This window comes from Lissotriton helveticus, chromosome 4_2, assembly GCF_964261635.1.
Source record: "Lissotriton helveticus chromosome 4_2, aLisHel1.1, whole genome shotgun sequence".
NCBI classification, from domain to species: domain Eukaryota; kingdom Metazoa; phylum Chordata; class Amphibia; order Caudata; family Salamandridae; genus Lissotriton; species Lissotriton helveticus.
The window spans coordinates 117283207-117355295 of NC_136064.1; positions in this window are offsets into that span (position 1 = coordinate 117283207).

Below are 72089 nucleotides of genomic sequence, written 5' to 3' on the forward strand. Positions count from 1 at the left end.
ATTTGCAGAAGATACAAATGTATTCTTAGGCATGAGGAACACATTTCCAAAATAGGCGGGGAAAACATTGGGGGTTATTTTAGTAAGCTGTTCATCATCCTGGGAAAAGAGCGATAAAACACTGCATACCGCTAAAGTATATGAGGTGGGCTTGTAGGCTAGTTTACAAACTCGTAGTTTAGAATACGACAAAAAAGGAAGGATGCAAACACTGATATCAATGATTAAAGATACATTATCACAGTGGAAATGCAGAAAAAACACACTTGCTCTGCCTTGGCCATGCCCACAAAGTTAGTATGATTAGTATTTTACAGAAGTAGGACTTCAACTTGGGCACCTTCTTTATTTACATCTGTGAATGCTTCCTGTTGAGTTATTATTTCTATTAAATGAGCATTGTGCCACAAGGAATTTTCCCAAGGCTATTTAGTCAAATCGCCACCATTTTGTGCAACACCTCTACCCAACGGGAGTACTTTCTACTGGCTAATTAGTAAGTGTTACCTTGTTGGGTAAATGTATAATGACCCTCCAACACTACAGCTGTGAAAGGGACACAGAGGAAATGTCTCCAGTGACCTTGTGTGCCTGTAACTTTGCCAATTTGTTTGTTCCTCAAGCATCACCCAGATGCTTGAGGAACAAACAAATTGGCAAACAAAGGACAGCTGACAGGTGCGGCTAAGTCTCCATTATGCCTCCACTCCTGGTTTTGTAAGACCACACTTTTTTGGAAGTATAATAGTCAAAGAAAAATAGTTTCCAGGGCAGGCCAATGGTAAGAGAGAGTTTGGGTGGGGATTTACCCTTCCTAGCTGCACAGCTCTCCTCTCTAGGGAGCTGGGTCAACCTGACCGAAGGAGGGGGATCAGTCCCTACTGTGGAGTATTTGATTAGTCTGAGCCAAGGGGGCCTAAATGCAGATGCACAAAAATGTAATTATCACTAATGCTTGAAAAATCATCATAACATTCCTTCCTGTATACTTCTAAGTTATGTTTAAACAAAAAATCAATATATGCCTCTCACTGCAGTAGGAGAAATTAACATCTTCATTTCCAAAATAAACACAAAGAAATCATCAGTGTATGCTCAACCTGCCCCAATGGTATTCTACATACAGAGATGAAATGGAGTTAATGTGGACTACAGACACCTTTATCCTGAACACTAGGCACTAGTCCAGTCAGGCCAGCTAGATGCCTATATGAGGATCCACATCCTTGGGATTGATAATTAAAAAAAATACAAAGAGGCAGTAGTTCTTGAAAAAAAGGAATGTCCAGCACATAGGATGACATTATCATTTATTGATTGGATTTATACATCAGATACTCACTAATATCTCTGCTGACTAGTACTCCTCAGCATGTTACTATGATTTTAAAGAAAATACTTGTTATCATGAAAAAAGAAAGGAATTTGATGCATGGACAATCTGACTTCTCAGTGTGCCCATTAACAGTTTCCTCTTTATTTATTAGAATATTAAATTTCTCTTTCTTTGTGTGCTTTTAAAACAATAAATGCTTCATAATCTGATATAGAGTAAAAACTTTTATTTTTCCGAGGACAAATGTGATCTTCTTGGACGAAATAACCAGCCCCCTTGAGAGCATCCTTTAGAAAATCCTCATCCAAGCTGAGAATGGGAAACCTAACATCACCACACATGTAAAATGTTGCTTGGAGGCATGTAATCATTATCAGATGTCCTCCGGGCTTTAACAGTGAAGAGACATTTTTTAGAGCTTCGCAGTATGACTTCTTGTCTGTGACAAAGTTCTCCACACAGTGTGCCAGGAGCAGGCAGTCAGCCTGCGGGTGGATGATGGGAGACAGCGGGTTACAGCTCATGACATCATGCTTGAAAACTTTTTTTATTTTTCTTTGCAGCATGTCTTTGCTTTCAATACATGTTCCACTGAAATTAAACACAAACAATGTGATTAGCATACTTTTAATTTTTGACTAACATATGTTTTGCAGTCTGAAGATAGCCACCTTCACGGCTGCTATATACAAATGTATAAACATTTTCAAGATGATTGCAAGAAAGCACAGAGATGGTTCGATTCCTCATGTACTAAGGCTCATGGGGCTCTCCTTGAGGCTCTCAAGAGTAGCCCGAGGGATAGGGCTTTGGTTTCCTCTCTCCGCAAGGAGTATAAACTAGCAATCTCCATGTGGAAACAGAAAATCAAAGAGGAGGCCTGGGATAATTTGCAGTCCATTGATGTATTGAGGGACAGCAGAAAATGTTGGTCCATAATAAATCAGCCAGTTTTTTACGGAAAGCGAGAATCTAGATACTGAATGTGTAATTTCGGATAATGTTTGGCTCCAGCATTTTAAGAATATTTATGGGGATAATGAGCTCCAGGAGTCAACATCAGAACTACTCATTATGAGTTGTCCCATAAACCCTATTAAATTTGATACGGTGGAAGTAGAAAGGGCTATCCGAGATACATCTAAAAATAAGGCCCCAGGACCCGATGGGGTGCCTGCTGACCTTTACATCATGTACCCTAATTTTTGGGCAAAGATTTTAACTAATGTGTTCAATGCAGCAGCCCTAGTGGGTTTTCCACCTTCTTGGGCCTCCTCTATTATTGTGCCCATTTTCAAAAAGGGGAGTCGAGGGGACCCCGCCTGTTATAGGCCAATCTCCCTGTTAGACTCTACTGTTAAGATCATGGGCAGAGTCATCCTCCAAAAACTGGGAGACTGGATGAATGGAAGGGGGGTGCTCTCGAATCTCCAGTACGGTTTTAGGCAACACAGGAGCACCATGGACCAATGCCTAAATTTATACCTTTTGATCAATAAATATACAATAGCAAAAGATGGCTTTTTATATCTAGGGTTCATGGACTTATCATCAGCCTTTGATCTTGTGAACCGCTCCAAATTATGGCGTATCTTGTTGGAAATGGGCGTAGATGCACTGCAAGTTCACTTTCTCAGCGCCTTACATCAAGACCTAGCGGCTGCCGTTAGGATTACGCAGGATGGGAGGTGCACGGGCCAATTTTGCTCCAGATGGGGAGTCAAACAAGGTTGCATTCTGGCCCCCCTTCTTTTTACGATTTATACTAATGGCTTGGAGAAATCCCTGGTCGGGGCTAGCATGGACATTCCGCGTGCAGGAGGGACGGGTATCCCGGTCCTCTTGTACACGGATGACGCTGTACTCATTGCTCGCACTGGCCTGGGTTTATAGAGGCTGCTGGACAATTTTGCCACATTTATGGAGTCCCTCGATCTAAAAGTAAATAGAAATAAATCCCACGTAATGATTGTTGGGGCCCGCAGGAAGATCAGTAAGGTTAAAACATTTAAATGCCTGGGCACGGAAGTCTCTAGGGTCCCGGTTTTTACTTATCTGGGTGTACTATTCGATGAGAAGGGTAACTGGGGGCCCCAGCAGAAGTATAAAAGCAATGCTGTTGCAAGATCTACAGCAGCCCTCCTTAGTTTTGCCAAAAGGTTGGGAGCTAGGCCCCTGGAGGCCATGCTCAAAATATAAAAGTCCAAGTGCTGCGCGATTGCCTCCTATGGGGCATCGATGTGGGGATACGGGCCTGTGGGTAAAATACAATTAGCAGAAAACAGGTTCCTTAGATCCCTGCTGGCGGTACCTCAGTCAACATCGACTCTTGCTGTACACTGTGAATTAGGTGTGCGTTACATCACAGACTATCTAAAAGCTGCTCCACTGATCTGTTGGGCAAAGACGTGGCTCAATGAGGATATCACGCTTAATCACCTTATCTTAAAAGACTGCTTGGACCTCGATAAGTCAGATAGAATCCCATGGCTGGCATACGTTAGAGCGGCGTGTGCCAGACTGGGACGCCCTGAATTGTACACAGCCCCAGAGGGAATTAAGAAAGAGGATTTGGTATGGATTAAACACAATTTCTGGATCATGTTGGAGACAGATAGGGAGGAGGTGGAGCTCAAAAAATCAGGAGTAAGAAGCATTTATGCCTTACAGACTTCGCCATCCATCGAACCTTACTTGAAGATAGTTACTAAGCCATTCCATCGCTTTCTGCTGATAAGATTCAGATTCAATCTAATTCACTTTATTTTAGGAGATTTCCAGTATTGGGGCAAACCAGCTGAGTCCTCACCATGTACATGCGATAACTTCTCGATACAAGACACCCTCCACCTAATTATGTTTTGTGAAAATTATTCCGAGGCACGTAAAAAATTCCTACATCCAATAATACGAGAAGCAGGGTTTCTGCAGGTGAGGCCCGCCCTTTTATATTTGCAAATGCTGAGCAATGTGCGGGTTATCTTCGGCATTGCAAGTTTTTTGGTGGCCGCAGCTAGAGTGAAGAATAAAAGAAGTATATGCTTGAATTAAGTGCAGCAGGCTGAGAGGGTGGCATTTCTGTCCTTTAATTACAGTATTTCGAAAGATGTTATCAGAGATTTTTATATTGTATCTCACAAAGTGGTTATTATGCCAGGAGGAGATATTTGCTGATTAATTGTTTTGTACTAACCATGAATTATAAGTACTGTATATACATGAATGTCTGTAAATGAATGCATATTTATTTATTTGTATATATTTTATCTATTTTATGTACAATGTACGTATGTATTGTTGCTTCTTTTATGATTTTAATTAATCGAAATGAAGAGTTGACTGACTGACTGTATAAACATTTTCAAGATGATTGTCTGGATTGCCTGTAGCCTGCATATTGTATCTCATACTTTTCTGCAGATGTCATTGCATTTCTGCCTTAAACATTTTGGCACCAGATTTGCTTTCTGGAATTCATTGTTTTCTAGACAAGCAAGAACATTGTGAGCAAGAGCCTTTTGTATTTTTATCAGTAGGGTTTCAAAGGGATTCCAAAACCCAAGCAATGCAAATGGTATACATAGTTTGCGAATTGTGGTCATTGCCAGATAAATTTACAATCAGCGATTTTTTACTCCACATCACACAATATAAAAGAAATGGTGTGGGAGGATTCTTGTCTTGTCATCAATAAGCCCTCCACGCATCTCAAACCACTTACCAACAAAAAGAACAGCAAGTGTTATCAATACAGGAGAAACATCTCTAAATCATCCTCAGAGCCCACAGATACACTTCTACATTATTTTCAAGACCCAAAGCACAAAAGCACACACAGATGTTTTTCCAGACTCTGATAGTACCCAGCACTAGAAGACTAGTGCCTTAATACCTTTGCAGCAATGGTACACTCCTCATTACCCTTTATTCAGACACAGAGCTTATGCACTGACCTCCAAAACAATCGTTTCCTCCTCCAAGTGTCTGCCACATATGTGCTACTCTGCCTCAAAACACCACCTAGATATTGCTGACTTGGTCCTTAGTAATATTGTCAACATGTTATCATAACAGAAACCTGATTAAATGACTCCTCCCAGATGATAAAAAACCCATCATCCACTAGTTTGATTGGCACTTGTTTAGAGAAATTCATTTCAATTCAGGAGTTTGAAATATAAACACTTCTCTATCCTCCAATGTATGTCAGTGCAAGTAAGGGCTATTATTTTCAGGCACATATTCCGCTATCACCCCCTCAATATTATCACTCTCTTTGGAAAACAAATAATAAAATTAAACTGACCTCCAATAACATCTTCCCATATATTCCAATAGGCTCTGCACATTGGAATGATATATCCTATAGATTTGAAGTAGGACTTATGTCAACTAGGTCTCTATTGAATATTTTAGACTTAATTGTGAGTGCAAGCTAGCTCAGAGGTCACTAGAAATGTTCTCGAATACACAAGAAGGGATTAGTTTCTGACAACCGCATAAACATGACAACTTTGTTTCCCTAAGAATAAAACTGATCTTCAGAGTCGTGGAAACAATAGATAGATATTTTACTCAGTCAATCGTGCATGCTTTGTTTCATTAGAGATGCAGAAAAATAGAGAGACGGGCTTTTTCAATAAAAGGGTTTATTGAACAGTCTTCTTTCTCATGCACGTAAAGTGAACTGCTACAATCGTAATACTTGTTGCAAAGTATAATGCATACAGTAAGAAGAGTATCATAAAATAACACTGGAGCTGGATTCTCAGCGAGAGAAAGGACAGCTTCTCGATCAGTGCGTCAGCTGGAGAGTTGACTTCCTTTGGCACTTGCTGTAGCGAGTTGCGTCGAGCAAGTAGATAGTTGAGCTGCTCTGAACCACTGTATGTTTGCTAGGGCAAGTGTAGGCATATTTATACCTTGAAGGTGCCTAGTTTGACGTAAAGTTGGACATAATAACATCATCAAAGAACCCCAAGGGAATGGTAGTTCTTTGAAAACTCTATGATTTCTAGGACAAATCAATATTCAAGCAAGGGGATGTCCCTGACTGCTGAAGCCGAGTTTTCCAAGAAATCGTTGTGGCTTTTTGGAACTAGTGGAAGTAGCCATGCCTGTATTTGGACTGGATGGGTTATGTCTAAATATGGGTATGATTTCTATGTCTATATAAGGGCAATGTGAATTATACCTATATAAGGGCATGAATCTGTAAATTACGCGTGGATTATAAAATGCTACACAACACCCACTCCATTTTATTATGTTCGATATTACTAAATTCTAAGCATTTTTTAAACATATCTAAAGCATGATGTGAAAAAATCCCTCCCAAAAAAAATATAAAATGGTTGTACACGAAAGATGAGCATTTGTGCTGTACGTATTTAAAAAAGCAATATTTTCATTCAAAGCATGTAGTGTGACATTGGAAAATGCTTATCAGAATGAGTCATGAAATAACATTTATGAAATGGCTCTGAAATACAGAAGACAAGTTGAGACCATTCAATGACAGAATATATAAACTGTTTAAGTTGTGGACAATGTCAAATATTGACTCTTGGGGAATTGTTTCAAAGAATTCTTGCTCTACTTTAAAGCAGATTACTTTGTGCCAAAAAGGTTCAATTTTGGAAAAAGTCAAATTGCAGAGAAAATAGAGTTTGAAAGTTGGAAGTTTTGTTTTTGAAAAGTGAAGGTTGAATACAGAGTCCCATAGAAGCTGTGTGCTAACTTCAAAAATCATTCTTGTTGTTAGAAGAAAACATAAAATCTTCTAGGCTGGCAAATAAATCGTCTACCACAGTAGGTGAAAGTTGGACCACTTCATTAAGTAAACCGCTAGAACAAGAATGTGAAGCCTCGCCATCAGCATTAGCCGCATTAGCAAGGTTCGTCCGAGATGGAGATGGAGGTGGTACCTGTTTGCCTGTCGATCCACGTATCTCACCGTCAGCAGATTGCGTCTGTGAGATCTCAATGAATGCCATCATCAGGATTGGTAGCCGCTGGGGGCAACACGATGCATGGGACTTTACTGAACCAAGCAAAGCGTCAACATCCGTTGGCAGTGCTGATTGAAGTGTGAGACACATGTCCAACACACATTTGTCTCCACATAGCAAGCATCGTAGAACAGGTAAGATGCAATCTTGCCAGATTGGTCGGAATGATAGGAACCATGTGGTATTCAGGTCTCTTAAAAGTTCCAGGCCCAGAATCTGTATCATGCGCTCACAGCGCTTCATTGCCAGGAGAGTGTTCTCTATGGTAATCTGGGTGTCGCTGCTGACCAGACTATCAAATCAGAAGGAACAAAAATAGTATTCCTGCTACGAGTCCCATCATGAGAGGCAGGCCACCAAACACAGAGTGCACAAAGTTTAGAAAAATGCTGAGGACCACTTCAGAAGGTGCTAACAGTCCTGAAAAAACTGTCTTAAATACATGTATAATACCACTGGTATCAGACATGTTTAAGATATGACCTAAAATTTCTACGAAATGTACGGGGCAGTTTGTGGATAAAAGGGCATGTATCTCTGCAGAGGACCTTGCAACTTGTAGGTCATACGTCTTTTTGGACGAGGTCAGTGGCATAGTTTTTTGTAAAAGAATGGCTTTCATTCTGCTTAAAGTATGAATTTGAATAGAAGAGATGTTCAGTGAAGGCCATAATGGCAACTCCCCGTCTGTCTTAGCTTTAGGAAACAATACTTACATACAACAAGTGACCCTGGCTGACACAGTTACAAATAGGCTGTTCCTGGCAACATGCCACAACAGCTGTAATCATTCAACATTATATAGCTCCAGTTAGAGCGCTGCCTAAAAATTGGATCTATCACTGCTGTTGGAGAACCTTGAAGGTGGCAGAATAAGTTGTTCGAAGAACCATTACAGGCTCCATGTAAATTAATAGCCTGCCATAAAAGTGTACCGCTTAGTGCGCTTTTACATTGTGTACCACTAAGAAATACTTATTTTCCCCCAATCCAACATCTGTGTGTGTATGGTAATTCCCAGGTTGACTTTACATATTCCTTACCCAGCCTTTCATGCACGGCAATTGGTATATGTTTCAAACAGTATGGAAAATTGAAACAGTTAATGGTAATCTTTCCAGTTTTTCGATGCTCCACACCATATAGTCTGCTCCTCTTTGTGTAAGAGTGATTTGTTTGTCTGTAAGGTTATATAAAGAAAACAATGACATGATGTTGATTAGACGCCATGGCACACATCCAGAACAAACATTTTGTAACGTCCAGCCTAAAAGCATTATAGAACGTAATTGCGACTGTCCATGCTGTAGCATGAGAAAGTCCTGTTCCATTATGTCTATGGCAGAGGATACTATGCTGTTCAAAGAATAAATTCTGGATGAAAGGGTTGTTAACCCATTGTCAACCACAGAGAGAGCTTTCTCTAAATGAATACGATCAATTTCTCGTATTCTTTCTGCAGTCTCTGCCTGTGTTGCTTTCCAAGCTTCATTATAAATGGCGTATATGAAAAGTTTATGACGTCGTTTTGCAGGACCTTGTAAGAAGTCCCTTAAATCAACGCCATCTTTAAGTAAATATATGTGTTGTTTAACCTCTGTAAGTGTAGATTTTTCTAGGCACTCAAGGCACAGTTTCCCAAACTGTATGTTGTTACTATCCCTGGGTGTTGTCTCTGGACATATCTTGGATCTGGCCTAGTTATTGTAAGCCCTTGTGTCTTGTTCAGGAATCTATCTTGACAGTTTTTTGTGTCTGTGTCTGGTCTGTGGGCCAGATTAACCATTTCTTCCAAATAGGATCAGTTCTGTTTTTAAATTAATAGTTTTTAGTTGACCCCTCCTTCTGACATGTTTTTACTATCAGGTGTAGGTGTAGTTATAGACGGTTTGTTCAAGTCTTTTATCTTGGCCAGGCCAAGGCAGTATGTCTGTTGCACAGTGTCGTTCAAACACATTATTTGTTCAGGGATAATGCAGGCTCGAAATAAAGCTTCTATTCCCTGCACTTGCCAGTCTTTTGAGCCCCAGACTGTTTTCGATTCTATGTTGTCACTCCAAAAGTCAAAACCTAATGAGGACAGCTGGGCATAAAAGGCTGCAGTATAAACTTGCTTAGTATTAGTCAACATACTTTTCATTCCTGTCTTATTAACATTTTTAAAGTAAAAGGTTTCTGGATTTGAGACATTAAAACCTGAGAAGTATGGACATTTTTCGTAAAATGTTTTTGAGCTACCCTTCGGTGGCGTTGGACAATGTTCCCATTGATTGAAAGTATAAACATTCCTAGGGTTTGCAGATTTGTGCAAGTAATGATGGCCATAATGATTATAACAATAAATTTGTGCATAATCTTATGAACCTTCTAAGTATTCATGTTTTGTAAATTTAGCAGACATCTCTAAGTCTGACATCCTATTATTAACAGTCTCAAAGTCCCAATCATCAGAAAATGTGCTGGGTGAAACAAAGTCACTCAAGGAAACCTTGAATTGATGTGGAATCTTCAACAGCTCTGCAGGGCCAAATATGTCATAATCAGTTCTGTCCCATGCTATACCCCCGGATATAGGGAAGGCTGTGATGTTCACTGATGTCAAGTCTCTTTGTTCACTATGAGATGATTTGTGTGGCTACAGGAGCTAGTTGATGTTCTTACTTGCTGTGTATACTACTAGTATAAAGAGAGAACAGAAACCTTTTGGCAAGGGAAACTCAGGAACCACAGCGCCAATCCACACACCCAATACATTGTTGGAATCCTCAGGGTGTGTAGATGGACATAGGCGACATAAAATAAAAATAAAATGTAAATTAAAAAATTAAAATTTATAAACAAAGTAGTGCCCTAAAACTAGCGCCGGCCGCGACGTAGCGCTGACCGTGACATAGACGTGCGTGATGACGACAGGCGGGGAGGAGTGGTGATGAGCAGCAAGGAGTGGCGGAGAAGTCCGGAGCTCGGGGAGGAGCGGCGCATCAGGTAAGGCGAGGCGGGAGGTGGGAGGCGGTCTGGGCAAAGTCGGGGTGGGCGGGGGCCCGGGAGTGGCGGTGAAGTCCGGAGCGCGGCTCAGGTAAGGCAGAGGCGGGAGGCAGGCGGGCAGGAGGCAGGCGGGCGGGAGGCAGGAGGTGGGAGGTGGGAGGCGATCTAGGCAATGTCAGGGCGGGCGAGGGCCCAGCCGGGACTGCACAAAAGCCGAAAATGCTTTCCCCAGCCCCCTTCTGCCCCGTGCAATGCCAGGGCGGGCTGCTAGTTTTACTATATTTTCCATTTATCAGCATCCTCAAAGTTAATACCTTGATTAGCCAAAGTAGGAGAAAAAGTACGCCTAGCACAATCTAAAATTCAACACATGGTGAAACCAGATACGTTTTTTCAAGTTGCTGAAAGAGTTCTATTACTTGATCTTTAAAAGTCGTATTTGCTGGCGTAGTTTCAGGCTCACTGGGATCCTCAGAAAACCTATCAAAGTTAATGAAATAGCCAGAGGCAGTTCTGTCAATTGTTGGAATTGCATCAGGATTTTTTTAAATCACTGGCGCTATCGGATCTTTTGTCATATTTGTATAGTCAGATGCTACATCATTGTAGACAGGAGAGTCTTGATGAACTGTTATTTGGGTCTCAAAAGGCACAAGTTCCATTGCGTCTAAAAACCATGAGAGCTACTCCTTGATTGCCCCAAAACACTGGTCCTTCTTCATCCCCATCCAGGAAGCAGAGAAAGTTAAATTAATCTCCAATGCTAAACCCTCATCACATGCCATCGATCAGCTTCCCTCATACCTGGCCAAAGACCTGAAGCTTGTCTTTAGCCCCACTATGGTGCAAGATCATTAACAGCTCTCTGAGCTCTGGAAGCATTTCAGACTGCCTCAAAGTAGGCCAAGTTACTCCTCTGCTGAAAACGCCAGGGCTAGACACCGAGGACCTGAACAACTTCAGACCCGATTTGAACATACCCCTCCTTTCCAAAATCCTGGAAAGATGTGAACTCCCTCAGCTGACCCATCACCTCGACAATATCAATCTCCATGACCCCAATCAATCGGGCTTCAGAAAAGGTTGCAGTACCGAATCTGCAATCCTTAATGTCATAGATGACATCCTCAAATGTGTGAAGGAGGCATGTCGCCCATCAAAAACAATGCACACAATGTAAAGTGTAGCGGTGATGTGCTGGACAGACCTCACTATGCAGAGCACATACCTCTCCATGTGTACATATGTTGCTGGTGCTTGTAGTGTTGTGGACAGTGAATGTAACCATGTTACCTCAGGCAGTGGGGAAGATCTCGGTCATGTAGCTGTGTCATCCTCCCCTGTAAGCAGAACCAGAAGCGGAGTGGGCTGGTCCAAGGTACGTCACTCTAGTGCAGGAGTGTGAATAAAAAGGCAGGGGCTCTTGGTGTGGTTCAGTCTGGGAAGACCAATGTTTCTGCGAGAGTAGCGGCCCTCACCCTGCCATGAGTTCACTGCCATGACCGCCAGTCTGCTCAACACAGGCCCCCTGTGAAACCAGCGGCACAGCATTGCAGAGTTATGTCTGTAAAGACTACTGCCTTTGATGTACTTTGCGGACAGCAGGGCTCACAATTCAGGTTGAGTCGCAAATGCAGATGACGCCATCCAGTAGGCAACAGACATTGCTACCAGTGCGGATCCCATCTGACTTTAAAAGAGAGCATTTGATTGGTTCATAACGTTTCCCATTCTAAGAGATGAAGGACCGCACCTATTTTAGTCATTCTCTCTGCAGCTTCACAGGAGAGACGCCTGTTGTGTTTTTGCAGCTTCTTACATTCCTCAGCAAGGATATACTTCTGATGAACAAGAGATAGAAGAACCACCTCCCAAAAAAGAGACCAGAATCCGTTGTGTGGCAATCCCAGATGGTGAAAAGAGAGTCAATGCAATGAAGGTCAGTTGTGCTCTCTGTCCACAGATTTTGTCTACAGGTAGTGACAAAAAATACTCTTGTGGTACATCGAGCATGTACAAGCACCTCCAGACAATCCACCCCAGACATTTTGCACGGGAACAGATGCAACATGCACAACAAATATGCAGCAAGGTGACCAGGGAGCTGGTCCCAGCACTTCAAGAGCGTCAAGTACCTCATCTTGAGGGCCAGGCATAAGCTGTTTGCCCTTGCTGACCGCTGCCTCTGGTTGACAATTCAGATGGAGTCGCAATTGCAGATGACGCAGTCCAGTAGGCAACAGACATTGCTCCCAGAGCGGCCCGTCCAGACGACTGGCTGTGCACCTCCTGAATGCTTCATATACCGCTAACTCTGTGCAGCTCAACTCAATGTCACATGCTTGTGGGCCCTTGCTGACCACTGCCTGTGGCCTACACTGTGGTCAGCAGGGCTCACAATTCAAATTGATTCATGAATTTCAGAGTCAAATAGGCAACTAACTATAACGTCCCTGAAACCTACATATTTCGACAATTTATTCTATACATATTTCCTCTTTTATTTCATATGCCTAAGCACTGTGGTCAGCAGGGCTCACAATTCAAAGTCTGTCTTGATTTATTAATTGCAGAGTGAATTGTACTCTACGTCCTCGAATTTTGTCAAGCGGAAGTGACAAGAAGCAGTCCTCAATGTCTGTGCTGAATACTGCCTTCGATGTGCACTGCGGGCAGCAGGACTCACAATTCATATCGGTTCACGATTGCAGATGACCCAGTCCAGTAGGCAAAAAACATTACTCTCAGTGCAGGCTGCTCGGACCACGCATCATCGCTGGTTGCACACACACTGAGTGCTTCGGGTACCACTAACTCAGGGCATCACAAGTCACGACCATGTGGCCTATTAAGGCAGAGTTCATTAGGCAAAGTACACCGGTTTCAGGCTATTGTTCATATGGAGCCTAATACAGGTAAGCTGCCTCCATCAGATTTAGAAAGAGGCTTAAACGGAAGAGTTGTGTATTCACCTTTAGATTTAAAAAACAATCTTGAAACTATTGCTGCAGACAAAGAGGAAAGTGAACCTGTAGAGATTCTAGTTAATGGTGTTCCTACTAAGAGTCGAAAAATATGGCAAGAATTAGCAAAAGGCTATGTTATGTATTTATTTATTTATTAAAATATTTTTATTGGTATGTACACATTACAAGATACGTTGTGAAATATAACGAATAAGAGGTTTCACAAGCATACAAGTAGGGATGGACGATTTGGAGTTGTGTCTTCCCCGCAATTTATTCAAGGAACATATAACATTTAACATATATGTTTTTGCATCTGGGCGCGTGTCACCGTTGAGCATACAACGTAAAAACAAAACATAGAATTGTTTGGCAGTGGTTTGGTGTTAGATCCCCTCATCTATGTTGGGTTGCGTATAGCTGATCGGGCGTCTACAGTTGTTTATGGAGGTTTGGAAGGAACTAAGGAAGTTGTCTAGTGTTGACCACATTCCTCGGTTGGGATTTCTCCCTGAAATCTGTCTTAGTGCAGTGACTTCTGCCTCTCCGAGAAATGTGACCCAGTTTAGCCACCCCATGAATGTGGCTTTGGTGGTTTCCTTCCAATTGGCTAGCACTGTTTCGACTGCTGTCGTCAGGAGGAAGTCCAGGAGGTTTCTATCTTGTTTGGGTGGCTAAGTCTGTTGTGATGTGAGCGGTGGTTGTTGTGTCAAATGTCTGTACTAAAGTACAGCCTAGGGCCTTGTTGACGAAGCTGAGCATCTTCCCCCAGAATTTGCAGACCTTACTACAGTGGAAGATGAGGTGTGCGAGGTGTCCCATTACTATGCCGCAGTTCCAGCAGCTGTGGTTGTCTCTCAGGCCTAATGATGCTAGGCAAGCTGGTGTCCAGTATGCTTGGTGTAAAAGCCAGAATTTAGTCTGAGCTAACACTGGGGATATCATGTTTTTTGATGGGGCCGCCCAGAAGGTTTGAAGTTTTTTTTCTGTGAGGTTGGAGCCTAGCTGTGTTTCCCAGTAGCTGGTGTTCTTTGTGTTAAGTTTGGAGGATACTGGGCGGAGGAGCTTGTACAAGTGTGAGACCTGGAGCCTGCCCTGTTAATGTTTTCCATGTACTGAAAGATTGAGGGTTTGTGTTTGGTTAGTTTCAATTTTGTAAGGCTGTTTTGATTGCTAAGAAGTTGTATAGTTCCATGTCGGGGAGGTTGTATCGAGTTTTCAGGCTGTTGAAAGTGTGGGGCGACCCTTCCTCTTCCAGCTGAGCTGGATATGAGTATCCTAGTTTTCTCCATGTATGCATGTCAAGGGTCTTCCCTCTATATTTAATCTTGGGGTTATCCCAAAGTGTTTCCTAGTGCTAGTTTTTGATGCTGAATTTGAGCTTTCGGTCTACTTTGAGCAGGGCATGCCTTGTGATCTTGAAGATTGGATTGTTCGTTTGTGCTTGCTTGTTGGCGGTGAGGAGAGTTAGAGGGTCTGCATTCTTTAGGATGGCTTTCTCTATAGAGAGACAGGTTGGTGTGTAAGGCTGTTTTGTCAGTTTCCAATGCATTCCTTGTCTGGCTATGAAGGCTGTCTGGAAGGTTCTCAGGTCTACCACATTCAGACCACCTAGATTTTTCCCTAGTCTTAGTTTTTAGAGACTAATTCTAGGTTTCTTGTCACGCCAAATAAATTTGTTTAATATTTGGTCTATCTTTTTGTGGAATGCATCTGTGAGAGCCAGGCGGAGCATACCAGCAAGGTAGTTTACTATGGGAGTGAACATCATCTTTACAGAATCTATTCTGCCCCACCATGTGATGAACTTGGGCGACCAGGTTTCTAGCAGCCCTTTGATATTTTCTAGAGTGGTTTTCTCATTCTGTTCTAGAGTCGTTCTTAGGCTTCTTCCAAAATGGATACCTAGATATTTGACAAATCCAGGTTGCCAGGCCAGCCCTGAGGAACTCATTACCTCTCTAGTTGCTTGTGTGTATGTTGAGGGGCATACATTCCGATTTGTCTCTGTTGAATTTGTAGCCCGAGTGTTCAATTCAATGGTGTGCATGAGCGCTGGTATGGAGTGAGTGGGCCCTCGGTTATTATGAGTAAGTCATCTGTGTAGGCTGTGAGTTTGGCTGCGGTGCTGTAATGGTTATGCCCGCCATATTTCTGTTAGCTAGGATATCTCTAATCAGTGGTTACAGAGCTAGAAAGAACAGCAACGGGGATAGCGGACATCTTTGTCTCGTCCCCCTTTGGAGATTAAATTGCGCCAAAGTCGCCCCATTAATCGCTATCTGAGCTTTAGGAGTTTTGTATAGTGCCATGACTTTCTGCGTGAAGCCATCACCTAGGCTGTACGCATGCAAGCTTTTCTCTAAGAAATGCCAGGATACTCTGTCAAAGGCCTTTTCCGCATCTAGCGTGATAGCTACCGTTGGGTTAAATGTTTTAGAGGAGTGTTCTATGACCTGACAGAGGAGTCTAGTGTTGTCATGGGACATGCGGGTTTTCAGGAAGCACTGACCTTGTGATGGTGCTCTTTGGACGGGTGTAGTCTTTTGCCTAGTGCTCCCGATGGATCACCGTCTTGCTCGACCTCTTAATCCGCCGCCGCCATTTTGGTCTCCTCCTCTCCTGTTGATCGTTTCATATATCCGATTTTGCCAGCTTTGTCGTTCCTATTGTTCATTGTGGTCTATGCCCTTCTGTTCCTCAGGGTTTCTGATTTCTTCTGGTCTGGTTGCGGCTTCATTTAGCTTGCCGGATTTGCGCTATCGTCTCGCTGTTGTTCCTGGGTGTAGCGGAGCTCTGGACTTACGCAACTCTCTCCATTGCCGTCCAAGCCAAGCCCCTGCAAAAGGCTATGATATATCTCACAAAAAACAATGTTTACTATAAAAATATGTATGTGGAAGAAAAAGAAATCAATTAAGTTGATGATAGCGAAATTTCATGTGGCCAAATTGAAAAGTGGACATCTACAAAAGTGAAGAAATGTATGAACATTATAGTGTACATCATTTACATTCAAAGGAAGTGATTGGAAATACTATTGAATTATTCCAAATGAAGAAAACGAAGGGAGTTCCCATGAGTGTGTGGTAAAGAAGTTTGGAAGCTCGTTGTTTTCCACAACTCTTCCCACGGGAAAATGTGTACGATATGACAAACAACCAGTACAGATTCCAGCTTCAGAATATAGTACAACAAGATTGTATTCAGAAGATTGAATATTTTGACAATGTATTCCATATTTATTTTATCTTTTGTTCCATGCACCTACACTGTGGTCAGCAGAGCTCACAATTCAAATTCAGTCTTGATTCATTAATTGCAGAGTGGCTACCTGCGAATAAGCTGAGTGCTTCAGGTGCCACTAACTCGGTGCAGCTCAAGTGAATGCCACGTGACTGTTGGCCCTTGATGACCGCTGCCTCCAGCCTACACTGCAGTCAGCAGGGCTGACAATTCAGACAGAAAAATATTATTGAAGGAAAAATGTGTTTTGAGATTTGTTCTGAATCTGCTCTCCGAGGGTTCCAGACGAAGCTCAAGCGGGAGTTTGTTCCAATTCCTAGCTGCCAGGAACCGGAAGGATCTGCCAACCATCCAGGCCTTTTTGACTTTAGGGATCAATAACAGGCCAGTGCCAGTAGATCTGAGAGACCTGTCGGGTCTAGAGGCATTGATAAGGTTCTGCAAGGGGCTAGGCCCAATGCCTTGAATGATGCGGTGGCATGTACATAGGGCTTTAAACACGATTCTTTTCCTGACCGGAAGCCAATGGAGGGCCTCCAGGGCTTTTTTAAAGGCGGCCATTTTAGGGAGCCTAAGGACCAGCTGAGCAGCTGCATTTTGTAGCACCTGTAGTCGGTCTAGACTCCTAACCGTGGCACCTAGATACAGTAAATTGCCATAATCTAATCGCGAGGTGACAATGGCATGACCAGCGTCCGTCTAGCTTCTGTAGGGAGAAGGTCCATGATTTTACGTAGACCTTTGAGGACACCAAAACATGTCCTCACCACACGACTGATCTGCCGTTCAAATGTCAGGTCCGAGTCTACCCATCATCACCACCCCCTTTTCTGAACCGAGTCTACCCATACACTCAGGTTCTTAGCCGGCTGACACGGTATAGGGACTAGGCCTAGGCAGGATGGCCACCAAGCCGATGACCACACAGATGGGCCCCCCCCACCACGAGCACCTCTGTCTTGTTACCATTCAGCCTCAAAAAGTTGTTATCCATCCAGGAGGCAAGCTCCTGCATGCAAGCTCTGAAGTTGAATGCCGCCAGATCAGGTGCCCGTGATAGCGAGATGACCAGCTGGTTGTCATCGGCATAAGATACAATCCGCATTCCAAAACCTTCAACTATACTTGCCACAGGGGAAACATAGATTAACCCCTTGCATGCTGCCGCGATTCTGCGCCTGTGCGGCAAAATCGCGAGTGGGCGGGTTCATGATGGCCCCCAGCCGTCATCAGCACACGAGTGCCGTAGTGCATGACGGATGGGGGCCGTCATCAGCATGCAAGGGGTTAAATAAGGTGGGACACAGGGCCGAACCCTGGGGCACGACCTGTTCCAACTTCACCATTCTAGAATAATGGGCACCCTGTCTGACCTGGAACCTACGTTCCGACAGGAAAGATTGAATCCATTTTAGCGCCGCGCCAGAGACATCACCCTTATTCAGACACTGCAGCAAGGTGTAATGTGCAACAGTGTCAAAGGCGGCGCTTAAGTCCAGAAGGATGACAGCCATTGTCTGTCCCTCATCCACTCCCTGTCTAATGGTCTCAATGGCCATAAGAAGAGCTGACTCGGTGGAATGGAGAGATCTAAACCCGAATTGAGTGGGGTGGAGAAGATTGGCTTCCTCCCCGTAGGCCATGAGTTGTAAATTAGCGGCCTTCTCTGCCACTTTGGCCAAGTAGGGTAGCAGCGAGATGGGGCGAAGATTATCCAACTTCTCCATACTAACATTGGGCTTGTTTTGAAGTGGGAGTACCACCACCTGGTTCCAGCCATCATGTACCGTGTGCGTCCTAAATGACACATCTAAGAGGTGCCTGATATAAGGCTCAAGAATGTCAAGACTATCTCCGAGCAATTTAGGGGAGGCGGGATCCCTGGGTGGGCCTGACTTTATAGACCTGCAGATCTTACGGAGCAGGTCGGGGGGAGGGGTGGTAAAGCTATCCAGCCTGTAATCTCCCCTGTCATCCCTCCTAGGCTCTACAAACTCTACACCCTTTTTTTTCTCCCGGAAAAGCAGAGTATATTTCAGTCACTTTTTCAGAAAAAAAGTCCGCGATACGATCACATGATTCCACCGAACTTTCCATGGGCATGGCAGAAAGTTTGAGTGAGGAGATTTCCTTACAGATCTTAAATAATTCCTTAGTGGAATTTTCCGCTTCCCCAATTCTCCCTGCATAATAAGTTGCCTTGGCCCTTCTGATCAGCCCATGATAGGTTCTCTGTTTTTCTAGGTATTTCAGCTTGGCCTGGTTGAGAAAGACTACCCTCCACTGTCTCTCTAGGCGCTTGCACTCTGACTTAGCTATAAGCAAGTTGTCATTATACCAGGGTGCCGTTTTTTGAAACCTACTAATTGTTTTATTCAGATATAGCGGGGCAATGCAGTCAAGAGCATCTCTTATCCGTCTTTTGAGATTACAACAGGCAGTTTCGGCATCAATACCCCCCGGATGGCCACCTTTGGTCAGAGCTTTGTTAAATTTCGATTGGGAGAAGCCAGCCCATTTACGACACAAGTGGTGTGACATAGGTTGCTCAGGAGCTCTAGGTTCTGGAATTTTCACCCCAAAAGGAACAAAGAAGTGGTCCGACCAGGGGATGGGAATGGGTGTGTTCACTTCAACTTCCCCCCAATTAGCAAATACAGAATCCAATAAGTGGCCATGCTGATGGGTAGGGGACTTCGAGTTCAGGTTTATGTGTAGTGACTGTAGTTCCTGACATAGATCCACAGCCCCCCTATCAAGGGAATTCTCCAAATGCATATTAAGTTACCCTAGCAGAAGGAATTTATCCCTCCGTAGGGCAGGTTCCGTGATACCTTCCAACAGGCTTGCGACAAAGTGTGCCTAGGGGCCCGGAGGTCTATAGACCAAGAGTCCTTTCACAGTGATGCCCGGATCAACCCTGATTGTAAATGCACCTGTCTCACTATTTGCTATAGTTAGGGGTTCCATTTGACAGCTTAATGACTGTTCAAAAGCAATTGCTATTCCACCCCCTCTACCGGATGTCCTATCCAAACTGACCATCATGTACCCCGTGAGAAGGGCCTCAATGATATCTGGCTCCGAATCCGAGTCCAGCCAAGTTTCAGTGATAAGATGGAGGTCAAGCTTTTTGTCTGTGAGTAGGTCAAAGACATCTAATCTATGTTTACACATTGATCTCATATTCAGCAGACCGCAGGAGAGCTGAGTAGAGTGGTGGAGAAAGGGGGTGTGGCCTCTAATAAACTCTCAGCAATCCAGCTGCGTGGGGCTTACTGGAGGTAACAGGAGTGCTATTTGGCCCCAAAGGACCCCCAAGAGCCAAAGGGGTTTAATCCCTCAACTATTAGTGCACCAGAAGGCATGTTTGCAGAGTGATGGAAAAAGGGGACATTGCCTGCTATCAGGTCACAGCAATCCTGCAGTGTGGGGCTTATTGGAGGTAACAGAAGGGTTAGTTGAGCCCCAAGGATGTTCTTGGGGGCCAACTATCCCTCCTGTTATCTCCAATAAGTCCCATCCAGTAGGATTGCTAAGGGGTATACAGAGGCCATGCCCCCTTTCTCCACCACTCTTCAAACATGGCTCATGTTGCACTACTGGTTGAGGGATGAAGTACACTTTACTCCTGAGGGACCTTCATGGTTAAAGAGCCCTCATGGTGCCTCCTGGAAGTCCTAAAATGAGGGATTCCTGAGAGCAAGTGGGAGGTCCAGCCCCCATTCTCCACCGCTCTGCAAACATTACTACTAAGTAAACAAAAAACATAGAAATTCACTGAAGAAATCGAAGGTTACAGGCAAATTATAGGTGGGAATTAGCATTTCAAGAATTATAAAAATTCACAAAAAAACAAAGGTTACATGGATGTTACAGTTAGAAAATGAAATAAAACTTCCTTGAAAAAAAAAGGTTACAGAGACATATATGTTTCACTCGTACAAAACAAGAGAAATTCAGCAGGTATAGTTATTTGAGCTAACTATAACCTGTGTCCCCGCAATGCACTGCTTATGACCTCACATATTACACCACACATGACATGGTCAGTAATAACACTGATGACATCTCAAATGACATTACTCATGATGTCGTCCACAGAATCTCTGATGCACTCAAATATCTTTCATTTACCCACTCCAGCTTCCACACTACTTTTCTCAAAACCATTGAGACACCCATGTCAGTACTTACACAGCCACTTACTGATTCATAGGTCTACACTAAGATCTACTCAGTGACCCATACAGCCACTCATACACCAACTTACTCACTAATACAGCCACTGATATATTCACTCATACACCCATAAAGCCACTCACACACAGTCAGTCACTCCTATAGCTACTCCCGTACCTACTCACTCACTCATTGTACTGCATTTGCCATTTTACACGTGCTAAATTACATGTTGACCTCGATTCCATGCAATGCTCTGATCTTCCATTTTGTTGCATCGCACTTCCATTTTGTGCTGCCTTGCCCTATAGTTCCACTTTAGCAGTAACACATGTTTTTCACGTAAACCAGTACAAGTGGATGCGAGGCATCTCGTGAAGATGCCTCGTGAGGTTATGGTGTTCCTTCAGAGTGTTTTGTGCATTCCAGACCTATCTCTAGGACAGAGGGAGGATGGCCGTGCAAAGCTCCAAGGCCGAAGATAGGGAAAGGAATGTCTTTTGCCTTGGCACAGCCCAAACAGAATCTTGCCAGGTCTGTCTGGGCGGGTCCGATGCAGAGATGGGGCCAGCACCTGTGAATAGATGGGCGAGAGCGCCTGCTAGAAGCTTCTCGAACAGGTTGATTTAAACTATAAAACGCTGTGTCTGTGGTGTGGAGCTCAGTAACTCAGTCTTGGAGTGGATACACTCACGGGACAACTTTGGTGCCCGAAGAGATTACTCCCTGATACCCTGTCTTCGGGTTCCCGACTTGGTGTTCAGCGCTTGGCCAGGGATGTTGAAGTCTCCGTTGCTGCAAATGAATCTGGTGAGGTGCTTTGTACATTAACTGTTTATATACCTGTATTCACAGTTTCATATTTATGTATATAGTGTGGTGTATTCATTATTTATTGCCTTTCACTCAGTGCCTAAGAATGTATTAGCTTCAGTGACTTATTGCCTCTGCCTACAATATTAATAAAGCTAATTTTTCACCTCCAGAGGAGTGTTGGAGTTTCTGTGTGAGTAAGTGGTGTGCATAAGATCAGATTACGCAAGTGGCCAAAGCAATACACTCATAGAGTCAATCAAACAGCCACTTACAAAACTATACAGTTATATACATACTTACTTACTTATTCATGCAGCTATTAACCCATACTCACTCACCTATACAGGCACATGAACACATTAACCCATACAACCACTCTCACAGTCACTCATATACTCCAACACTCAGCTATACTGCATGTGCAGTCACTCACCCATGGACCAGTAACACATCCATTTACTCACTGATATATCCATAAACACAATCAATAACCCATACAGCCCTCATAGATGCACTCACTAACCCATACAGCCAATACCTCACTCACTCATCTTTGCAGGCAGTCAGACACCTACTCACCCACCCACCTATATACTCATACACGAATACAGGAACTCAGACAATCAATCAATCACCCACTCTGCCAATCATGTACCCACGTATTAACCCATACAACCACTTAGAAACCAACTGACCTACTGATACAGGCTTGCAAACAACCTAGTCATTCATCCATGCATTCACTGAGACATCAAGTTATTCACTTATACACCCACTGAATCATCCGTCCAGGCACTCATATGTCCACTGATTCACCAACACACCTTGGCATATATATATATATATATATACCATTCAAAATCTTTTTGAAAACACTCACAGTCACTGGATGATGTCATCAGGGATGTTAGCCTGTAGTGTGGGTGCTTCCTATGGAGCTTTGAGACCCAGGGTGCTGCTGAAAATGCAGCTCCTTGAGACCCAAAGCAATGTCTGTTTTCCTGCTCACTTCACAGCGAGCAGGGAAATAGACATGCTCTGCTTTCAACAAGTGAGCGCATTTCCTGTTCTTGCTTATTGCAATTGGAGTACTCTTTGCTATTGCATGTCGTGAGCAGTTCTCCCTCCAAGCCATAGCAAACTGCAATGTCCATGGGGTGGGCCTCCCGGGACATTGCTGATGCTGGCCCTGGAGGTGGCAGTCCCCAGTGTCATCTATGGCTCCATGAGGGGGGCCGCATGGCCCTCCTCCAACATTAATTAAGGCTTGTCTGAATTATAACTTAGAGGTACCGGTCTCCAGGGCTGCATGGGGGGGCTGGAGTCCCCCATGCATTATTACTCAATATAGGCTGCAGATGTGGTGGTCCCTGGGGCTGCAGGGGGGCCATGTGGCCCCCATGCATTTCTTTTGTCTTCAGCCTCAGGGAGGTGATGGTTCCTGGGTCTAGAGGGGGCTTGTGCAGACCCGCATCATCATTTTCATAATGCCCTCAGGACCTGGACCACCCGGGGGCCTAATTAAACTGAATGTGGAAGCCTATGCTTCATTTTTTTCCTTTTGTGGTGGGAAGTGTGAATCCAACACAACTCCTGTGAAAATTCAAAAAACAATACTTTAATGTCCTTGGGTGGTGGGGGGTAACTCAGTTCAACGAGTCATGAAATGGCACCCAACACTTCCTGGTTTAAAGTGTTGGCAGCCAATCAGATCTCAGGCACAAGATTGCGAGGGTTCACCAATCCTTCATGTTCCTCAATATACAACTTGGAATTTCTTTACATTTCTCAGCAATTTCTGAATTGATTTACACCATTTAACAAACAGAGTGGTTTCTGGACCAAGAGCTACCTTTTTGACAAATTAGGTCTAATTCCTTTCAGTAGTTTGGGCTGTAGCCATGTCAAAATTTCCTATGGAAATGAAAATAGAGAAAAAGTATTTTGGACCCCCATTTTTCTTGGCCACGCTTGATAGATCACCACAAAATTCTCAACATAGCAGCAGAAGAGAGCCTCAAACTCTCATGAAGATTCATCAAACAACTCCATACATATTGGCCAGTTCATTATATATATATATATATTCACCTGAGCGTGGTGGGGCAGAACTGTTGAGAGGTGCTTTCATCTCCCGTATTACATGCTGGGCGCTGAAGAGGCCACACGGCTGAAATGCATACGCCCGCCCGCGCCACTGTGCTTGTGCTGCATTAAAGATTCTCCGCTGTGTTCCCCCCAAGTGGCCTCAGACTCTTCTGTTTGGAAGGTGATTGGACATATATATATATATATATTCACTGAAAAAACCATAGGTTATAGACCATATATAGTTAGGAATTAGCATTTACAAAACCTTGAAATTTCACTGAAAAAACCATAGGTTATAGACCATATATAGTTAGGAATTAGCATTTACAAAACCTTATTTTACTCACACAAAACCATTGAAATTCCATATATAGTTAGTTGCACTAACTATATATCGCGCACCCGCAATCCACTGCTGATGATGTCACATATTACATCATTCATGACATGGTCAGTGACATCACTGATGACATCACTGATGACATCTCAAATGACATCACTGATGACATCACTGATGACATCTCATTTGACATCAATGACCACATCACTGATGATATCATTCATGTGACAATACAATGCATCTCCTCACATTTTAATATAACCTCTGTTTCACCCAGTGTTAAATGCAGAGTATAATTTTTGAAACCATTGACACACCAATACTAGTTACTACATACGCACTCACTGATTCCTATGTCTACACACACATTCACTCATTCACCCATACAATCATTCATACACACAATCACTCATCTTTACAACACTATCATATGCACTCATACACCTATACAGACACTCACAGTCTGCCACTCATCCATGGAGTTACTCACACACCTAGTCAGCACCTGTAAAGAATCAATGACACTTCCATTTTCTTGTCTATACAGTTAAACATAGAGCACCTTACATTTTCAAACATATACTAACACACACTTACCTTCTTATACAATCATTGATACAAGTACACATTGATCTGCACAGAGTCACACACCTCCCAGCCAGCCACACACACACTCAGTCTCCCATACAAATACTTGGACAATCAATCAGTAACCCATATAGTTAATCATATAGCTACTGATCAACACATGCAGCAGTTTACAGAACAACAGACATAATGATGCACAAATTAAGACAGTTTAGTCACTAACCCATGCACTCAGTGAGACACATTTAATCACTCACTCATACATTCAGTCATGCACCTACTAAATCCTTTGTCCAGACACTTATACTTCCACTCATTCTTCAATATGTAAGACACATTTTAACTTTACAGAAACATACAGTCACTGGATGTTGTCATCAGTGATGTCATCAGTGATGTCATCAGTGATGTCATTTGAGATGTCATCAGTGATGTCATCAGTGATGTCACTGACCATGTCATGAATGATGTAATATGTGACATCATCAGCAGTGGATTGCGGGTGCACGATATATAGTTAGTGCAACTAACTATATATGGAATTTCAATGGTTTTGTGTGAGTAAAATAAGGTTTTGTAAATGCTAATTCCTAACTATATATGGTCTATAACCTATGGTTTTTTCAGTGAATTTTCAAGGTTTTGTAAATGCTAATTCCTAACTATATATGGTCTATAACCTATGGTTTTTTCAGTGAATTTCATTGGTTTTTTAACAGCTAATATCTGTAGCTGTAAAATGTATTCTTCTTTAAATCCAAAAATATATTTTATATGTTTATGAATAATTTTTTTTTTTAATATTTTTTTTTCTTCGTTCCCGCTTCGCGAATCGGGAAGCTTCCCGTTAGCTGACCTTGATGCCGCGAAATAGACCGCGAGCCGGTAAACGTTTCTTTACCGCAACTGCCGCGTTAGAAAACAACATCGTGACGCCTCCCGTCCGCATGACGTTTCACGTTGTCGCGTGATACGTCATATGACGTGCTACGTTAGCGAACTGGTACGCGAAGCGAGTCGCAAAGCGCAGGTTTCTGGAAGCAAACCGGGAGGCCCTGCAAAGCGCTTAACGTAAACACAGCAGGTCATGTGACTTGGTAATAACACTTTTCATTGCTTCATTTCACTTTTGGTTTCCTAATGATGTAAGACTAGGTCATATAATCTAAAATGAACACTTTTCATTGGTTGAGAACTCTTGTTTTTCCCAAATGATGAAAATCCCTCCTTCTTTCCTCACTCTGACTTTCATCATTGTGAGAGAAAGACCCTTTGTTACCAGTGAGCAATGGCTTCTTTAGTAGCTTCAGCTGGTGCTTCCCCACCACCTCCACCACATCCAAGGAAGAGTGGACCACCTGCTCAAGTTATAATTCAACAAGAAGAGGAAGAAGAGGAACAGGACGACGAGCACGAAGAGAGGCAGTTTTTGCCTGAGGAGCCCAGGACGTCTCACCGGAAAGAAAACTTTATTTGGCAATTTTTTAAAATTCCCAAAGGTCAGAAAAAAGTAAATGCAAGATACGTAACTTGCCTTATATGTCAAGATAGACTGTCCAGAGGGACCGAGAAAAAATACAGTTTCGGAAACTACACAATGCATCGCCATATGACTAGGTGGCATCCTAACAACTACAGTGCTGCACAGTTTCGGAACGACCTAGATAATCTCCCTATTATGGCCAGAAGATCTGTTGTACCGGAAGTAACGGGACCAGAGGGCAGGGAGATGGTGCCAAATATACAAATGAGATTTGGTGAAGTAAAACACATCTGCGTATATTGCGATGGATTCATTTGCTACGGAGAAAGAAGCATCACTCTGATCAACAGAGCTATTGACTATCATATGCAAGTTTGTACGAAACGCCCAAAATAATAAATACTTTTTTTTTGTTTTGTTGCTCCTGTTGAGCCCTTTACAATGAATCGTTTTCATTGCCCCCTCCAAGAAAACCCCAAAAAAATATAAAACTGTTCAGAAAAATTCAAAAAAAGTAAAAAAATGTTCCGAAAAATAATAAAAAAAATATAAAACAACAAAAACAATAAAAAAAAAAGTTATTTTCAGAACTACCTCCCCGTTATAAAAAAATTGGTACAATATTTGGAACTGTGCCAACCTCTATTTCTCGTAGTTCGCTTCCCAGTTCGCTCGCCGGTACGCGAACCGGAAGTGAACCAAAACATTTTTTTAAAAAAAAGAACAGTAAGTATAAGGGAAGGAAACAGACACTTATGTTAAAAGAAAGACAGCTATAAGGGAGTAAACTAGAGATACTATTACCCGTAATCCACTGCTGATGATGTCACATATTACATCATTCATGACATGCTCAGTGACATCATCAGCAGAGGATTGCGGGTTTTTTGGCAACGTGCCTTATCCACGGTTTAATAACGATGCCTTTTGCTTTATATAAGTTTTCAAATTGTATGAAATATATACCAATAGGTCGTTATGAACCTTTAGGTAGTGCTTTTCTTCATGAGGTCTGGTCGCTTCCATACACATACAGATGTTTCAAGAAGTTTATCTGAATGGAGAGGAATGCACTGAGACGCCAGATCATTCACTAATGTGTAGGCACATACAGTTACACGGTTCATGCAACAAACACCGACCAAATATGGCTTGCGTGTTGCAAGGCACGCCAGTTCCTGCTATCATCCCCACGTTCAAGTTGTTGGAAAATGGTAGTTATTTGATGCTCAATAATGAAGATTGTTCTGGGTTAATTAAAAGTATTCCTTTTATCGTAACAGTAAGTGAACGGGTTATTTGCTGCAAAAATTTTCTATTTCCTCCCACACATGAACATAGGGAGTTTTCAATCTGGCCACAAATACCAAACTTGGGAGCAGATTTCAACGGCATGGCAAGAATAAGAGCTCTTTTGTCTCAGGGAGAGGTGGCCTTGAGTTCGGCCCATGAAACTTTCGTGCTTCACATAGCGAACACCCGTACAGAGGTGCAGACCCTTTTCAATATTGATTCGCCTTTGCATTTCAGCAAGATGGTTCGGACTATCTTTAACGCGTCCTCCACAAAGGCCCTGGCGCACTTTTTTAAAGTTGTTACCAGTGGTCTCGTGACTTCATTTGAGAAAATCTTTGGAGTCATCCCTGCTTTCTTTCATTCTATTTTCTCCACGGTGCTTTGTGGATTGCCATTTTTACTTGCATTACCAGCGGACGCTCTTGTGCTTTTTTACATTTTTAAATATGGATGTGCAACCTCCCGCCCTGCAGCTGCTGACACTGTTCCGCAATCGCATGCTAGAATATTATGGCACAATGCCGTTGGCGATATTAAGCACGGCATATGGATTATCTTTTCGATTCTCCTACTTCACCTGTGTCCAGCCTGTATTTCACTGCCTGACCTGTGATTTCGATTGGGCCAATGATTTGTGTCTCTGCGGACCGGTTTCTCCTGACGTCGACTTTAATCAGCTGATGACTCCTATCATTACTCACGAGTTGGTTTGTCCAGGCGAAAGGATTATGGCTGTGGCATTGATGCATGGACTAATTGGTCCCTGGAATTTACTGGCGGCAACACAGTCTTTCTTGCAACAGAGCTTTCTTGAAAACCCACCGAGCTGTCCTCTGATGGTGATAGAGGATCCGGTGCTGGGAGAGCACGTATGTTCTTTTCCGCTTTTAAATTGGATGGCTGAACTCTTTTCGGATGAAGACGGTGACTTCCTATTGGAGGCTGTTGCAGCTTATTTTGCATACACAGTTATGTCATAGACCTTTTTCATGTTTGATATGCTGAGTACTAGCATTTCATTGACAATTCATTGACTTATTTGTCAAGTTTTTATTATTTAGCTTGCCTATATGCTTAAGACTCGATAAAGTACTTGGCTGTTTTATTTTTCTTTAGCATTAAATTTTCCTAGTTTTTAATGTTTTACCTTGCGGACCGTCCACATATAAAGTTGCAATCTGCTCTCATGAGATGGCACTTCTATTATCTTATTCAGTTCGTTTCCGGATCATGGGGAGGTGTCATCTAGGTCCTGGATATCTTTACACCGTGTTAAGTTAGCATGGGCTCATTACCGGTTTAAACGCCATTTTTCCTTTTTTGCAACTTCTGCACACGACACTTAGTTGTTGCTTTAGCTTTCAACCTAGTAGTTCATCGTGGTTTACATGAGAATAATATGTTATTGCTCTACTATCTGCTTTGCTTGTTAAACTATATCTGGACAGCGAGTGCTGAAGTTTCAAGAACAACACGATACAGAATTGTTATGAGATCTGATCTGCACGACTTCATACTCATAACATAAGTGCAGCTTCTGCCAATTCTGGGCATGAGGCGGGTTTTATATTGCTTTGCCGAACACACATGCACAACAGTTGATGCGGTTCACATGAAGAGAGAGCTGGTGTATGCTGATGTGATTCCTTCAAATCTAAGACACTAAAGTATGGGCACGCCCTAAACCAACACAAACAGACCTTCTTAGCAAATAATATAATATGTGTATTAGGGAGGGTGAGATATAAGCAGCCGCGGGCCGTGGAGGGAGTTACGGTGGGGCAGGGAGGCGGGGAGGGGGAGGGGCAGGGTGGAGCCCTCTCCACCCTGCCCCTCCCCCTCCCCACCTCCCTGCTCAACCGTAACTCCCTCCACGGCCCGTGGCTGCTTATAAGTGTTGCTAACTCTTATTCATTTACAGCATGTTAACATACTGTCACCATTCGCTTTTTATGTACTAGTAACTATGCTGGTAATTTTGCTACTGATAATATGTGTACTTGTATTATCTAAGATACTACGCCTGAGAAGACGGCATTAGTAAATAAACATTTCAAATACACATGTGTTCTTCTTAACTCCATGTTCTGGTTTCTAAGAAATATATAACGACCGACTGTTCATGAGTTCCACGTATCCTGAGGTACTATAAGTTCATATTCTGGATTGTCTAAACATTGAGAGTTTGTTATATCCAATGTGACACTGTACCTAGCTTGCTAAGGGGTTTTTGAGTACTAAGGTGAGTTTTGGGGCACCCTAATTCGCCGAGGTTCCAATCCTCTGTCCACAGTTCTGTGTGAGAACAGAAACCCTGCGACAGGGGCACCCCCGACCCTTGCTGGAGCTTCATCACACTTGCGATACAACTCCAGCAATACGCCACCTTTACGGCACAGATACATCACGCATCTGTGCTGTTTTTGCCCCATGATGCGCCGCATTGTAAATGTAGCACACCATAGGTGACGGAACAGCGGCACAGAATGACTAACACATCCCTGGTGATGCGCCAGTCATCATAAATCTATCCCTATACTTCTTATCTTGTTCGAGATGAACCGCCATATGTATCATCAAAGTTTTTTACATTTCCTAAATAGCGAACTTTAAGGAATAAATAGCGATTCTTTACCATTCCTAGTTTGCGATGAGCTATTTGCTAATTACAAATTACCCATTCATTTCCTTCATTTCCATAGGGCGGTTGGACTCACTTTTAGCTCGAACGGCTGAATGGATTTCCACGAAACTTGGCAAAATTGTAGGGACTGGTAGCCCGATGTGCCTTTGCTATGTCTCAAGATATATGCTCCAGTGGTTTTTACGAAAATTAACTTTGAAAAATATATATTGGGCTACATTGGCCTATATATATGTTGGAGCCCAAATGAAGCCCAATGTAGCCCAATGTAGCCCAAAGATGGCCGCCAGAGACAAAAAAACAAATGTAGCCCAAATATCAGCCAGATGTAGCCCAACTATAGCCCAGTGACAGAATGACCAATCAGCTTCGCAAACCTCCGTTACGCGAAGCGGAGCGCTGTTACAGATATATATCTTTTTTTGAACGTTAATTTCTCAAAATCCACTGGAGCACATATATTGAGACCTAGCAAAGGCACATCGGGCTACCAGTCCCTAATATTTTACCAAGTTTCGTGCAAATCCATTCAGCCGTTCGATTATTATTATTATTATTTTTTTTTGCCCCGCGGGGCCCTTTTAAAACCTCCACATCAAACCTAGGGGGTCAGCGAGGATCTACTATTCCCCCTTATGGTCATTTGCCCCTTCGCTTTGGCCTCCTCTTGTCTCTCGATCCTACCGAGAGACAAGATGGCGGCCGCTATGGACTGTTTGGAATGTTGACAGACGCCGGAGAACCAATCAGCTTCGCTTCACAAAGCTCCGTTGCGCGAAAAGTACGCGTCCTGGAGCGCTGCCCGGTCCGCTGTTACAGATATATATCTTTTTTTAAACGTTAATTTCTCAAAATCCACTGTAGCACATATATTGAGACCTACAAAAGGCACATCGGGCTACCAGTCCCTACAATTTTGCCAAGTTTCGTGCAAATCCATTCAGCCGTTCGGGCTAAAAGTGAGGCCAACCGCCCTATGGAAAACTCAATGTTAAAAACACGTTTTGGGACCCCCCTTTTTTCTCGGCCCCCCCCTTGACAAACCCCCCCCCCAAATTTTCAAGGGCTGCTCAGAAACAAAATGTGCCATTTTCCGGAAAATTTCAGCCAATTCCGTCCACAAACGCCAAAGTTATTAGACATAGAATTTTCAAAAATCCCATAGAGAAAAAATCCTAACTATATATACCTACTGGCGACCGCCAGTAGGTAATACATATACATACACACATATATATATATCGGTGTAACATATGATCAGGTATATTGCAAAGAAGATTTTCATTCTATCTGGTCAGTGATTTCAATACTTTAATTTTCTTAAACTCTCCTATTGGGCATTCACATTCTTTCCAAGGGGTTTAAGATGAAAGTCTGAATTGATAAAGTAAGTAGGACTGATTTATGAGAGTGCTGGATCCTTACCCACAGCCCTTAAGCTCACAGATTTTCTTTATTGCATCACTCCAGTCTATGGCACCCGGTTCATTCTTCAGCCATTTCTGTACCTCCTGGATGGATTTGTCATCTGAGCAGCCAAAGGTGATCTCGTTGAAATACTCACAGACTGGGAGAGTGTAGTAGATGTAAGGACCACAGGTAAGTCCAATCAGGGTGTCACCTTTAACGTCACCTGTTTAGAAATATTTTCAATAATGTGTTACACGTGTTAATAATAAATGGATATTTCAATTTTGCTCATCATTATCAATATATATTTCAATTTGTAGCCTCCACGAGTCACATGAGTCTAGCACATCTGCTCTCATGCTCTGATTTGACCTTCCTAAACTCCTCAGATTTAGCTTAGGGTGAAGGACCTATATACTCTCATTTGGGATTAGCTGCAGCATCCGGAAGTTGAAAATGTATCTCTTAACCCCTTAACCGTGGCGCAAATTCCATTACTGTGCTGGGGGATTAATGAGGTGCCGTATTTCGGACAGCCCCTGGCCGTCCTCCGTACACGCTCACTGTGACAGCGGAAGGCTGCAGGCCATCCGACTCACTCAACAGGTTGATGCATAACTTTCAGCTTCATTCTTGAGTGGGAATAGATGGGTTTTGGGGACCCTTTCGTTGGTCGCTGCACCTCTTTTATAGATATATGGGCTTATTTATGAGCCCTTGTGTCATATTTACACCGCTGTTGCGTCACTTTTTGTGACGCTGCGATGGTGTAACTAATGCCCCACGTAGTGCCATATTTACAAAGTGACACAGCTAGGGAGATGCATCACTTCATAAACCTCTGGGATACATTATACCTGCATCAGGTATAATATATGTCGAGTGGTGCATTGAAATCTATAATATTTCAGTGCATCACATCTAGGATGCAACTGTGTCAATATCTTACGCCTGCCTCATGACAGGAATAAGACTGATGCAGGCCCTTTCACATGTGAAGGGAACATTGCTGGAGTTGTGTCATGCTTCCGACACAACTCCAATGCGTAGCTTTTTTTTCAATCATTGATGACATGATACGTCATACAGTAAAAATTACGTATCGTTGCTGTTGAAAGGAGGGCGCACTTAGAAGTGTTGCTTCTCTGCTTTATCGCAGCAATGCAAAACTTCTCGTAAATAAGGCCCAGAGTAGCCATCTTGGTTAAGGAGAATAAGCGACAACTTTCCAATCTCAATTCTTTGTCATTCTTCCACTGTCTATGCGCATATTTATCCACAGTGATGTGGTGCTGTCATAAAACATTAAGCAAACAATGTTTTTCCCTCACCCTCTACCTTTGCTCCTCTTGTCCATTTCCTCCTTCCTGTTTCTTTATCTTTTCTTTCTCCCTCTTCTCTTGTTTTCTTTACCTTTCTTTGTGTGCTCTTGTGTTGTTTCGCTATTTCCAAAGCATGACTGAGCAGCCCAAATCAGGCAGGAATGCAGCCTAACCAACCAGTCCTTGAACAAGCAGGGGCTTTATAAATAGATGCTTTAAGCTGCAAGCCACAAAGGAGGACTCACTGGAACCCCAGCTATGGCTGAGATTTCAACAAGAGCACTCATTCAGCAGTTCAGGCCTTTTTGCATCATTTGATTAGGTAAATTTTACAATCTTCAAAAGCTGCAGCCAAAATCGTGGCTGAGAGACAAACTGAAACTGACAAACAACACATGTGCCGGCAGAAGTTAAACTTTTACAGGACACCAGGCTTGCACCATTACTGAGCTCTGTAAATCAGAAAAGATGAAGCGGAAATTGTTGCAATATCAGTTAGTAGGCTTATCTACACTAGACTGCATGTCTTCAAGGCAGGCTCTGACTTCCACCTCCCAGGATCTGGCTTCTATTCCCCAGGCTCTGACTTCCATCTCCCAGGCTCAGACTAGGCTTGACTACCACCTCCCAGGCTCTGACTTCCAACTCCCAGGCTCAGACTTCCATCTCCCAGGTTCTGACTTCCATCTCCCAGGCTCAGACTAGGCTTGACTACCACCTCCCAGGCTCTGACTTCCAACTCCCAGGCTCAGACTTCCACCTCCCAGGCTCTGACTTCCACCTCCCAGGCTCTGACTTCCACCTCCCAGGCTCTGACTAATCTTGACTTCCACCACCCAGGCTAGAACTTCGAACTCAGAGGCTCAGACTAGACTTGACTTCCATCTCCCAGTCTCGGACTTCTACCTCCCAGGAAAGGACTTCTAACTCACAGGCTCAGACATCTACCTACCAGGCTCTGACTTCCAACCCCCAGACTCAGACTTCCACCTCCCAGTCTCTGACTACTACCTCCGAAGCTCAGACTAAACTTGACTTCTACCTTCCAGGCTCCAACTTCCACCTCCCAAGCTCTGACTTTCACCTCCCAGTGTCTGACTTCTACCTGCCAGGCCCTGAATTCCACCTCTCACGCTCTGAATTCTACCTCTCAGGCCCTGAATTACACCTAACAGGCTTGGACTGAACTTGACTTCTACCTTCCAGGCTCTAAATTCCTTCTACCTCCCAGGCTCTGAATTCTACCTTCCAGGATATGACTTCCAACTGCCAGGCTCTTACTTCTACCTTCCGGGCTCTGACTTCCACCTCCTACGTTCGGACTAGACTTGACTTTCACCTCCCATGCTCTGACTTCTATCTCCAAGGCTCGGTCTTCCACCTCTCAGTCTTGGAATTCCACCTCCCAGGCTTAGGCTTCCACCTCTCAGGCTCAGACTTCCACCTCCCTGGCTCTGACTAGACTTGACTACCACCTCCCTGGCTCTGACTTCTACCTTCCAGTCTCTGGCTTCCACTCCCTGATGGATCCTTAAGGAGGGTTCTAGAGAGAAGTGGCACCCACTGAGAATTGAGTAAGAAGCCAGGAGGATGGAAGAGGCTGCACTGCACCAAATCTTACTACATTTCGGACCGAGTGTCTTCTGCTAGGTGAGTTACTAGCTATCCATTATGTAGTTGAAGTGGGAGGAGAACTGGAGATGTTTAGATGGCTTTTGGAGTTACTGGTGAAACAAGCATTGGTAAATGCATTTGATTTCCCCTTTTTGATTAATAATAAATATGTTTTTATGTTTTAGCTTGGTGTGTTGGGCCAGGAGGAGTGATGCTGCAGGAGAAGTGATGGGATGAGTACAGTGATGGGGCAGGAGTGGTGACCGGGCATGAGCAGTTGCAGTGATGGCTCAGGAGGGGAGACAGTGCAGGAGCGGTAATTGGATAGGAGCAGTGAAGGGGCAGGAGCGGTGACCAGGCATGGGCAGGAGCAGGAGCAGTGACTGGGCTGGTAGGGAAGGAGCAGTGACAGAGTAGGAGCAGTGATGGGGCAGGAGCAGTGACAGGAAATGAGCAGGAGCAGTGATGGGGTAGGAGTGATGACTGGGCATGAGCAGAAGCAGTGATGGGCAGTAGTAGTAGCGGTGATGGTGTAGGCACAGTGATGGGGCAGGTGCCAGAGCGGTGCCCGGACATGAGCAGGAGCTGTGACAGGGCAGGAGCGGTGATGGAGCAGGAGAAGTGATGGGGAGGAACAATGACATGGAGGAGCAGAAGTGGTGACAGGGCAGGAGCAGTGACGGGGCATGAGTAGGAGCAGTGACCAGGCATAAGCAGGAGAGGTGACTGGACATGATCAGTGACGGGGCAGTAGCAGAGACGGAGCAGGAGCAGTGACTAGGCAGGAGCAGTGATGGGGCAGGAGCAGGATTGGTGACTGGGCAGAAGCAATGACAGGGTAGGAGTAAGAGCACCAAGTGACAGGAGTAGGAGATGTACCAGGGCAGGAACAGGAGCAGTGATGGGCAGGAGTGGTGATAGGGCAGGAGCAGTGACAGGGCAGGACCAGTAGCAGTGACCGGGCAGGAACAGGATCAGTGACAAGAACAGTAGTGAAAACCGAACTAAGATGAAAAGCAATTTTTCACGCAAGGCTCTTTTTGAAAACAAATAAGGTAGACAATTGCAGCAAATGAATCTACAAGTTAGACCCATGGGAGCAACAGAGCATAGTGAGACTGGGGAACCCAGAGCCGGGCTGTAAATAATAGGCACCCTGAGTTGGCGTGGTGGTAGTTATGTGGCAGTACTTATGTGGTGGTATTTATGTGGTGGTACTTATGCGATGATACTAAGGTGGCGGTACTTATGTGGCGGTACTTATGTGGTGGTACTTATGCAGTGGTACTTGTTGGACTCGTAGTTGGAAAATCCGCAAACACAGTATACGTACAGTAAAAAAGCCCATGTTCACCGGGGGTTTGGCCCTCATTCACTGGGAGTTTTGATGCATATTCACCGAAGGGTTTGGTGCTCGTTCACCCGGGGGTTTGGTGCACGTTCCCCCGGGGGTTTGGTGCTCGTTCACCTGGGGGTTTGGTGCTAGTTTACCCAGGGGTTTGGCGCTCATTCACCCGCGGGTTTGGCGCTCGTTTACCTGGGGGTTTGGCGCTCGTTCACCTGGGGGTTTGGTGCTTGTTCACCCGGGGGTTTGGCGCTAGTTCAGTGGGGGTTTTGGTGCATATTCACACAAACGTTTTGGCGCTCGTCCACCCGGGGATTTGGCGCTCATTCACCCGGGTGTTTGGCACTTGTTCACTCGGGGTTAAGCGCTTGTTCACCCAGGGATTTGGCGCTCCTTCACCAGGGATTTGGCGCATGGTCACCCGGGGGTTTGGTGTTTGTTCACCTGGGGGTTAAGCTCGTTCACCAGGGATTTGGCGCATGTTCACCCGGGGGTTTTGTGTTTGTTCACCTGGGGGTTTGGTGCTTGTTCACCCTGGTGTTTGGCGATGGTTCAAAAAAGGGGGTGGTGATGAACAGAGTGCCTGAATTAAGCAGACCACTCTTACCCAGTCCAAAGATCAGGGCTTGATCCATCACCGTTTTTTAGCTCACTGCACCATCCCAGCTCAGAACTTGGCTATATGCAAATTAGTCTGTTCCTGTCCCAGTGCATGATGGGAACAGGGCAAACCAAACTACCAAGCCAATTCTTATACTGGGAAGGAAACAAGCTTCCGGGGACCGGTTTCTGCAATTTCAGGCGTCGTCGGCCCGGCTTGCTTGAATCCTGATGGTGCAATGAGCAAGGGACTCACATCTGAGTATACCCTTCCACGCTTATGGTGGACAAAATGATTCAAAAAAGGGGGTGGTGATGAACAGAGTGCCTGAATTAAGCAGACCACTCTTACCCAGTCCAAAGATCAGGGCTTGATCCATCACCGTTTTTTAGCTCACTGCACCATCCCAGCTCAGAACTTGGCTATATGCAAATTAGTCTGTTCCTGTCCCAGTGCATGATGGGAACAGGGCAAACCAAACTACCAAGCCAATTCTTATACTGGGAAGGAAACAAGCTTCCGGGGACCGGTTTCTGCCATTTCAGGCGTCGTCGGCCCGGCTTGCTTGAATCCTGATGGTGCAATGAGCAAGGGACTCACATCTGAGTATACCCTTCCACGCTTATGGTGGACAAAATGATTCAAAAAAGGGGGTGGTGATGAACAGAGTGCCTGAATTAAGCAGACCACTCTTACCCAGTCCAAAGATCAGGGCTTGATCCATCACCGTTTTTTAGCTCACTGCACCATCCCAGCTCAGAACTTGGCTATATGCAAATTAGTCTGTTCCTGTCCCAGTGCATGATGGGAACAGGGCAAACCAAACTACCAAGCCAATTCTTATACTGGGAAGGAAACAAGCTTCCGGGGACCGGTTTCTGCCATTTCAGGCGTCGTCGGCCCGGCTTGCTTGAATCCTGATGGTGCAATGAGCAAGGGACTCACATCTGAGTATACCCTTCCACGCTTATGGTGGACAAAATGATTCAAAAAAGGGGGTGGTGATGAACAGAGTGCCTGAATTAAGCAGACCACTCTTACCCAGTCCAAAGATCAGGGCTTGATCCATCACCGTTTTTTAGCTCACTGCACCATCCCAGCTCAGAACTTGGCTATATGCAAATTAGTCTGTTCCTGTCCCAGTGCATGATGGGAACAGGGCAAACCAAACTACCAAGCCAATTCTTATACTGGGAAGGAAACAAGCTTCCGGGGACCGGTTTCTGCCATTTCAGGCATCGTCGGCCCGGCTTGCTTGAATCCTGATGGTGCAATGAGCAAGGGACTCACATCTGAGTATACCCTTCCACGCTTATGGTGGACAAAATGATTCAAAAAAGGGGGTGGTGATGAACAGAGTGCCTGAATTAAGCAGACCACTCTTACCCAGTCCAAAGATCAGGGCTTGATCCATCACCGTTTTTTAGCTCACTGCACCATCCCAGCTCAGAACTTGGCTATATGCAAATTAGTCTGTTCCTGTCCCAGTGCATGATGGGAACAGGGCAAACCAAACTACCAAGCCAATTCTTATACTGGGAAGGAAACAAGCTTCCGGGGACCGGTTTCTGCCATTTCAGGCGTCGTCGGCCCGGCTTGCTTGAATCCTGATGGTGCAATGAGCAAGGGACTCACATCTGAGTATACCCTTCCACGCTTATGGTGGACAAAATGATTCAAAAAAGGGGGTGGTGATGAACAGAGTGCCTGAATTAAGCAGACCACTCTTACCCAGTCCAAAGATCAGGGCTTGATCCATCACCGTTTTTTAGCTCACTGCACCATCCCAGCTCAGAACTTGGCTATATGCAAATTAGTCTGTTCCTGTCCCAGTGCATGATGGGAACAGGGCAAACCAAACTACCAAGCCAATTCTTATACTGGGAAGGAAACAAGCTTCCGAGGACCGGTTTCTACCATTTCAGGCGTCGTCGGCCCGGCTTGCTTGAATCCTGATGGTGCAATGAGCAAGGGACTCACATCTGAGTATACCCTTCCACGCTTATGGTGGACAAAATGATTCAAAAAAGGGGGTGGTGATGAACAGAGTGCCTGAATTAAGCAGACCACTCTTACCCAGTCCAAAGATCAGGGCTTGATCCATCACCGTTTTTTAGCTCACTGCACCATCCCAGCTCAGAACTTGGCTATATGCAAATTAGTCTGTTCCTGTCCCAGTGCATGATGGTAACAGGGCAAACCAAACTACCAAGCCAATTCTTATACTGGGAAGGAAACAAGCTTCCGGGGACCGGTTTCTGCCATTTCAGGCGTCGTCGGCCCGGCTTGCTTGAATCCTGATGGTGCAATGAGCAAGGGACTCACATCTGAGTATACCCTTCCACGCTTATGGTGGACAAAATGATTCAAAAAAGGGGGTGGTGATGAACAGAGTGCCTGAATTAAGCAGACCACTCTTACCCAGTCCAAAGATCAGGGCTTGATCCATCACCGTTTTTTAGCTCACTACACCATCCCAGCTCAGAACTTGGCTATATGCAAATTAGTCTGTTCCTGTCCCAGTGCATGATGGGAACAGGGCAAACCAAACTACCAAGCCAATTCTTATACTGGGAAGGAAACAAGCTTCCGGGGACCGGTTTCTGCCATTTCAGGCGTCGTCGGCCCGGCTTGCTTGAATCCTGATGGTGCAATGAGCAAGGGACTCACATCTGAGTATACCCTTCCACGCTTATGGTGGACAAAATGATTCAAAAAAGGGGGTGGTGATGAACAGAGTGCCTGAATTAAGCAGACCACTCTTACCCAGTCCAAAGATCAGGGCTTGATCCATCACCGTTTTTTAGCTCACTGCACCATCCCAGCTCAGAACTTGGCTATATGCAAATTAGTCTGTTCCTGTCCCAGTGCATGATGGGAACAGGGCAAACCAAACTACCAAGCCAATTCTTATACTGGGAAGGAAACAAGCTTCCGGGGACCGGTTTCTGCCATTTCAGGCGTCGTCGGCCCGGCTTGCTTGAATCCTGATGGTGCAATGAGCAAGGGACTCACATCTGAGTATACCCTTCCACGCTTATGGTGGACAAAATGATTCAAAAAAGGGGGTGGTGATGAACAGAGTGCCTGAATTAAGCAGACCACTCTTACCCAGTCCAAAGATCAGGGCTTGATCCATCACCGTTTTTTAGCTCACTGCACCATCCCAGCTCAGAACTTGGCTATATGCAAATTAGTCTGTTCCTGTCCCAGTGCATGATGGGAACAGGGCAAACCAAACTACCAAGCCAATTCTTATACTGGGAAGGAAACAAGCTTCCGGGGACCGGTTTCTGCCATTTCAGGCGTCGTCGGCCCGGCTTGCTTGAATCCTGATGGTGCAATGAGCAAGGGACTCACATCTGAGTATACCCTTCCACGCTTATGGTGGACAAAATGATTCAAAAAAGGGGGTGGTGATGAACAGAGTGCCTGAATTAAGCAGACCACTCTTACCCAGTCCAAAGATCAGGGCTTGAGCCATCACTTTTTTTTAGCTCACTGCACCATCCCAGCTCAGAACTTGGCTATATGCAAATTAGTCTGTTCCTGTCCCAGTGCATGATGGGAACAGGGCAAACCAAACTACCAAGCCAATTCTTATACTGGGAAGGAAACAAGCTTCCGGGGACCGGTTTCTGCCATTTCAGGCGTCGTCGGCCCGGCTTGCTTGAATCCTGATGGTGCAATGAGCAAGGGACTCACATCTGAGTATACCCTTCCACGCTTATGGTGGACAAAATGATTCAAAAAAGGGGGTGGTGATGAACAGAGTGCCTGAATTAAGCAGACCACTCTTACCCAGTCCAAAGATCAGGGCTTGATCCATCACCGTTTTTTAGCTCACTGCACCATCCCAGCTCAGAACTTGGCTATATGCAAATTAGTCTGTTCCTGTCCCAGTGCATGATGGGAACAGGGCAAACCAAACTACCAAGCCAATTCTTATACTGGGAAGGAAACAAGCTTCCGGGGACCGGTTTCTGCCATTTCAGGCGTCTTCGGCCCGGCTTGCTTGAATCCTGATGGTGCAATGAGCAAGGGACTCACATCTGAGTATACCCTTCCACGCTTATGGTGGACAAAATGATTCAAAAAAGGGGGTGGTGATGAACAGAGTGCCTGAATTAAGCAGACCACTCTTACCCAGTCCAAAGATCAGGGCTTGATCCATCACCGTTTTTTAGCTCACTGCACCATCCCAGCTCAGAACTTGGCTATATGCAAATTAGTCTGTTCCTGTCCCAGTGCATGATGGGAACAGGGCAAACCAAACTACCAAGCCAATTCTTATACTGGGAAGGAAACAAGCTTCCGGGGACCGGTTTCTGCCATTTCAGGCGTCGTCGGCCCGGCTTGCTTGAATCCTGATGGTGCAATGAGCAAGGGACTCACATCTGAGTATACCCTTCCACGCTTATGGTGGACAAAATGATTCAAAAAAGGGGGTGGTATCGTTTTTGGCCACTATAGGTGTGGCAGGGTATACTCAGACATGAGTCCCTTTCTCACTGCTCCATCAGGATTCAAGCAAGCCGCGCCGAAGAGGCTGAAATGCCAGAAACCGGTCCCCGGTAGCTTGTCTCCTTTCTGGTGAAGAATTGGCTTGGTAGTTTGGTCTGCCCTGTTCCCATGATGCACTGGGCCAGGGACAGACTAATTTGCATATAGCCAGGTTCTGAGCTGGGATGGGGCAGTGAGATAAATAACGGTGATGGATCAAGCCCTGATCTTTGGACTGGGTAAGAGTGGTCTGCTTAATTCAGACACTCTGTTCATCACCACCCCCTTTTCTGTATCGTTTTTGGCCACTATAGGTGTGGCAGGGTATACTCAGACATGAGTCCCTTTCTCACTGCTCCATCAGGATTCAAGCAAGCCGGGCCGAAGAGGCTGAAATGCCAGAAACCGGTGTCCGGTAGCTTGTCTCCTTTCTGGTGAAGAATTGGCTTGGTAGTTTGGTCTGCCCTGTTCCCATGATGCACTGGGCCAGGGACAGACTAATTTGCATATAGCCAGGTTCTGAGCTGGGATGGGGCAGTGAGATAAATAACGGTGATGGATCAAGCCCTGATCTTTGGACTGGGTAAGAGTGGTCTGCTTAATTCAGACACTCTGTTCATCACCACCCCCTTTTCTGTATCGTTTTTGGCCACTATAGGTGTGGCAGGGTATACTCAGACATGAGTCCCTTTCTCACTGCTCCATCAGGATTCAAGCAAGCCGGGCCGAAGAGGCTGAAATGCCAGAAACCGGTCCCCGGTAGCTTGTCTCCTTTCTGGTGAAGAATTGGCTTGGTAGTTTGGTCTGCCCTGTTCCCATGATGCACTGGGCCAGGGACAGACTAATTTGCATATAGCCAGGTTCTGAGCTGGGATGGGGCAGTGAGATAAATAACGGTGATGGATCAAGCCCTGATCTTTGGACTGGGTAAGAGTGGTCTGCTTAATTCAGACACTCTGTTCATCACCACCCCCTTTTCTGTATCGTTTTTGGCCACTATAGGTGCGGCAGGGTATACTCAGACATGAGTCCCTTTCTCACTGCTCCATCAGGATTCAAGCAAGCCGGGCCGAAGAGGCTGAAATGCCAGAAACCGGTCCCCGGTAGCTTGTCTCCTTTCTGGTGAAGAATTGGCTTGGTAGTTTGGTCTGCCCTGTTCCCATGATGCACTGGGCCAGGGACAGACTAATTTGCATATAGCCAGGTTCTGAGCTGGGATGGGGCAGTGAGATAAATAACGGTGATGGATCAAGCCCTGATCTTTGGACTGGGTAAGAGTGGTCTGCTTAATTCAGACACTCTGTTCATCACCACCCCCTTTTCTGTATCGTTTTTGGCCACTATAGGTGTGGCAGGGTATACTCAGACATGAGTCCCTTTCTCACTACTCCATCAGGATTCAAGGAAGCCGGGCCAAAGAGGCTGAAATGCCAGAAACCGGTCCCCGGTAGCTTGTCTCCTTTCTGGTGAAGAATTGGCTTGGTAGTTTGGTCTGCCCTGTTCCCATGATGCACTGGGCCAGGGACAGACTAATTTGCATATAGCCAGGTTCTGAGCTGGGATGGGGCAGTGAGATAAATAACGGTGATGGATCAAGCCCTGATCTTTGGACTGGGTAAGAGTGGTCTGCTTAATTCAGACACTCTGTTCATCACCACCCCCTTTTCTGTATCGTTTGGCGATTGTTCACCGGGGGTTTTGCCGCACGCTCACTTGGGTGTTTGATGCTCGCTCACCCGGGGGTTTGGTGCTCGTTCACCGGGGGTTATGGCGCACGTTCAACGGGGGTTTTGGCGCATGTTCACCTGGGTGTTTGATGCTCATTCACCCCGGGTTTGACGCTCATCCACCGGGGGTTTTGGCGCACCTTTACCCAGGTGTTTGATGCTCGCTCACCCGAGTGTTTGATGCTTGTTCACCCGGGGGTTTGGCGCTCATTCACTGGGGGTTTTGGCACATGTCCACCTGGGGTTTTAGTGCAGGTACACCAGGGTGTTTGGTGCTAGTTCACCCGGGGGTTTGATGTTCGTTCAGCCGGGGGTTTGGAACTCATTCACCCAGGGTGAAGAAGTTCAAAGGTGAATGGGATCTGAGCAGTCCAAAGGTGGAAGGATGGGGGCATGGGTGGGGTTGGGGAAAGAACAGAGGTTTCCCAGGATTTTTTGCCTCATCAAGGAGACTTCATAATTATGGCATAATAAATGTTCAGAGATATATTTGTGGGGGCAGCAGTAGACCACCAAAGACCTCTTTAGCAGCAAATGAATCTAAATGATGCTAAATTCATAAACTCCTTTTGAATGCTGCTGAATTGATTCAACAATTAGTTTAATAGATTCATGATTCATGACAAAAGAGGAAGAAATGTCCATGTTTGCCCATCTATAAATTAAGCAGCGTACCTCCGCGTTCTTTCCAAGGAGATGAAACTCATTAACTATTCTGGATTTATTCAAGAAAGCCAACTTAGGAGAGAGTTTTCATAACAAGAGCATTTGTCTTTTCAAATAGCTTGCTGTGGGGCCGGGCGTCAACAGTGGGGATTTCTCTAGTCTGCAGATCCCCTGACAAATGGTTCTTTTTTATCAAATATAGCATGGGGTGCGAAGGGGATCATTGCAGCATTTAGTGATCTAAAAGAATCATTTGTGCATGAAAGGCCTCTGTCCTTCCCGCCTTGATGTGGTCAATCAATCAATCAATCAAGAAATTTGTATAGCGCGCTACTCACCCGGAGGGTCTCAAGGCGGTGGGGGCGGGGGGGGGGCGCTACTGCTCAAACAGCCAGGTCTTCAGTTGCTTCCTGAAGGAGAGGTGGTCTTGGGTGAGGCGGAGGTGGATGGGGAGGGAGTTCCATGTCTTGGCTGCCAGGTACGAGAAGGATCTTCCTCCCATGGTGGTTCTTCGGATGCGTGGAACGGCAGCGAGTGCGTGGTTGGTCGATCGTAGTTGGCGAGTAGGAGTGTAGAAGGTCAGACGGTTGTTGAGGTACCTGGGGCTCAGGTCGTGGAGGGCTTTGTGTGCGTGGGTGAGGAGGCGGAACGTGATTCTTTTGCTGACGGGGACCCAGTGCAGGTCTCTCAGGTGTCTGGAGATGTGGCTGTGGCGGGGAATATCCAGGATGAGTCGTGCGGAGGCGTTCTGGATGCGTTGGAGTCTTTTCTGCAGTTTGGCTGTAGTTCCGGTGTAGAGGGTATTTCCGTTGTCTAGTCGGCTGGTGACAAGAGCCTGGGTGACCGTCTTCCAGGTTTCGGAGGGGATCCATCTGAAGATCTTTCGGAGCATGCGTAGGATGTTGAAGCATGAAGACGAGACGGCGTTGACTTGTCTGGTCATTGACAGGGAAGAGTCCAGGATGAAGCCCAGGTTGCGTGCGTGGTCCGTTAGTTTGGGTGCACTGCCTAGGGCCGGGGACCACCAGGAGTCATCTCAGGCAGAAGGTGTTGATCCAATGATGAGGACTTCCGTCTTGTCTGAGTTCAGTTTCAGGCGGCTGTTCTTCATCCACTCAGCTACTTCTTTCATCCCTTCGTGTAGGTTAGTTCTGGCGGTGGCGGGGTCGTTGGTGAGGGAGAGGATCAGCTATGTGTCGTCGGCGTAGGAGATGATGTTGAGGTTGTGTTGGCGAGCGATGGCTGAGAGGGGGCTCATGTACACGTTGAAGAGGGTGGGGCTGAGTGATGAGCCTTGTGGTACGCCGCAGATGACTTCGGTGGCCTCAGATCTGAACGGGGGGAGGCGGACTCTCTGGGTTCTTCCGATGAGGAACAAGATGATCCACTCCACCGCCTTCTCTTGGATTCCGACGTTGCTGAGGCGATGAACTAGGGTGCGGTGGCAGACAGTGTCGAACGCTGCGGAGAGGTCCAGGAGGATTAGGGCCGCTGTTTCCCCGTTGTCGAGCAGGGTTCGGATGTCATCAGTGGCTGCAATGAGAGCGGTCTCGGTGCTGTGGTTGGCTCGGAAGCCGGACTGTGAGTGGTCGGGGGATCCGTTCGTCTTGAGGAAGGCGGCCAGCTGTTTGTTGACGGTCTTCTCGATGACTTTGGCGGGAAACGGGAGCAGCGAGTTGGGGCGGTAGTTCTTAAGGTCGGTGGGGTCTGCAGATGGTTTCTTCAGGAGGGCGCTGAGTTCGGCGTGCTTCCAGCTCTCCGGGAAGGTGGCGGTGTCGAAGGAGCAGTTGGTGATGTCCCGGAGTTGGGGTGCGATGACGGAGTCGGCCTTGTTGAAGACGTGGTGAGGGCATGGGTCGGTTGGTGATCCGGAGTGGATGGTGTTCATCGTCCGAATGATGTCTTCGGTGTTGATTGCGGTCCAGTCTTGGAGGGTGGTGGTGGGGAGCGTTGGTTCTGTGGTTGGGTGCGTGGTCTGTTCGCTGAAGCTGTTGTGTATGTCTGCGATCTTGTTGTGGAAAAACGTGGCGAGTGAGTCGCAGAGGTCTTGCGAGGGAGTGACGTTGTTGTTTCCGGCGCTGGGGTTGGAGAGCTCTTTGACAATGCTGAAGAGCTCCTTGCTGTTGTGTGCGTTGTTGTCTAGTCGTTCCTTGAATACTGTCTTCTTGGTGGTGTGGATCAGCTGGTGGTGCTTGCGGGTGGCGTGCTTGAGGGCGGTCATGTTGGCTGGGGTTGGGGTCTTTCGCCAGGCTTTCTCGAGGGTGCGGCAGTTCTTCTTGGAGTTCTTGAGGTCGTCGCTGAACCACGGGGCTTTCTTGCTTCCGGGTCTGCTGGGGTGGGTTTTCAGGGGTGCGAGGTCGTTGGCGCAGTTGGTGATCCATTGTGCGAGGTTGAGGGCTGCTTGGGTGGGGTCCGTTGATCTGGCGGGGGGGGTTCTGGTTCAGTGAAGCGGTGAGGTGGTCGGTGGTGATCTTGTTCCAGTTTCTGCGGGGAACCTGTTGCGGGTGGTGGTGGGTGGTGTTCTTTCGGAAGCTGAAGTGGACTCATCTGTGGTCTGTCCAGTGAAGTCCGGTAGAGTGGCTGAAGGAGACGTGCTTGCTGGAAGTGAAGACTGGGTCAAGCGTGTGTCCGGCGTAGTGGGTGGGGGTGTTCACCAGTTGCTTGAGTCCGAGGTTAGCCAGGTTGTCCAGTAGGGTGGTGGTGTTGTTGTCGTTGTTGTTCTCCAGGTGGAAGTTGAGATCAACGAGGAGGATGTAGTCGGCGGAGGGGAGGGTGTGTGGGCTGATGAAGTCTGCGATGTCTTCGCTGAATTGTGTGCGAGGTCCTGGGGGTCTGTAGATGAGGGTGCCTCTGAGTGTGGTCTTGGGGTTGGTGTGCATCTGGAAGTGAAGATGTTCGGCGGCTGTGAGGGTGTCTTCGGAGTTGGACGAGATGTGGATGGTGTTTTTGTGGACGATGGCGATTCCTCCTCCAGTCTGGTTGGCGCGGTCTCGCCGGATGATCTTGTAGCCGCCCGGGATGGCGATGGCTATGTCGGGCGCTAATGAGGCGTTCATCCAGGTTTCCGTGAGGAAGGCGACGTCCGGGGATGTGGTGTCGAGCAGGTTCCAAAGTTTCACGGCGTGTCTGTGGATGGAGCGGGAGTTGAGCAGGATGCACTTTAGGTGGTTGCTGTAGGAGCTCGGCTTGGCGGATGCAGGTGGGTTGCGGGTCTGGATGCCGGTGAACTTGCAGGCTTGGCAGGTGAAGGGTCCGTGGGTGCGTCCTGGGGTGGCTTGATGGCATCCGGGGAGGCGTCCGATGTTGAGTGCGCTGAGGGTAGCGGCGTCGTACGTCCGGTGGGAGGGATGGCATCTGCGGGGGGCAGGGGGTCTGGCGCTGGGCGCGGTCCAGGCGTGGATGGGCGTAGAAGGGATTGCCTTTGGCGCGCCTTCAGCGCACAATCGGCGCGCCCGCTACGCGTGAACGCTGCGCGTACGCGTGGACTCCACCATAAATGGCATAGTGGGGGGGGCGGAGCGAGGGAGGAGCAGCTGGGAGGCGGGAGCGGGGTGGCGAGTGGGGAGGGGAGCGATGTCAGGAGAGGCTGAAGGAGCGGGGGAGGGGCCGCCAGGGAGCAGCGGCAGGTAGCGGGGTGGGTCAGCGGGAGCACGAGAGGAGGACCGAAACCAAGCAGGGCACAACAGTCAGACAGGGGGCACAACAGAACGGATAGCAGAGTACAATCAGGGGCAGGGACAACACACAAAGGCACAAGCACGGGGAGAGATGATACTATCTATCACAGAATACTGGCAATACAGAATACAGTACAATACAATGCGGAATACAGGCAGGCAAACAAAAGTTACTGGCAGTGGCGGCGGCAACGGGGACTGGCACACGCAGGTGGGCCACACGGCGGGTGAAGCGACCAGCACTGACCAGGTCAGGTCATGTCACAGCTCCCCGCCTCGCGGGCCCCACCTAAGTACTTCAGTGGGAGGGAGGAGCAGCTGGGAGGCGGGAGCGGGGTGGCGAGTGGGGAGGGGAGCGATGTCAGGAGAGGCTGAAGGAGCGGGGGAGGGGCCGCGGGGGAGCAGCGGCAGGGAGCCGGGTGGGACAGCGGGAGCACAAGAGGAGGTCACGCGTCTTGACAACAATCAGAGCATTTTGTCTCAGCCCCTAAACAATCTCCCTGTTTACTATTTCAGATGCCGAAAGGCTCCTATTTTACCCATATTTCTTGATAGTAAGGGTACTACTCTGATCCAGCAACAGTTAAAAAAACACACACAGCCAATGAAACACTGGCTGCTACAGCTCGTTTACAAAAGACACGTGAAGGTAGCTAATGCAGACCCCACTGCAATAACCACACCCGAGCTACAGAATGCCCGGTTACTTACCGGTAATATTCATTATTCCGAGTCATAGACCTCCCCTTCACACATGAACAGTAGCTCCTGCCACAGAACTTCCTAGCAAAAACTCCCTTAGCTCATCCCTAGCCTCCAGGCCACTCCCATATCCTGTGGCTCATATCCTGTGACCCTCTGTAGCACATCCTGTACCACTGAGCAGAAGAAGCTGAACAGGGAGGAAGGGATGGGAACCAGAACTGGGACGGGGAGGTCTATGAATCGGAGTAATGAATATTACTGCTAAGTAACCGGTCATTACCTCCTCGTCAGACTGCTCGTTACTGTCCTTAAAGCATGAACAGATACCAAAGCAAGGATCGGCTTCACCATACAGCAGGAAACACACTTTAAAAGCACAAGCAGAAAGTTGCCCCACCTGAACAGAGTGCAGCACAGTATCCCCAAAACAAGTAGACCCTGTCACACCAAACAATATTGGGACATAAAGGTATGCGGAGTACACCAAGCAGTAGCCAGCAGGACTCAGTCGCCCCCTGAAAACAAGCCCAGGAATGAGCCAGACCCCGAGCCAAACTATCTCGCACTGACCTAGGTACCAACACCCTACTAGCCACATATGCTGCCCCCAGGGTCCATCCCAGCCACCGACTGACAGGGGCACCAGAAGGCATCAGACTCTGGCCCGCCTGACCAAAGGCCACAAAAGGAGAAGCCACCTCATGAAAACGTATCGCACGATCCAAGGACACCACAAGAGCACGCTCAACATCCAAACATTGCAGTTGCACCTCATACCCCGAAAGAGGGTCAGGACGGAACACAGGCAAAACCAGATCCGCCGAGCATACAAACGAGGAGGTACCTAGGGAAAAAAGGAAGGAAAACCCCAGAGAATGACCTAATCCATAAAGAAACACAACAAGCACTGGCGTTGCCAATAGGTTTCGCATTTGGAAAGTTGGAGCTATTGGTTTTGTAAATGACATTTTATATTTATATATTGTTATTGACAATGCCAATAACGATATATAAATATAAAATGTCATTTACAAAACCAATAGCTCCAACTTTCCAAATGCGAAACCTATAGGCAACGCCAGTGCTTGTTTTTTATCGTAGGTATATATGAAGGTATAAAAAAAAATGTTTTACTACTGTGTGGCCTCTACACTCTTATGTACGTTTTAAAAATCAGATATTTTACCAAAAGGCAACATACTTTGGCTTTTTAAAAACGTATGTCACGTGTAGGTTTCAAAATTGAGTACGTGGTTTCGAAATTATACTAACTGGCAGCTTAAACGAATGCTGCCCATTTGAACCCATTTATAAACCGCTTTCGAATATGTAATCATTTATTTAAAGCTAATTTATTGCAGTAATGCGATTTTGGGGTTTCAACTGCTTCCAAGCACAAACTCGCTTCCATGCCCGCCAGATGGATGGGCTAATAGTATGTTGTGTACTTCTCACCCCTTCACAGAGAAGCGATTTAGTTACAGCTTTCTGTTGAGCCATTCTCACAGAGGGTGCTAACAGAGAAATGGGGTGTTACAACACTCTGTAGCCAAATTACAAGGAAATGTTTGTAGATGCAAACGGTCAGGGCATAGCATAGTGAGGACTCCATCAGCCTAGGTATACGGCTGTACTTTATCAAAAAATGGTGGCGGGAGTGCCATCCCGTTTCTGTCTCAGACTTGTGCTCCGATTGTGATCAGTTTTGTTAGTAAATATTTAATTGTTCCTACAATGTTAGTTTTTTTAAACAATTGCTTTCAAATTAATTGCATTGGAGCATATTTAAGTAATTTACCTGTGTGACTGACCATTTTGCTTTGTTGGGTCACAGCAGCTACAATTACTTGCTCTTGCCTTTTAGTTGCGTGTGATGAGCTATTGTCCTTGCCAGTGCTTTTTTTTTTTGACACATCCTTAGGTAAAAACATTTCCTAGATGGCTGCCTTTGAATGTATGTTTGTGCAGATTAATGTATGGGCGTTTTGCTTTTTTTCAAAGTATTAAATAGAATTCCGAGATTGCCACCGTGTTTGAGCAACCATCATGAAACATTTCCCCCCAAAATTTAACCAATTATTTCTGGATGGCCACCGATGTGTCCCTTTCTACGGCAATCATCATAACTTGTTTTTGTATGATGTTGTCATAACTTAGTGTTCCAAAGTGGCAGACGGCCGTGGTAAATTAAGGAAATAGTGTGTATGTGAATGCAACACAGAGATGCAAGCTGCTCTTTAGTACTGGCAGTCGCAAAAATAATTTAAAAAATGTGAATGAAACATAAATAAAGCAAGGCGTGTTGGGGGTTGATTAATGTTTTGGAGCAAAAGACCAGTAGGAAGGCCCTGTCAGGAATGTGCAGCTGTCGGGTATTCACAAAAATAAATAAATAAAAAATAACAGTGGGAGGAGTGAAGAAAGTAATGCCCTGCCATTGAGTGCTGAAACCTAAATTAAACAAGCCGTAATCAGCACTGAGCAAGCCTAAGCCGGCCACTCGCAGCCGGGAGTGTAAATCATTGCTTATCACCACCAACAGCCTGTGTCTTGTAGGTCAATGAAAGGCTCTGTGGTATGCGACAGAACATGTCCGTGAAAGGCGCAAGCAAAATGGATGACCTTGGAAGGCTCACAGAACTCGAGGTTGATATGGTCTCATCCTATTGAACGTATTTCTTGCGTAAGGCGGGCGCGCGCCTGGATACATAATATACTTTCGGCTGCGGAAATGAATGAGCCACCGATCTGCGTAGCGGTTATTAATAGTTAAAGAAATGCGTTTTTCAAGTAATGATGCCGTTATGCTGCATTGCACGCACCTTCCTATTTTTGCGGGTAAGCCTTTTCTTCTCTTAATGAAGAAAGGTGGACCTCTGAGAAAAAGACAAAATAGCTCAACTTAAAATGCAAAAGCTAGAGCTACGGAAAAGCCGAAAACAGGAAGTGAATTGGCGTATTGGTTTGAAATTGCGGACACATTTCCTGCCAATTACTACCTTTTAAACTTATTTGTTTCATGTCAGCAGTACAAACTTCTTGTCATAAACGCCTGGTGTATGGAGTACTAATTTAGTTTTATATACAATCACAATAGTTTTCTTAGACAAGGTGAGCGCTGATTTAAGATGTAATCTTCACGATTTAATGAGCCGGATGGGGGCGGGAGAGCCTGGTGGGGGGGCGGGAATGCGCGAGGGGAGGCAGGCGGATTAGGAGGGAAGCCTGATGGGGGTGGGGAGAGCCTGGGGCGGGAATGCGAGCGAGGGGAGGCAGGCAGATTAGGAGGGAAGCCTGATGGGGGCGGGAGAGCCTGGTGGGGGGGCGTGAATGCGAGCGAGGGGAGGCAGGCGGATTAGGAGGGAAGCCTGATGGGGGCGGGAGAGCCTGGTGGGGGGCGTGAATGCGAGCGAGGGGAGGCAGGCGGATTAGGGAGATGCTCGTGCTTATGTGGTCACGTGACCCGCTTTTGTGGTCAGGTGACCTCACATGCACTGTGAAGAAACCGCAGTGGTTTCACTAGTCGATCAAGCCCTTGAATTTTCGCCTATTCCATTCGCAAGCGAATGGTAATAGGCGAAACCTAAAAACTGGCATAATTCTTGCTGACTCTCCAGTTAAGGGACAAAACAAGCTGGGGTTGATGAGATTGTGGTGAGTAATGAACTGGAGTTGGATATAAGTAATATATGGCCATTATGCCCGTAGCTAAAACTGAATTGCTTTGTTGCAAATTTTGAAATTAGACCAGGCACACTGGATCAGTACCGCACTGCATATGTTCAAGTTAAGATCCTGTGATTGATAATTGATCAGGGTCCCTTATTGGTACCTTAAGTCATAGTAGCCATTGGAGCAAGTCTACTTTAACTACACTGCCAAAACTATTTCTCTACTCGCCTGCTCTCAGGAGTTATTTGTGGTGGTCACTCTGATACTCTCATATTATGCTAGTGGGTCTATTTACTTCTTGATGTAAAGTTATTGCAGAACGTAGTAGCATTCCTGCTGATGGCCTTGTGTCGCAGTGGCTGTTTTCACAACCCTAAGGCTGTCGTTATCATTGTAGCAGTATTTGGTGTGGGGATACTGGCTGACCAGAATTTCTCATTGCAGCTGGTATTGCAGCACCAAATTCTGGTGATTACATCAACCCTATAGAACTGGGTTCTTTTCCATACATCTCTTCTTGATTCTGGGGAGAAAACTGACACGTTGTACTTGCTTAAAGTAGGTGGAAAGTGTCAGCTATAAGACTGATGTTAACCTGGGGGACAGGGTGCAGTGGAAGTGCAGGATGTCGAGGCAAGCTTCAGTCTGTCCCAGGAAAGTGCTGTCTGTTTCCATATGCTGCTGCAGGGATCAGGTGGGAGCCGAGGTCTTATGTTGCCCGAGGCCCCTACAGAACGTGAAAGGGTCTGTTGTCCGGGAGCCAGGAATGATAGAGTCTGAAGTTTGTAGACCCAACCATTCTGGGCTTGGAGACTCTCAGAACTGTATCAGAATTCCAGACAGAGTTATCACTCCAAGTGAAATTCCACCACTTGTAATGAGGACCTAAGTGTGGGGCATGACTTGTTAAAGTCTGATGAATGTATCCATTTTAAAACTTGCTTTAATGTCCATCAGGCATCCTATGTAAGAGGCACTTCAGTTTTAGCTTGAAGCTTGTTTATTTTGCTCCAAATACATTACTCGGGTCTTTTGGGTCTTTTGGTGCACTGCTCCTTCTTAGTGTCCCAAATCTTTCAAGAATCCATCTGGGAAACATATGCTTCCATGAGGGTTGTTCCCTCATTCCCTTGTTATTGCCCCATGCAAATGAAGGAACCTAGTTGCCTTGTCACCTTATTACAGGTACATACATGCATACATGCAACAAAGCCCTTGGGGATGACACTAAATGTTGCTTCATCTAGGGGCGGTGCACAATTAGTGTGCCACAGAACTTGGTTGTTGGGCAGGGACATGGAGGCCCCCAGTGTCCTCCACTCCCCAAATATTTGCAGTAGGGATTGTAAATACATGTTGGTTGGCCAATGGTCCCTCCAAAGACAGGCTGAGACTTCCTGTCTAACTAAAGAGCAACATGGAGCAGAACTCGGAGCTCTACACAATGGACTTTTTAAGTAACCAAGTGAACGGTGTAGGTCCCCACCATCTCTTCCCAATGAGGGTGTGCACTGGCGCAAAGCAAGACCATGCACCCGGTGCATCAATCTGGCTCCTTATTTTTCCAAGGATGGATAACACCCCCCATACTACTCCGTAGGCCAGGGCAAAGTCGCCCAGAATTGAACCAGCAAATATCTGCACGTTCCCAGTAAAAATATGTGAAAATTTGCAGGTCAGCTGGAGCTCTGTAATCCTGCTACACATTTATCAGGATTCAGTAGCTCCCCTCAAACATTTGCCACATTTAAGCCTTACAGGGTGGGCCAGACTCCAATATGGCAGTGTTACTTTTTAAACGTTCTTTCCCTGTTCTGCAATGCAGTGAAGCCCATAGAGGGCTATAGAGTTTTGTTATATGGAGCACACATTCTACCCAGAATTCCTAAATGTATGAATTACATGCTACCTTGGCTGGACTCGGAAACTCTGCCCTCGGTTTGCTGTGTTCATGGTATTGCAGAAATGGTAGACTGCCAACCATGAACAAGGTAGAATGACTGCAGTGCCACATGGACATCTTGTGATTGAAGGCTAATCGCTAGTAAGCTACTATTAATTTAAATGAATCAAAAAGGCACACTGCCTTGCAGATTATTGCTCTCCCAGCATGACCCAAAACGCTACTGCAATCTCTTACACTGCCAGCCAGATTTTGCTTGCCCTTCATCATAGGCACTTAAAGTACAAATGCCTACCGCCCTGCCCCCCTCATGAACTTGGCCACCGATCGTCGGGTATGTTTGCAAAGTTGGCTGAACTCCCAGTCATCTCAAATTTTACTGATTCAAAATTCAGACAAAATAATTTGGGATGCTCTAATCAGTAACTTGAAAACTTGGCAAGAGAACTTTAATGGTGAATATACATTATAGACTATATGCTTGTTATAATATTCCGTGCTGATTGGTTGGAAAATTGGTAGTTTGTCAAGAATTGAGTGAGCATTGATCATTTCTTTTCTGTGAATTGCAGGGTGTCTGATCTCGGGGGACAGAGTTGATCAGCAGAATTCCTTACTTGATGTTTGTTTGAATAATTCTGTCGCCTAGTTGCAAATTCACAGTCCAGCCCAACAGAGAGGCTGATTGTTCTGACTGCCGCATTTTGGAAGCTGCATGGGGCGAAATGATGCTGTGCCTCGCTTGCGCCCTCCTTCCACGCCCCTACCTCCTGCACCTACACCACAAGCTTGAGATTGTAGGGTGGATGATATGTAAGCGCATTCCGTTGAGGAGTTTGGATGAAAACTCACCTGTCCACTGCATCTTCCACACAAGCTGGAGTGATTGTGTGTGCCGTGCATGGATTTGACGTTTCAAGAGTTGAAGGCCGCTCTGAGTGGCGGGAACACCATGGGTGAGGTTAGGGTGGGATAAACGGATTAGCTAGAACGCTTTCCAATAAAAATGTTTCCCCTGATTTATCAAAACAATCCGAGTGTGAAAACCCTTCCAGTTTCCGAGGTGGACTTTGGGGGAAGGGAGGCAGCAGTTCGCAGACGCAGAGCTTAACTCTTTTATGTGAAGCAGAAATGACGCATTAAATGGCCGCATCAGTCCAATCCAGCTGTGGTCTGCCTAGAAAGAGGCCCCGTGTCCCGCCTCCGCTTTCTGTCCTCGTGCGGCCGCCGAAAGGAGTAAACAAGCACCTACGAGGACACAGGGGGCGGGAGAGGACACGGACGGCGGGAGGGGGCGGGAGAGGACACGGACGGCGGGAGGGGGCGGGAGTGGACACGGACGGCGGGAGGGGGCGGGAGTGGACACGGACGGCGGGAGGGGGCGGGAGAGGACACGGACGGCGGGAGGGGGCGGGAGTGGACACGGACGGCGGGAGGGGGCGGGAGAGGATGAAAACTCACCTGTCCACTGCATCTTCCACACAAGCTGGAGTGATTGTGTGTGCTGTGCATGGATTTGACGTTTCAAGAGTTGAAGGCCGCTCTGAGTGGCGGGAACACCATGGGTGAGGTTAGGGTGGGATAAACGGATTAGCTAGAACGCTTTCCAATAAAAATGTTTCCCCTGATTTATCAAAACAATCCGAGTGTGAAAACCCTTCCAGTTTCCGAGGTGGACTTTGGGGGAAGGGAGGCAGCAGTTCGCAGACGCAGAGCTTAACTCTTTTATGTGAAGCAGAAATGACGCATTAAATGGCCGCATCAGTCCAATCCAGCTGTGGTCTGCCTAGAAAGAGGCCCCGTGTCCCGCCTCCGCTTTCTGTCCTCGTGCGGCCGCTGAAAGGAGTAAACAAGCCCCTACGAGGACACAGGGGGCGGGAGAGGACACGGACGGCGGGAGGGGGCGGGAGAGGACACGGACGGCGGGAGGGGGCGGGAGAGGACACGGACGGCGGGAGTGGACACGGACGGCGGGAGGGGGCGGGAGTGGACACGGACGGCGGGAGGGGGCGGGAGAGGACACGGACGGCGGGAAACGTGCACAGGACAGCGAGGGGGGGGGCGGAAAGGCACACGGAGGGGGCGGGAATGGACAGACTTTCAGTGAAAGGGGAGGGAACGGGAAAAAACGTAACTCCGCCCTGGGAAAAAATCTCGGGAACGCCCCCGAATCTGGTCCGGCCTTGACGGACAGATCTCTGTTCCAATGGCTAGCCTCCATTTATGGAGCTAGCCAATGGGACAGGGGGGCGTATTCCATTTTCCTTACTGGAATCAAGAGATTTCTCTGGAGGCGGAGCTAAGAGCTCCGCCCTCCAGCGAAACCTAAAAAGGGGATAGAACAATCAAGGAGCCCAACACCCTAATCCTTGGGGCTCAGGGAAGAGCGACAAGAAAAAACACCTTGATCGGCAGAAAACACAGAGGCACCCCCGCCAGAGGCTCAAAGGAAGCTGACATCAAAGGCCTCATCACCAAAGAAAGAGCCCAACCAGGCATAAAGGACTTAACCTGGGGACACAATGAGGAAACAACACTTCAACAAACAGGACATCAAAGGAACAACAGGCTCACAGGCCAGACCCATAAAGGCCCACACCGCCATAGAATAAGCCCGCAAGGAGAATACAGAAAGACCCAAGTTGAAGCCAATCTTGAGGAATTGAAGACATGCCCTGGAACCACAACCATAGCAGATTAGCCGAGATCCATACACCAACCCTGAAAGACATCCAATGCCGAGCATAGGATACAGGAGTCGAAGGGTGCCAGGACTGTTGGAGAACACAACAGGAGAACACTCCATAGCCCTGAGAGTCATCCTCCCAACAGCCAACCCACCAGATGCAAGCGGACTAGAGAATCCCTGGACAAAGGAGGATACAACCAGGGACAAGGAACCACCAGTCGCAGAAAGCCAGGGCCTACCACCAACATCAACCACATAGGGGATTAAGACCTCCGGTTCCAAGCAAGCGCTACCAGGATTACAGAAGCCTGGCCCAATGTGACCACCTGCAGGACCCTCAGAATCAAGTCAATTGGAGAAAAGGCATACAGCAAGCCCCCTCCCACCAAAAGGACAGAGCATTCACTCACCAAATTCCGACAGATCAAGAGAGCAAGCCTCACCATCAGCCCCCAAACACCGGCGTCAAGCACATGACCCACAGAGAGGGGAAAAAAACAGCACTGGTGACCCGCCACAGATCTCAAAACCTCCAGCAGATGCAATGGCCACAGAGACAACAAGTTCTACTCTGCCCACTGGCAAAGCAGACACCCCAAAAAGATGAGGGAGGCCACATTTGGACTCCTCTGGTGGTTGAGACAACATACTAAAACAGTGTTGATCGACCACACCGGCATATCCAGCTGTAGAACCCAAGGAACAAAAAGAATCCAGGACAACTGAACAACCATCAATCCCCTCCAAATGGAAGATAACCCTGCTTTCCAGACCAACCAGTACCTCGAACAGACTCCCGGGCCAACACAGTCCCCAAACTCAGCAAGCAGGTACCTGTAGGGAGGACCAACTGCTTCTGGGACACAAAAGGAGAGCCCTACCAGAGGGTCTGAACCTCTAGCCTCCATGACAATTCCAATAAAATCTCTACACCCCCAGAAACAACAGTTTGTATGTCTGAGACTCCAGACTCCAAAGCCCCCGAACAGGAGACACTAATGGGTACAAGTGCAACTGGGTCAAAGGAACATTCAACAAAGGAGTAGACATCAACCACTGAACCCATGCTGAGCTGTGGAAGAAGGAGAGACCAACCCCCTCTCCAGCTCGCATACCAGGGACAGTAAACAAGGCTTGAACAGCAAAGCATTCCCAGACAGGTGGTAAAGACCCCCCCAATGAACATCAGCTACTGAGAGGGGCACAGATGGGACTAGACCAAGGGCAGAGTCCACCGGATTAGCCCCAGGAGGAGGCAGACCTCCCGGTTATGGGAATGAGCCTTAAGGAAAGAAGAGGAAGAGATCAACCAGCCATCCAAGGCTGGAACACCCAGAACCCCTGAGCATTCAACAACCCCACCAAGGAAGCCCAAACCATAGCAAACAACCTAGGTGAGGCCGAGAGACCCAAGGGCAAGACCAGGAACTGGTATTGAGAGACACCCACACAAAACCACCTCTGGGACGCCTCGAGCACTGGCACATGAAGTAGGCCCCTTGAGTGCCAGAGAAGCAAGTTTACCCCCTACAGACAGAAAGGGTAGAATGACCTGAAGAGACACCATTTTGAAGGACCATTGACGGATGCACCAATACACAGTTTTCAGATCCAGAACACCACAGAAGCCCCCATTGTATCAGAAACAGGATAATGCAAACCCCCAACACAGCAGATTCACAGGCACCCATACCATGGGCCCACGGAAAAACCAGGACCTCAACCCCCTCCAAAAGAGTGGAGACCCTGGAACAGGGGAAGCCCGGAACACGTCACCTGGCGGCACACCCAAACCTTTCCGATATCCCAGGTGACAATCTGAAGGGCCCATTCACCCCTGCCAAACACCTCCAAGACCAGAAAAAGACCCTAGGTGACCCCCCAATCGGAGCCCCCTCGAACTCCACCCATAGCAAATAGGAAGGACTGAAGAACAGTAGGCACCCCACTGCCCCGTTATTTGTGGAAGGAAGGGACACCCCAGCAACGTCCTCCACCATGAAAGGGCTGGGCGACCATCTACGATAGAAATACCTGCCCAAAGGCCGATGACAACCAGCAAACATTCCCGTCTGTGATGAGCAGACTGGAGCCATCAAACTATGGTCCACTGCCGTCCATTCAACCAAAGTCTTCAACAGTACCCCAAATAGGATGGATACCGTAAATGGAAATTTCATGAGAGCAGCCTGCTGTGCATCTACTGCTTACCAAGGCATAAGCCACAACCATCTCCTAGCCGCCACGAGGCAGCAGCCACCGCAGCACTAAGTGAATCAAAGGAGAAGTAAGCCAAGAAACAAAACTGCCACACCAACATTCAAAGACAAAGAGGGATCCCCCTCCTGCAACAGCTGCTCAGACCACCTTGACATCCTTCAGCAGAGACTGCACCAGATAGCTAGTGTAAGCAGCAGAACGAACCGCAAGACCCAACGCCCCTAAGGACCGTTCTTAAGCCCGTTCAACACCCATGTGCCCTGGATCAGAGAGAACTGCATCCAAGGCAATCACCAGGCTCTGAGACACGAGGCACATCAGCAGGGAATAGACCTCCACCACAGAAGTAAGCTCCTCCGAGAACCCCTGCAAAGGAGAACCTTGAGCCACAAAACCAGGGAAGGGTATTCTTGACAACATCCTTTAATTTCTCCACCAGCACATACCGTACTGACTCATAAATATGAAGGCACACAGGCTCCCTTCCCTGACAATCGGCGAATAATCCCATGACTCACCACCTTCCGAGGGCTCAGGGAACCCCATATAGTTCTGCACATGGTGAAGGGCAGCCCCTTGGACAAAACGAACCTTCACCACCTCATATGAAATCATCAGGATCAGGGACTGCTGGGGCATCCAACTAATTTCCCATTAGGTCTTTGGATACCCTAGCCAGAAAAGCTGCAACCACCACAGCTACAAACATTTTCAGTACAACAGGCAGGCACAGTAGAAAGCAAAGCAACCATCCCCTCCAGTTCCAGGGTCTTAATCCACTCTGACCTGCTTCCATCCATGAAGAGCCATGGCCAAAGGAGCACAGACCACATATATATATATATATTCACTGAAAAAACCATAGGTTATAGACCATATATAGTTAGGAATTAGCATTTACAAAACCTTGAAAATTCACTGAAAAAACCATAGGTTATAGACCATATATAGTTAGGAATTAGCATTTAAAAAACCTTATTTTACTCACACAAAACCATTGAAATTCCATATATAGTTAGTTGCACTAACTATATATTGCGCACCCGCAATCCACTGCTGATGATGTCACATATTACATCATTCATGACATGGTCAGTGACATCACTGATGACAACATCCAGTGACTATGTTTCTGTAAAGTTAAAATATGTCTTACATATTGAAGAATGAGTGGATGTATAAGTGTCTGGACGAAGGATTTAGTAGGTGCATGACTGAATGTATGAGTGAGTGATTAAATGTGTCTCACTGAGTGCATGGGTTAGTGACTAAACTGTCTTAATTTGTGCATCATTATGTCTGTTGTTCTGTAAACTGCTGCATGTGTTGATCAGTAGCTATATGAGTAACTATATGGGTTATTGATTGATTGCCCAAGTATTTGCATGGGAGACTGAGTGTGTGTGTGGCTGGATGGGAGGTGTGTGACTCTGTACAGATCAATGTGTACTTGTATCAATGATTGTATAAGAGAGTAAGTATGTGTTAGTATATGGTTGAAAACGTAAGGTGCTCTATGTTTAACTGTATAGAGTAGAAAATGGAAGTGTGATTGATTCTTTACAGGACTGACTAGGTGTGTGAGTAACTCCATGGATGAGTGGCAGAGTGTGAGTGTCTGTATAGGTGTATGAGTGCATATGATTGTGTTGTAAACATGAGTGATTGTATGTATGAATGATTGTATGGGTGAATGAGTGAATGTGTGTGTAGACGTAGGAATCAGTGAGTACGTATGTAGTAACTAGTATTGGTGTGTCAATGGTTTCAAAAATTATACTCTGTTTTTAACACTGGGTGAAACAGAGGTTATATTAAAATGTGAGGAGATGCATTGTATTGTCACATGAATGATATCATCAGTGATGTGGTCATTGATGTCAAATGAGATGTCATCAGTGATGTCATTTGAGATGTCATCAGTGATGTCATCAGTGATGTCACTGACCATGTCATGAATGATGTAATATGTGACATCATCAGCAGTGGATTGCGGGTGCGCAATATATAGTTAGTGCAACTAACTATATATGGAATTTCAATGGTTTTGTGTGAGTAAAATAAGGTTTTTTAAATGCTAATTCCTAACTATATATGGTCTATAACCTATGGTTTTTTCAGTGAATTTTCAAGGTTTTGTAAATGCTAATTCCTAACTATATATGGTCTATAACCTATGGTTTTTTCAGTGAATTTCAATGGTTTTTTAATAGCAAATATCATAAGCTGTCGAATGTCAAGTACGTGGTAAGAATTTTTTTTTTCGTGTTTATGCACACTGATCTGCTTTGATTGCTGCCCCCCACCCCTCATTTCTATTAGGAGTACTCTCTCTTTGCAGATAGTGAAGGGTAGTTAACGCAGCCCTTTCCCCCTTTGTAATCCGTCGTGCCTGCTTCTCTCTCCATTTGATTGATTGTTCTCTTTGGTTCATTCTCTATTTACAAACAAGCACAGAGTCGCAATACTCTGTTTAGTCTTTGCAGATAGCGAAAAATCGTGTAAAAAAACAAAAGGAATCGAGCAAAATCAGTAGGCCACTAATGGGATCTCTTTTTGACCTCGCTAAAATAGAAACATTAGGAACAACCTGTTGAAAATAGCAATGCGTATGTACATAAGCGGCGTTCATTTGTGTTCACAGTACCCCTTGTTGATTGTTTCAATCGAGCATTGAATTGTTCGATGTTAATTCTCTTAAGGATCTTCTCTACCTGCAAACGAGGAAGAATAGGAATATTCTCTCTCCCTTTGCAGATAGTGAAGGGTAGGTAACGCAAGCCTTTAACACGTCGTACCTATTTCATTCCTCATTGATTGATTGATTGTCCGAACATTGACTGTTTGGGAATTAGTTCTTTTTGGAGGTATTCCCTGTTTGCAAATAAACGTAGGAAAATCTTTGCAAGTAGTGAAAGGGTACGTAATGCGGACCTTTCTCCCCCGTTGTAATCTATCATGCCTATCCCCACTGATTGATGCACCTGTTTCACCCGGACCATTTACTAGACATACGTCATCTGGCCCGACCAGAGAGCACCCCTAGTGAAAAGGACATATGCAATAATAACGAAGTGATCACTGTATCCTGTTAACAGAAACTTTAGCATGAAACAACCTGGAAAGAAAAGAATAGGAAAACGAAAATCAGTAGGCCACTGATGAACATGAACTTTTATTAAACAACGAACAAAGAAACGATAACATAACGTAATGATAAAACCTATTAATGTCCTAGAAACAAGAAAACGTTAAAATATGCCAGTGGTGAGAGACCAGAAAAACAGTAAGAGAAACCAAATCACCCCTCGCTGTCCCACCGCCTGCCACGCCCAAAAAATCGATAGACTAGGGAAAATGCAAGTCAGTAGAACATCCGCCCCCACTCTGGAAACTTCCAAGGTGGGGCAGGGTTCCGGCTACGCCCAGCCGGGAGCAGCCCATATAAGGCAGGTCCTGCTGCCACGCCTCGGCCAGGAGATCCTAACGTAGGGTGTAGCCGGAGGAGAGGCCGAGACCAACGGGACCCGGCCAGGGGATTGCCTTTACAACGCTGAACAGTTGCAGGGGGGGGGGAATGTCTCCTCGACCCTCCCCTCTCTCTCCCAGTCCGGCCGCGGTGGCCCTTGAGAGTTGCAGGTAGTCCCGCCACATGCTCTTCCGGTCCGGCCACCAACGGTCGGGGGGCCGAGGCCGACGGAATCCGGCTGCAGCCGATAAACCAAGAAACCCGTTCATGGGGCCAGAGCCAGGGGCGTCCGGCCGACATCCACCGGAAGCCCGGCCCGAAGACGGACGGGACACTTCTTTCTTTTATAATGGCTGCGACAACACTGGGGGGGGATGTCTTGCACATGCCTCCGACCCCCCCCTCGTCCTCATCGCCTGGTCCGGCCATAACAAATCTCAAGCGAGACGCCGTGGGGTGCACTGGGAGGGAGAGACGGTGCGAACAGGCCTCTCCCGCCTCCCCAGTGTAGGCTTCCCAGCTGCACCCTCAGCGGTCCAGGCGCCCGGAAAAGAGTTCTTCCACTGTGGCCATGCTGCAACGTCTCGCCCGGCAGGGTGGAGCCCGTCCGTTCATTTGACCCCGCGATCGCCAGTAGCTACCGAACTCTCAAAATGGCGGTCGACCTGGCAAGAGCGGGCCCAGCATAAAGAAATGGCCCGGTCACTGGTTGACTCCACCACCGTAGTCCTCCACGACCTTGAAGATTCTAGAGGAGCCGCGGGAGTCTCCCACCCCCGATGGGGAATGACTGCCATGATCACCCGTGGAGTGACGAAACTGTATCCGCGGGACGTCGGCGCCAGCCTCACTTTGAATTACTAGAATCCTGCAGACCTCACTTCCGGTGAAAGCACAGTGTGACCCGGTAGGAAAAATTGTTGCACCCCCTCCCCTTTTTGACTGATAGTTCAAACCACCGATCCTTTCCTTTGCCCTTTTAACGGAACTTTGGACTGCCTCCCCCTCTTTTACATTTTCTAGAGAAAACAAAACATTAACCACTACATTAGCATAGCAGTTGACACCAGAACTGTTTTCAAATTGAAAACCAACAACATCTTCAACAGAATCCTTTTTGTTTCTGCTGTGACCCTGCTCCAGCACAGGCATTGTCCCCAGCAGTAATTCTGCAATGCCGGTAAGAATAGCTGTGGTGCCTACTGGACTCACTCACCCCCGCGGCGCCCCACGCCGTTATTTGCTGGGCGGCAACTTGCTAGACATCACCTTCGTGACATCCAGATTTCAGCGCGTTCTGCTGCCTTGGAACTATTCGCACAACAGACCGCTACTGACAAGAATATTTCATTATTGGTGCTGTCAATTTCAATAAATCTATTACTGTTTTTGTTTTGTTGTATATATTTATATGTTATTAAAGTTTTATATTCCTACTACTTTGTTGGAGTGCTATATATTTTTTATGTGACACATAATTGTAAAAACTTTGATGTACAAAGAGTCATTCCTGGAATCTTCCGCTTCAGGCTCGGTCCCCTCCCCAATCACAATACAGGATAGTTTTCAGATAGTAGGAACACGTGTGGTGTGACGGATCTCATCGGGTGTGGGCCTTGATCTACTATAACTCCTTTGAAGAGGGGTGATTCTTTACAGCTGGGGCCATAAACTACATCTGCAGGGCTAGCTGATAGCCTGGACAATCGGACACAGAGGAAGAGGAGTGTCACAGGGTGCGGTAGTGAATAGGGCGAAAGGGAGGTGTCGGGCGGGCACAGTGTGATTCTCAGGGAAGAGCAGCGCAGATGGGGGGAGGTTTATTGCCCATGCATAAGACAGAGAGCGGGGGTGACCAGTGCCTGGGGAAGATGCTTGCGAGGGTGAGGAGCCATGCTACGAATCGACAGCGTGCAGAGAGTGGGTCTGGTCAAGACATCTAAAATGGCTGCCGTGCACGACAAAAGTGTGGCATTTCAAAAAAGGCAAGATGGCGCAGACAATGTTTTTCAACACTTCCTCATTTCCTTCGAATCGAACGTTAACAGACGTTGGGGCATATTACCAAAGTTAAGCGATATTTATCGCTAACGATGCTTACCAACCAATTTTTTACCACTAAGCATCGTCAGAAATTATCGAAGATAAACCTTACTATTATCAAGGTTTATCGCAAATGCGATAATAAACGGCCGCAATGCATGAATATCGCTAAAAACTCAGCGATATTCATGCATTACCGAGCTAATACTCTTAGCCATGTTATCCACCTCCCATTGGATAACATGGCTAAGAACTGCTCAGGGCAGGTGTTACTTTTTGGAGATATTCGCGCTTAGCGCGAATATCTCCAAAAGTTGGTAATAGGAGATAGATATCTTGCATGTTGTAATGCAAGTTATTGTGGTATATGGAACTCATACCATAATCTCTCAGGAAAGCAGAAACTGATCCTTTTGGGACCGCCTAAAAAGGCCTAGGGGGTGAGGAGTACTCTACTTTGCCCCCTTTTCACGTTCCGAACTATTTTATTTTACTCTCTTCTGTAATTACACAAAATACCAGCGATAAGATGCATCGGAGACACACAGTGAGAGAAAGGAGGCCGGAGATGAAGAAGACATGTCAAATACACATTGGAGATAATATAGTGGCAGAAGGGAAGTAAATATGAGTAAACTTACCATGTAACATAAAAATGTTGCACTCTATACTATAAGTCTCATTTTATACTACAATCACTTCGCTACAACCTCATAAATTAAAAATAAAAATAAATAATGTCTCAAACAATTTTTGATTTCTAAATATAAATTTATTCTTCAAAATTTTCTAAATTTGAAACAACTAGTAACATGTCCTCATCAGTAATTTCCTCTTCAATCATCTCATCTGGAATCTCCTCATTAAAAGTCTACAATGATGATTCTTGTAACTCTATGGTCTCCAAACACTCGATAAATTCGCCATCAAGAGATTGATCAAAAAAATCATTCAAGTCATCTCCTCCTTCTGACAATATTTCATTATTGGTGCTGTCCATTTCAATCAATGTAGTGGAATCATTCAAGTCATCTCCTCGTGACAATATTTCATTATTGGTGCTCTCAATTTCAATCAATGTAGTGGAATCATTCAAGTCATCTCCTCCTTGTGACAATATTTCATTATTGGTCCTGTCCATTTCAATCAATCTAATGGAATCATACAAGCCATCTCCTCCTTGTGACAATATTTCATTATTGGTGCTCTCAATTTCAATCAATGTAGTGGAATCATTCAAGTCATCTCCTTGTGACAATATTTCATTCTTGGTGCTGTCCATTTCAATCAATCTAATGGAATCATACAAGTCATGTCCTCCTTGTGACAATATTTCATTATTGGTGCTCTCAATTTCAATCAATGTAGTGGACAATTCAAAAGAAATTGCCACGGTCTCTTCATTGTGAGCCATTTTATTTTGAAATTGCTTGCTGTAAATTGCAGAAAAAAATAATCACTTTCATTTATCGTTTTTAGTAATACATAATATAAAACTAACTTCATCAAGTATTTAGTATAACAGAAGGACTGCAAATAAATAACAGAAAACATTTTTCAAATTATCTTCAAGTGTACAACATAGTTCCCCTTACAAATTAACAACTCACCTTTTTAAAAGTAGCAGAAGTGTTAGTACTGTGTAAATCAAACACCAGAAATTCACCACCAAAAATTCCTCACAAATGTACCTCAGACAGTAGTATCACAAAATGGCTGTGGTTTCCTCTCATTTGACATATATACATAACCAATTAACTTTCATCACACACAAATACAAAACCAAAGTAACATTTTAATTGGTTCTAAATTTCAACACTTTCAAATGTGTTTTCCCCATGCAATTTTCCATAGGACATTTACATACGTCTACAGCCTGAATGGCTGAACGGAATTACACCAAACTTGGCAAAATGGTACATCAAACCTAAGAGGTCAGGAAGGATCTACTATGCCCCCTTATGGTCATTTCCCCCTTCGCTTTGGCCTCCTCTTGTCTCTCAATCCTACCGAGAGACAAGATGGCGGCCGCTACGGACTGTTTGGAATGTTGACAGACGCCGGAGAACCAATCAGCTTCGCAAAGCTCCGTAACGCGAAAAGTACGCGAAGCGGAGCGCTGTTACAGATATATATCTTTTTTTGAACGTTAATTTCTCAAAATCCACTGGAGCACATATATTGAGACCTAGCAAAGGCACATCGGGCTACCAGTCCCTAATATTTTGCCAAGTTTCGTGCAAATCCATTCAGGTGTTCGATTATTATTATTATTATTTTTTTTTGCCCCGCGGGGCCCTTTTAAAACCTCCACATCAAACCTAGGGGGTCAGCGAGGATCTACTATTCCCCCTTATGGTCATTTGCCCCTTCGCTTTGGCCTCCTCTTGTCTCTCGATCCTACCGAGAGACAAGATGGCGGCCGCTACGGACTGTTTGGAATGTTGACAGACGCCGGAGAACCAATCAGCTTCGCTTCACAAAGCTCCATTGCGCGAAAAGTACGCGTCCTAGGACGCTGCCCGGTCCGCTGTTACAGATATATATCTTTTTTTAAACGTTAATTTCTCAAAATCCACTGGAGCACATATATTGAGACCTACAAAAGGCACATCGGGCTACCAGTCCCTACAATTTTGCCAAGTTTCGTGCAAATCCATTCAGCCGTTCGGGCTAAAAGTGAGGCCAACCGCCCTATGGAAAACTCAATGTTAAAAACACGTTTTGGGACCCCCCTTTTTTCTCGGCCCCCCCTTGACGAACCCCCCCCAAATTTTCAAGGGCTGCTCAGAAACAAAATGTGCCATTTTCCTGAAAATTTCAGCCAATTCCGTCCACAAACGCCAAAGTTATTAGACATAGAATTTTCAAAAAACCCATAGAGAAAAAATCCTAACTATATATACCTACTGGCGACCGCCAGTAGGTAATATATAGTTAGGATTTTTTCTCTATGGGTTTTTTGAAAATTCTATGTCTAATAACTTTGGCGTTTGTGGACGGAATTGGCTGAAATTTTCAGGAAAATGGCACATTTTGTTTCTGAGCAGCCCCTGAAAATTCTGGGGGGGTTCGTCAAGGGGGGGCCGAGAAAAAAGGGGGGTCCCAAAACGCGTTTTTCCCATGTTAATTTCCATAGGGCGGTTGGCCTCACTTTTAGCCCGAACGGCTGAATGGATTTGCACGAAACTTGGCAAAATTGTAGGGACTGGTAGCCCGATGTGCCTTTTGTAGGTCTCAATATATGTGCTCCAGTGGATTTTGAGAAATTAACGTTTAAAAAAAGATATATATCTGTAACAGCGGACTGGGCAGCGGCCCAGGACGCGTACTTGTCGCGCAACTGAGCTTTGTGAAGCGAAGCTGATTGGTTCTCCGGCGTCTGTCAACATTCCAAACAGTCCGTAGCGGCCGCCATCTTGTCTCTCAGTAGGATCGAGAGACAAGAGGAGGTCAAAACAAAGGGGGAAATAACTATAAGGGGGCATAGTAGATCCTCGCTGACCCCCTAGGTTTGATGTGGAGGTTTTAAAAGGGCCCCGCGGGGCAAAAAAAAATAATAATAATAATAATCGAACGGCTGAATGGATTTGCACGAAACTTGGCAAAATATTAGGGACTGGTAGCCCGATGTGCCTTTGCTAGGTCTCAATATATGTGCTCCAGTGGATTTTGAGAAATTAACGTTCAAAAAAAGATATATATCTGTAACAGCGCTCCGCTTCGCGTAACGGAGGTTTGCGAAGCTGATTGGTCATTCTGTCACTGGGCTATAGTTGGGCTACATCTGGCTGATATTTGGGCTACATTTGTTTTTTTGTGTGTCTGGCGGCCATCTTTGGGCTACATTGGGCTACATTGGGCTTCATTGGGCTACATTCGGCTAATTAGCAAATAGCTCATCGCAAACTAGGAATGGTAAAGAATCGCTATTTATTCCTTAAAGTTCGCTATTTAGGAAATGCAAAAAACTTTGATGATACATATGGCGGTTCATCTCTAACAAGATAAGAAGCATAGGGATACATTTATGATGACTGGCGCATCACCAGGGATGTGTTAGTCATTCTGTGCCGCTGTTCCGTCACCTATGGTGTGCTGCATTTACAATGCGGCGCATCATGGGGCAAAAACAGCACAGATGCGTGATGTATCTGTGCCGTAAAGGTGGCGCATTGCTGGAGTTGTATCGCAAGTGTGATGAAGCTCCAGCAAGGGTCGGGGGTGCCCCTGTCGCAGGGTTTCTGTTCTCACACAGAACTGTGGACAGAGGATTGGAACCTCGGCGAATTAGGGTGTCCCAAAACTCACGTTAGTAATGAAAAACTCCTTAGCAAGCTAGGTACAGTGTCACATTGGATATAACAAACTCTCAATGTTTAGACAATCCAGAATATGAACTTATAGTACCTCAGGATACGTGGAACTCATGAACAGTCGGTCGTTGTAGATTTCTTACAAACCAGAACATGGAGTTAAGAAGAACAGATGTGTATTTGAAATGTTTATTTACTAATGCCGTCTTCTCAGGCGTAGTACCTTAGATAATAAAAGTACACATATTATCAGTAGCAAAATTACCAGCATAGTTACTAGTACATAAAAAGTGAATGGTGATAGTATGTTAACATGCTGTAAATGAATAAGAGTTAGCAACACTTATAAGCAGCCGCGGGCCGTGGAGGGAGTTACGGTGAGGCAGGGAGGCGGGGAGGGGGAGGGGCAGGGTGGAGAATACAAGTACACATATTATCAGTAGCAAAATTACCAGCATAGTTACTAGTACATAAAAAGCGAATGGTGACAGTATGTTAATATGCTGTAAATGAATAAGAGTTAGCAACACTTATAAGCAGCCGCGGGCCGTGGAGGGAGTTACGGTGGGGCAGGGAGGCGGGGAGGGGGAGGGGCAAGGTAGAGAGGGCTCCACCCTGCTTCTCCCCCTCCCCGCCTCCCTGCCCCATCGTAACTCCCTCCACGGCCCGCGGCTGCTTATATCTCACCCTCCCTAATACACATATTATATTATTTGCTAAGAAGGTCTCTTTGTGTTGGTTTAGGGCGTGCCCATACTTTAGTGTCTTAGATTTGAAGGAATCACATCAGCATACACCAGCTCTCTCTTCATGTGAACCGCATCAACTGTTGTGTATGTGTGTTCGGCAAAGCAATATAAAACCCGCCTCATGCCCAGAATTGGCAGAAGTTGCACTTATGTTATGAGTATGAAGTCGTGGAGATCAGACCTCATAATAATTCTGTATCGTGTTGTTCTTGAAACTTTAGCACTCGCTGTACAGATATAGTTTAACAAGTAAAGCAGATAGTAGACCAATAACATATTATTCTCATGTAAACCACGATGAACTACTAGGTGGAAAGCTAAAGCAACAACTAAGTGTCGTGTACAGAAGTTGCAAAAAAGGAAAAATGGCGTTTAAACCGGTAATGAGCCCATGCTAACTTAACACGGTGTAAAGATATCCAGGACCTAGATAACACCTCCCCATGATCCGGAAACGAACTGAATAAGATAATAGAAGTGCCATCTCATGAGAGCAGATTGCAAGTTTATATGTGGACGGTCCGCAAGGTAAAGCATTAAAAACTAGGAAAATTTAATGCTAAAGAAAAATAAAACAGCCAAGTACTTTATCGAGTCTTAAGCCAATAGGCAAGGTAAATAATAAAAACTTGACAAATAAGTCAATGAATTGTCAATGAAATGCTAGTACTCAGCATATCAAACATGAAAAAGGTCTATGACATAACTGTGTATGCAAAATAAGCTGCAACAGCCTCCAATAGGAAGTCACCGTCTTCATCCGAAAACAGTTCAGCCATCCAATTTAAAAGCGGAAAAGAACATACGTGCTCTCCCAGCACCGGATCCTCTATCACCATCAGAGGACAGCTCGGTGGGTTTTCAAGAAAGCTCTGTTCCAAGAAAGACTGTGCTGCCGCCAGTAAATTCCAGGGACCAAGTAGTCCATGCATCAATGCCACAGCCATAATCCTTTCGCCAGGACAAACCAACTCGTGAGTAATGATAGGAGTCATCAGCTGATTAAAGTCGACGTCAGGAGAAACCGGTCCGCAGAGACACAAATCAATGGCCCAATCGAAATCACAGGTCAGGCAGTGAAATACAGGCTGGACACAGGTGAAGTAGGAGAATCGAAAAGATAATCCATATGCCGTGCTTAATATCGCCAACGGCATTGTGCCATAATATTGTAGCATGCGATTGCGGAACAGTGTCAGCAGCTGCAGGGTGGGAGGTTGCATAGGAGGGACATCCATATTTAAAAATGTAAAAAAGCACAAGAGCGTCCGCTGGTAATGCAAGTAAAAATGCCAATCCACGAACCAGAGTGGAGAAAATAGAATGAAAGGAAGCAGGGATGACTCCAAAGATTTTCTCAAATGAAGTCACGAGACCACTGGTAACAACTTTAAAAAAGTGCGCCAGGGACTTTGTGGAGGATGCGTTAAAGATAGTCGGAAACATGTTGCTGAAATTGAAAGGCAAATCTTAATTGAAAAGGGTGTGCACCTCTGTACGGGTGTTCGCTATGTGAAGTACGAAAGTTTCACGGGCCGAACTCAAGGCCACCTCTCTCTGAGACAAAAGAGCTCTTATTCTTGCCATGCCGTTGAAACGTGTCCCAAGGTTGGTATTTGTGGCCAGATTGAAAACTCCCTATGTTCATGTGTGGGAGGAAATAGAACATTTCTGCAGCAAATAACCCGTTCACTTACTGTTACGATAAAAGGAATACTTTTAATTAACTCAGAACAATCTTCATTATTGAGCATCAAATAACTACCATTTTCCAACAACTTGAACGTGGGGATGATAGCAGGAACTGGCGTGCCTTGCAACACGCAAGCCATATTTGGTCGGTGTTTGTTGCATGAACCGTGTAACTGTATGTGCCTACACATTAGTGAATGATCTGGCGTCTCAGTGCATTCCTCTCCATTCAGATAAACTTCTTGATCATGTTTGAAACATCTGTATGTGTATGGAAGCGACCAGACTTCATGAAGAAAAGCACTACCTAAAGGTTCATAACGACCTATTGGTATATATTTCATACAATTTGAAAACTTATATAAAGCAAAAGGCAGCGTTATTAAACCGTGGATAAGGCACGTTGCCAAAAAACCCGCAATCCTCTGCTGATGATGTCACTGAGCATGTCATGAATGATGTAATATGTGACATCATCAGCAGTGGATTACGGGTAATAGTATCTCTAGTTTACTCCCCTATAGCTGTCTTTCTTTTAACATAAGTGTCTGTTTCCTTCCCTTATACTTACTGTTTTTGGTTCGCTTTCGGTTCGCGTACCGGCGAGTGAACTGGGAAGCGAACTAAGAGAAATAGAGGTTGGCACAGTTCCAAATATTGTACCAATTTTTTAATAACGGGGAGGTAGTTCTGAAAAGAACTTTTTTTTTATTGTTTTTGTTGTTTTATATTTTTTTTATTATTTTTCGGAACATTTTTTTACTGTTTTTGAATTTTTCTGAACAGTTTTATATTCTTTTGGGTTTTTCTTGGAGGGGGCAATGAAAACGATTCATTGTAAAGGGCTCAACAGGAGCAACAAAACAAAAAAAGAAGTATTTATTATTTTGGGCGTTTCGGACAAACTTGCATATGATAGTCAATAGCTCTGTTGATCAGAGTGATGCTTCTTTCTCCGTAGCAAATGAATCCATCGCAAAATACGCAGATGTGTTTTACTTCACCAAATCTCATTTGTATATTTGGCACCATCTCCCTGCCCTCTGGTCCCGTTACTTCCGGTACAACAGATCTTCTGGCCATAATAGGGAGATTATCTAGGTCGTTCCGAAACTGTGCAGCACTGTAGTTGTTAGGATGCCACCTAGTCATATGGCGATGCATTGTGTAGTTTCCGAAACTGTATTTTTTCTCAGTTCCTCTGGACAGTCTATCTTGACATATAAGGCAAGTTACGTATCTTGCATTTACTTTTTTCTGACCTTTGGGAATTTAAAAAAATTGCCAAATGAAGTTTTCTTTCCGGTGAGACGTCCTGGGCTGCTCAGGCAAAAACTGCCTCTCTTCGTGCTCGTCGTCCTGTTCCTCTTCTTCGTCTTCTTGTTGAATTATAACTTGAGCAGGTGGTCCACTCTTCCTTGGATGTGGTGGAGGTGGTGGGGAAGCACCAGCTGAAGCTACTAAAGAAGCCATTGCTCAGTGATCACAAAGGGTCTTTCTCTCACAATGATGAAAGTCAGAGTGAGGAAAGAAGGAGGGATTTTCATCATTTGGGAAAAACAAGAGTTCTCAACCAATCAAAAGTGTTCATTTTAGATTATATGACCTAGTCTTACATCATTAGGAAACCAAAAGTGAAATGAACCAATGAAAAGTGTTATTACCAAGTCACATGACTTGCTGTGTTTACGTTAAGCGCTTTGCAGGTCCTCCAAGTTTGCTTCCAGAAACCTGCGCTTTGCGACTCGCTTCGCGTACCAGTTCGCTAACGTAGCACGTCAT